Raw genomic sequence first — 72089 nt, 5'->3', positions numbered from 1 at the left:
CTTGGGATCAACAGTTCAGAGTAATGGTGAGTGTGGAGGAGAGGTGAAGAAGAGAGTGCAGGCAGGATGGAGTGGGTGGAGAAGAGTGTTTGGAGTGATTTGTGACAGACGAGTACCAGTAAGAGTGAAAGGGAAGGTCTACAAGAGGGTAGTGAGACCAGCTATGTTATATGGGTTGGAGACAGTGGCATTGACAAAAAGGCAGGAGTCAAAGCTGGACGTGGCAGAGTTAAAGATGCTAAGATTTGCACTGGGTGTGACGAGGGTGGACAGGATTAGGAATAAGTATATTAGAGTGTCAGCCCAGGTTGGAAGGTTTGGAGACAAAGCCAGAGAGGCAAGATCACATTGGTTTGGACATGTGCTGTGGAGGGATGCAGAGTATATTGGGAAAAAGATTTTAAGGATGAAGCTGCCAGGTAACAGGAAAAGAGGAAGGCCTAAGATAAGGTTTATGGATATGGTGAGAGAGGACATGCAGGTGATTGGTGTGACAGAGCAAGCTGCAGAGGACAGGAAGAAATGAAAACAGATAATCCGCTGTGGCAACCCCTAATGGGAGCAGCCGAAAGAAGAAGAAGATCATGTCTGATTTAATGTATTATATCATGTCTGATTTAATGTATTATATCATGTCTGATTTAATATATTATATCATGTCTGATTTTATGTATTATGTCCAGAGCATTTCTCCCCGGGCCTCCGCTGAAAACGGACCTGTGTATTCATTTCAAGTACGAGCTGCTGATCCATGCAATCATTTGATACCTACCAAAGTACTAATATTGCAGACATTGTTGTAGATCAGACCCCTTATTATAGCTGGATATTGTATGGGTGAGATAAACAAGTTACCAAACTGTGGCCCCTATGAGAGGAACTGCAATAAATTTACAGAATGTTTTCATTGTTTTAAAAAATGTCTAAGATGGTGTATTATAGCTGTTCTGATCCAAGATAAAGTAAACAAAGTTGCACTGCATCTTCCATTTTCAGTGTGGTGTAATACGCAAAACAAAATGCATAAAACTGTATATAACTATTTGCTACTGCAGAAATACATTAAGGTTTAAAAAAAAAAGTAAATCCTTGTGTATAGACTTTGCAGAGTTGCAAAGCAAGTGAGTTTCTCCTTGGAGGTTGCTCATTTTCATTTCTGGACACCAACTTGCTGAAGCTTACCCTCCCCCTTGAATATGTAACTATGGAAACAAGAAAGATATTTTATGACTTCAAACTACAATCACAACAATTCTGCCTGGGGGAGCTATAAATAAAGAATGACTACTAACTCAAACAGTAAAAGTTACAGAAGTAGAGAAGATACAGAATTTATGGGCTTTGAAAGCTCCATTTTGGACTCAGTAGGGCACAGTACAGCTTTAGCCAGAAGAAAGTAGATTATACTATGGATGCTAGACAGTCTTTTCTGACAATTGTCTATCTTTTCCAGTGTTTTATTTTTTAATTTCCTGTGCAAGCTTTTTACTGATTTCATATTTACTTGGAAAATCAATACCTTAACATATGCCTTACTAGCAAATCACTTGGAAGTTAAAACAATTATATGATGAAATAATCACATTCATAAGAAAGTTAAAACTTTTATTAAGTAAAGAAGCAAATACAATTTATACATGCATAAATTAAGAGTAAACTTTTACATAAAGACCCGGAGTTCCAATCAGCTTAGAAGCACAGTAGTTACATACAGATTACAAGTAGTAGGGTTATATTTCAGGTGCCAATATTAAAGTTTCATAAATGGTGAGACATTTATATTCATCTCAGTAACTCAGGAAACAGAGAATGGAAAATAATTTAAAGGTGTATTGGGAAAGATTGTTATCTGTATTGGGATGGTTGTCCTCACAGGTGCAGATTTTCCAGAATGTCCGGGTCTTGCCTCATATTTTGGTTTGTTCATTGTAGATCCATTGTTTCATTAGTAACTCACTCTTGAATGAGGTTGCTAGATAGTGGCATGAAGTGTGAGTTCAGAATTTGCATGCTGGCACGGGTTCTGTTGATGAGCAGTGGAGATGTTTCACTGGCTTCCAGGTACCCGCATGTAATGTTTTGTGGCCATGCACATGCCAGTGACATTTTAACCATTATGGGGAGAGTGGGGATTAGGGTGGGTGTAAAAAAAATCGTAAGCAATTTTGTTTGTGAATGCATTGCACTTATCTTTTCCCTTACATGGGTTTACAGATGGAGCTTCAGTCACACCTCTCAGCTGTCGCTGAATTTCAGGAATGTTACTGAGTGTCTCAGATTTTCATTTGGACCCTCTTAATATCTTTGCGATTTTTGGTTCCTTTTGTGCCACAGATGGCCTGCTTTTACTTTGTTCTTTTTGTGTTGTGGTCAGGCCTGAGTTTGCTGTTTAGGGGGCATGCACAGTTGGAGGTAAAGGGCCTTGTCCATTTTTTTTTATTAACAGGTATGTGTAAGTCATGCACATTCAATGGCACTAGGTCTGGCAGTTGGCACAGTGGTTAATGTTATATGATGACAATTTCTATGGTGCAGTGTTTGGCTCAAACACCAAAAATTGTCCAGCACCTAGGAGGTTTGAAAGAATACACAATTCTTTATTGTGGCAACTCCAAAAATAATAGCAAACTGGTTTCGGAAATAGTAAAGCCTTCTTCAGTGCTAAAACACACAAAGACATTTTAATTTATTTAAATACAAAAACACATAATTAAATTCATGTTCTTATTGGTTCATACCAACATTAGCTAAGCTCATTAAGGCCAGGCTTAAACAAAGCACCTAGCCTGACAATCCAGCTAGATTCTTATTTATTTAAAATGGTATACCACCCTGCTTTACATATTCTGTTTCCCTGGATTTGGTCTGTGATAGTAAAATTAAATCTAGCAGTGGTATGGGTCAGGGTATGTTTAAATAGTGAATTGGACATTTTCTTGTTTCTAATGTCACTGAGGTGTTCACTAATAAGAAACCTCAGTGGACGGGAGGTTTGTCCCACAAAAAATGTGGAAAAAAACAGGTTGTTAAATATACCACCCAGTCACTGCTACAATTTCCAAAAGAACAAATCTGATATATCTTGGAGGTGTTACTGCTGGTAAATTCTTTAGTCTTTGAAACAAATGCACATGCAGAACAGTGACCACAAGGAATACTACCCACCAATTTATCCCCAAATTGTGTAAGCTGCTGTTGTGTACTAGATGGTGATGAATCTTTGTAATGGGTAAAATGAGAGTTTAATGTAGGGCCCCTTCGATATGAAAACAGACATTGAGGTGATAATAATTCAGATAATTTCTCATTGGCCAGTAGTATGTCCCAGTGGTTGTCAATTATTTGTCTAAATGTGTTGATGTTACGTCCAAAGGAGGTGACCAGACGTATGGGTTGAAATGGATTTCTATCCAAATTGTTAGGGGTATGTTGATACTGCAAAAGATTAGCTGTAGATTGTTCTGAGGAAAATAAAAAAGGCCTTGTTTATGTTATGAGCATGATAGCCTCTTCTGAGGAACCTATGAGTTAAATCCTGTTGTAATGAAAATGCATGCTCAGTGGAACAGATGCATTTGATCCTCAAAAACTGGGACTTCGGGATGTTGTGGATGATATGTCGAGAATGATGACTTGTGGCATGAAGCAGGGTATTGAATTGGGGAAATTTACAAAAAACTTCTGTTCTCAATGTGTGATCACTCTCTCAAATGACACTCACATCCAAGAAAGTTATTTGATTATAATCCCAATTCAATGTGAAATGAATCCCCCACTTGTTTTCATTTAAGTATTGTACAAATCCCTGCACATAAGTCACATCACCTCTCCACACCATCCAACAATCATCCAGGTACCGTCGCCAAATATCCAATTCTCCCAAAAATGTTATGAAGGGGAAACCTTTTTTACCAAACATCTTAATCTATTAGCCAAAGATCTATCTGCTTTAGAACAACAACTGAAAAAGAAGAAGACACAGAAGTTTAATAGTGACATTTCAGATTATGACAGAGGCAAACCTTTTGGTAGACAAAAGAATGTTAGATTTCAGGATCAGGGTTATAACAAACAAGTTAGTAAAATGAAACGACCAAGGTCAATACTGAAGAACAAGGGGAATGGACATGGGGGTACATCGGGAGACGAATCTTCGTCTGCCAGTGATGTGGAATTGATTTCCACCCAGGAGTCAACTTTAGCCAAAAGACGGCCCAGTAGTGACCCTTTAGGGGGAAGAGGCACAGGGTGGGGGTCGAAAACATTGAACAAGTAGGCAGCATTTAACAACTTTTGGATATGATTCTACCCCACTAAATGCTAATAACAATGCGCATAACATTTCCAGTCAGGCTTTGTCTGATATTGAAATAAAGCTACTCAACAAGGGTCTAAACTTTGTCCCTGGCTTTTTTGTCATTGAAGATGCATTTGTGAATTATGTTAATGAATTTTTGAGAATTCTTAATCTGAAACTGTTTTCACTTTCGTAAATCTAATTTTATGCTACCCATGGATAAACATGTTTCAATATTCAAAGCATGTGTTCTCAAAGGTCTACATTTTAACAAAAATGTACACATCAACATCAAAAACAATGGGAGACCAATTGTATCGGGCAGGGGGTCTTTGACAGAGCCTTTATCGGCCTTTTTGACTGAATATCTACAACCATAACTATCCATGGTTAGAGCAAGAGTTAAAGATACCACACAGGTTCTTCAGATTATTACCAATACTCAGTTGGATTCCAGTTGGATGATGTGCACGTTGGATGGCACAGCTTTATACACCAACATCCCCCATTGGGCTGGTCTAGAAGCAATACGGTTTTGGTTGGAAAAAGCTGATATATACACCCCAGGGTTTAACACACTATTAATTTGTTTAACAGAACATGCTCTAACAAAGAATGCTTTCTATTTCCATGGTAAATGTTACTGGCAAGTTAGAGGGACTACCATGGGTGCTTCTTTTGCCCCCATTTATGCTGACTTGTTCATGGGGTACATTGGAGAACAGCTTATTTATGATGCCAGCCACAATTTATTTTTGTGAGAATTGGATATTTGGCGACGGTACCTGGACGATTGTTGCATGGTGTTGAGAGGAGATGTGACTTATGTACAGGGATTTGTACAATACTTAAATGAAAACAAGTGGGGGTTTCATTTCACATTGAATTGGGATTATAATCAAATAACTTTCATGGATGTGAGTGTCATTCGAGAGAGTGATCACACACTGAGAACAGAAGTTTTTCGTAAATTTCCCCAATTCAGTACCCTGCTTCATGCCACAAGTCATCATCCTTGACATATCATCCACAACATCCCAAAGTCAATGTTTTTGAGGATCAAATGCATCTGTTCCACTGAGCATGCATTTTCATTTCAACAGGATTTAACTAATAGGTTCCTCAGTAGGGGCTATCATGCTCATAACATAAACAAGGCCTGATCATTTTCCTCAGAAAAATCTAGAGCTAATCTTTTGCAGTATCAACATACCCCTAACAATTTGGATAGAAATACATCTCAGCCCATACGTCTGGTCACCTCCTTTGGACATAACATCAACACATTTAGACAAATCATTGACAACCATGGGACATACTACTGGCCAATGAGAAATTATCTGAATTATTATCACCTCAACATCTGTTTTCATATCAAAGGGGCCCTACATTAAACTCACATTTTACCCATTACAAACATTTGTCACCCTCTAATGCACAACAGCAGCTTACACTATTTGGAGGTAAATTGATGGGTAGTATTCCTTGTGGTCATTGTTGTGCATGTGCGTTTGTTTCAAAGACTAAAGAATTTACCAGCAGTAACACATCCAAGTTATATCAGATTCATTCTTTTGGAAATTGTAGCAGTGATTGGGTGGTATATTTAGCAACCTGCTTTTGTTATGCTTTTTATGTGGGACAAACCTCCCGTCCACTGAGGTTTTGTATTAGTGAACACCTCAGTGACATTAGAAACAAGAGAATGTCAAATTCCCTATTTAAACATACTCTGGCCCATACCACTGCTAGATTTAATTTTACTATCATAGACCAAGTCCAGGGCAACAGTATATGTAAAGCAGGGTGGCATACCATTTTAAATCAAAACAAATCTAGCTGGGTTGTCAGGCTAGTGCTTTGTTTAAGCCTGGCCTTAATGAGCTTAGCTAATTTTGGTATAAACCAATAAGAACATGACTTTAATTATGTGTTTTTGTACTTAAATAAATCAAGATTTCTTTGTGTTTTTTAGCACTGAAGAAGGCTTTAATATTGCCAAAACCGGTTTGCTATTATTTTTGGAGTTGTCACAATAAAGAATTGCATATTCTTTCAAACCTCCTAGGTGCTGGACAATTTTTGGTGTTTGGTATGCATTTGGTACTGTCCGTGCACATTGTCATACTTGCAAGTCTTTTGTGCTTGACAGTGTTTGATTCCCCACAGGCCACTTATTATTTTCTACCAGGGGTTTGCATGATGCTATTAATCTGTGTTTTGGCCAGGCACATGTTTGTATTAACTGTTCTTGATTGATTTTAAGGGAGTACCAGTTTTGATTCAGTTTCTTTGTTCCTCTTAATCCCCCCTGTCACTGGTGGGTTTGGTGGAAGATGGAGAATTATAATTAATACATAAATACAATAATATTACAATAATTATGAGTTACTGAAAATGTATATTAGTTTAAAATGTGCATGGGAATGCTACATGGCATAGTGTGACCACTGGGAATGTAGCATGGCCAGAAATGTGCGAGTACATATTGTGGCCTGTCTTTTGGCAGATGCAGAAGTGCATAGCTTGGTGAGCCAGTGGGAAGAAAAGGCAATTGGAGAAGTCACACTTGGGAAGCAGGCACACTAGTTAGGGCACACTGTCACAGGGGATGTGCCAACCACTGGAGCAGTGCACGATGTGTTTGCAGATCACAATGACACTACAGATGACTTAAGCACAGAATTTGTGACAGCCAGTGACTCGAGGACATTGGACTTGACAGGTGATGGATGCTGATGTGGTAGACTTTCCAGCCATTGGAGCAGTGTGCAGTGAATTCACAGGTAATGATACAAATGTTGTATGCACAATGAGGTTACAGGTAATGAGGCAATGATGGGTGGTCAATCAGGCATGTCAGAGTTGTTGTGGTTTGGGAGTAGTGTGGGGACAGATGGGCATGAGGTACATCAGGGTCAGGGTGAAGCAGGTGGGGTGGCTGAAGAATGACAGGTTGGGGGATCTGGTCCCCCCTTTTAGTTAAGGCAAACACTGTAACGAGGGGGCTTTTGGTGATAGGACAGTTTAGCTTTGATTAGGGGGAGTTCACATCATCCACAGATGGAGGTGGAGCCTTAACACCATGAGGTTGGGTCTACTTGGAGATCTGGCTGGGTCATTGGTTAGATAAGCAGGCCTGGGGCAAAGGGGAGGTCTTTGAACCCCTCACATATTGCCTCTAGTTAAAAGAAATATCTGGAAGGGAGTATGTTAATATTTCAAATTATTTGATGGGGATGGGGCTCAACATGTGATAAGGGATGTCTTTTTCCATTAGTGTATGGGTAATAGATGGGGTTCTCTTAAGGATTTTCTATTGAATCAAAGGGGGTTGGGTTAATCTGTTGGAATCTTTGAGTCTTATAGTGGAAGGAAGGGATTGTGAAGGTTTGGAGTAGGAATAGGTGGGTGGGTAGGTCATTACGTTTGCTTGATATTCTGTCCTTTGGACTGTTAGGAGGTGTTACACTAGATGTATTAAAAGTGGGTACAGTTTTGATGGAGCATTGCAGATGTTGGTGTTTTGGGGGAAATATGTAAGGAATGAGATATTTTTGTTGGCTTGGTAAAAGTTAGAGGGTTAAGCAAGGTATTGTTGGGATTCCTACAGATGTAGGCCATGGTTGGTTTCTTTATCAGATGCAAAGGTAATACGTTGAAAGGAAGGCTTCCAAGTGGAAATTCAAGGACATGTGGTGGATTAAGGATGCTGAACTTTTTAGGCCTCTGAAGTTTGCATGTTGGACACTTCACTTGGGTCGGTTGGGTGTGGATTAATAAGTGGTGTAGGTTTTAGCATTGTGGGGTCTTTTGGGGCAGTTTAGTGTAATGACAGTGGGCATTCATTTTGATTGGCATTTGTTCACAAACTTGGCAGGAGATATTGGGTTGGGGGCATACTTTGAGGGGGTTGGTTTGTGGCTTGTTGGTTGGCAAGAGGGAATGAGGATTACAGGAGGGTTGTTGAATATTTGGAGTTTCAATTTAGCTGGACTCATATGTTTAGGAGGAGAAGTTGTTGGGGAATAGGGTTCACTTTCATTTTGTTAATATGGCAGTGGTATGGGTTGTTCATATTGTTAGATGAGGCATGTCAAGTTAAAAGGTTTAGATGTCTGCTGTAGGAGTCTGGAGCAACTTTTATAAGGATTACTGTTACATCGATCTAATAGAACAGGAAATTTCATTTGGTCATTATTATATCCACTGGGCAAAAAAAAGGGGGGGGGCTTCAGTTAGTCATGATAGCATGCAATTGACCTTGCTTTGTTTTGGGTGATGTTGGGCTTCTTATAATTCTGATGGTACACTTGGCAGGTAATGACCTGGGACTAATTACTAAGCTACTGTTAGTAGTTAGGATAAGTGAAGATTTGTTTAATTTACAAAGGTTATACAAGGGTATGGGTATTACTTGGCATGGGAGAGGGATCATTGGTTCACTTCCAACCACTTAGGCAATTGGCTGCTTTGGGTATTTATATGATATGACTTTTGGAGGTTGATGACAGGGTTCCACTTTGGTTCAGAAATGAAGGAGTAAACTGAATGGCATTTGGCTTCACCCCTTTTTATTGTATGGTTAGGTTTGTTTGGAAGGTTTTGTTGGAAGTTTTCATAGGAAAGAGGGAGAACAGCCTGGTCGGCTGGGGGGCAGAGAAGAGGAGCAGGCTTGTCCCTCTTCTGTTCCCCTTCTGGTGTTGGAGGTTCATTTTAATGAGTTGGGAAAGGCAAGCGAGCAGTTGGACACTGCTTGACAAGTAAAATAAGTGAGTAGAGGTGAGGACGCTGCTTGTTTGGTTGGATGTTTATTTCAATGAGTTAAGTAAAAGTAAGTGAGCGGAGGTAAGGATGCTGCTTACTTGGTCTGGGTGAGTGAGATCATGCTGCCCTAAGTTAACTGTTATATGGATGTTTGTGCTGTGATTAATAAATGAATTAGTAAAGGTTGTCAAATGTCATTTGGCATGATGTGCATTTATTGAAGGGGACTGGGACAAATTGTGGAATCAAAACTTGTGAGTGATATCTATTGATTACCAATCAGTATCAGAGGAAAGGCCTCAATAACAATGAAATTTAGTGAATCTTCCTCAAAGAAATTATAATGCCATGATAGACATTTACAAAAAAAAAAAACTACAAATGTACTAATATAGATGAGAGGAGAGTAACTGCTTGTAATATCTGTTTTTCAAACCAGTCAGAATATGATGAAAATGATACATTGTGTGAATTACATCTTGTAACTGTGAAATGTAAAGGAGTCAGATGATAGGTTTTTGCCAGAAATGTCTCATCAGATTTAGGCAATGGTAAAAAAAGTCTGTCAAGTATGAGACATGTTTCACAGAAGTAATCTGAAAGGAAATGATGATATGATTTGAAATTATAAAGAAACTCGTCATCGACATTTCATTTTAAAGCATCATATTATCTACTTTTGTAAATTACTGTTCAAAGTATCCTGAAGTGAATAAAATGAAAGATACTTCATCTGATTCTGACATTATATTACTTAAAGTGATATCCTCCAGACAATTCCTGATGTTGTCAGCTCAGATAATGGACCTCAGTTTGTATAGCAAGATTTTCACAACTTATCTCAGGAAGGGGAATTTAAACACATTATGACCAATCCAAGCTGTATGAAATCCAATAGGCTCATGGAAAGAGCAATTCAGATGATCAAAAAATATGAGTAAGTGAGAATGTGCTACTGAAAAACGAGAATATTATCTAGCATCAGTATAATGTTTAAACACTCTAGTGCAACCTACTAAGCTATAGTTTTACAACTGTAATTGGGGTGAAGGCTCCATATTACATTACTAGTGTCTTTAAAGTTGCTTCAGCCTGAGGCTGTACTAAATGTTTAATACATTTGGCAAGATGTTTTAAAACATGTCTGCTATGACAAAATGACAAAATGTTTAACTTTTTTGCAACCAGGCAATCCAACAGGGAAGCACTCAACCAGCCATTGATAAACAAGACTATTCACCAACTTAACCACTGGTTACTGCTATTACATATTTCTATTACTTTTTTATAATATTCTATATTTGTTAATATTTTTATCTGATAAGTGTGCTCTTCCATTTTAATTAGAAAAAATAGTTTAAAGTATGCATTATTAATTTTATATAGCATGTTATTTATAATGCTAATGACTATTTTCTACTGTTCATAGGTTCATAGGAGGTTACTAGGCTATTGGCCCTAGGGACTTTATAAGCCTAGCCATGTTATACCCTTGTTCCCTTATTGACCAAGTTGTATGGTCTATATTTGCAGTGCAAGTCTATAATCAATAGTGACTGCCCTTATCCAAGAGGGACATCCACTTGTCTAAGTTATGCTTAAATAGGACCATTAGGAGCTCTTTTTACATGAACTGGAAGCTTTTTCCTGAGGAGTGGCAATCTCTGGGAGACATATCTGTCTTTCCAGCATGTCTTGTTAATGTCCTAGACTAGGTTAAGATCCCTAGACTGAGTGAATTCTGTCCCATTTGACTTGCGGATGTGCAGCATTTCTATTAGGGCTGGGTCCAAGACTGCTCTGTAGGCTAGGCATAAGTTGCATCTCAGCAGCCTATAAGATATAGAGTACAGTAACAGAGGCTTTAGTCTGTCCATGTAGGTCATGTGTTGAAGGACCTGAATTTTCTTGGTGAGAAACCTCTGAGGTCTCAACAGCTGCTGCAAGTGTCTGGTGAGGTACATACAGAAGGGGAGCATTGTACTCTATTAGTGGTCTGATGAGGGACGAGTACTGGGGAGTTATAACATCCCAATAGTAAAACACAGAAACCTGATCTCTACCACGATGTAACCAGATAACAAGATGAAATGCAGGCAATAATCCAAGAATTAAGCCAGTAAACGTAGTAACTATATAAAAACAGAATCTTTAATTCAAATAACAGTGGGTAAAAGGTAAGCGCTTTCGCGTGGAAACAACCACGCTTCCTCAGACAGCTTTTTTTTTGGAGTTATAACATCCTTAGTTCTGGATGCAAAGCCCTTACTTATGAGATGTGCAGTGTAGAAGGCCTTCCTTACCACTGTGGACACGTGGTGATCAAAATTAAGGTTGCTATCAACCTGTTTTCTCAAATCTCTCACCACAGGCTTTGAGCTAAGGGGGGTACAGTACTGTAAATATTGTAATTTATAGGGACTTCCCTTTTGCTGAAAGGGAGATAATAAATTTTTTTGCATTTAGTTTAAGTCCATGGCTTTGGCACCAAGCATTTGCCTGTGCAAGCCCTTTTTGTATTATGGCAGCATCATTGGGAAACTCAATGACTGCACCCAGTTTGCAGTCATCGTTGAGCCTGGTAAGCTTCAGGCCATCTGTTTTCCCCTGGACATCTGAGAAATAGATTCCAACAGTAGGGGACTCAGCACAGATCCTTGTGGTACACCACTGGTAACTGGTCTGCTGGTAGATGTGGAATCTCCAACGTTGACTGTATATGTTCTGTCTGCGAGCCAGTTGGCTACCCGTCTAGTAACATATAGGTTAATGCCCAGCTGGGTGAGTTTCTCAATGATGCCTGAGTGGGGGATTGTGTCAAAAGCCTTAGCTAAGTCAATGTAGGCTGTATATACTGTTTTCCCTTCATCCAAGGCTTTGGTGACATTCTCGAAGAAGTCCATCAGGTTTAATAAGCATGATCTATCCTTAATGAAGCCAAATTGGGTCAGAGCAAGAGTCTGAAGGTCACATATGTCTTTGTTGATAAGGTCCATGATGATTCTCTCCATGGCCTTGCAGATAAGGCTGGCTAGTTTTATGGGTCTATAGTTCCCAGGGTTGGTTGATAGACCCCCTTTGTGCAAAGCAATTACTGTTGATGTTTTCCACTCTGCTGGGACAAAGCCAGTACTTAGACTGTGGATGAAGACAGTGCAAAGTGGTTCCACTATGTCCTGTTTTAGACCATTTAGTGGGCAGCCTGGGATGTTATCCAGTCCTACAGAGGCTGTGTTTTTGGCCATGAAGAGTGCAGTTATGACCTGCAGTTTGGAGATACTAAGTAGAGGACTGGTGACAGGTATGCTTTATAGTATGTCTGGAGAGGACAGGGGTGTGCAGTTTGTGCCAAATTTGTCTGCTAACAGGTTGGCAATGTCCTTAGGGTCAGTATGACTGGTACCATTTGATACTAGTTTGGCACAAAACTGGGACTTCCCTTATAGATTTCTGACATAGCTAAAGAATGCCTTGTGATTATTCTTAGCTAGGGATGCTAGTTTAGCTTCATAATTGGCTTTAGAGAACTTTAAAAGATGTCTGATTTGCTTCTTCAAGCTGTGGATGGTCCTTCCTCTGCTGAGTCAGTCTGCTCTTGTTTTTAGACATTAGTTTCTTCCTCTTGTTGTATAACCTATTTATGCTTGATGTCCTCCAGGGTGGCTTGGTTTTTGGGAAGACCTTGTTTTCATCTGTTCAGTTACAGCCAAGTCTGTATATATATATATATATATATATATATATATATATATATATATATATATATGTGTGTGTGTGTGTGTGTGTGTGTGTGTGTTTATGCAGGGCATTTGTGTGCACCTATGTATAGGAGTCATTGTTGATAGTGGTAGCAGGGGGTTTCTTTATGTTTTCTTATTTTATAGGCTATAATAGTAAATTAGATTAAAGTGGTAAATTCTAATGCAGTTTTGGAAGACAGTTCTAGCATTACATTTATCGTGTGTATTTTATTTTTGTATAATGCAGTCACTGGGTATTGTTATATGGAGGTGTCCTTCTTTGAGCGATATGTTCTGCTGTAGTACTGCTAAGATTGTTTTCATTGTTATTATTTGACTTTTTGAAGTATTTTTGTTTACATTTATTTTTCACTGTGTTACTGCTTTTCATTTAGTTTGTGGATCAGAAACTTTTCTTTTTTTTCCCTCCTTCAACTGTATGGAAATTACGAATGCTCTTCTGTAACAACTGCTGTTTGCTTTTATAGTTTTAGTGCATTCTATGTGAGAAAGACATTAACTTAGGTTTTAAAAGAGTAGTAGTCATTGTTTTGTTATTTTATTGTCATGCTTAACTGATTAATGTTTGAATTCCAAAGTTTTTTTTCTTTTTCATAATGCTCAGTTTATAGTAGCACCCTGATTGCTTTGTCCTCTTGTCATACACATTTTGAATATTGATGAGGATCCTTGTATAACAATGAACTTGCATTCACACTCCACAAACTGTTTAACTTAAGTTTAGCTACTGTTTTTGTCCCTGATGAGTGGCACACAGCAGTGGTGCTGACCCTCCATAAGAGTAGCCTTACAACTGACCCAGGTAATTACAGACCTATCATCCTTAAAAGCCTTATCTGCAATGCCATGCAATGTATAATAACTGACCTCATAAACTGTCATATCAAGAATATTAAGAGCCAGCACTCCACTCCATGACACAGGCGATAGTTATTTTATTTTAAACTTCAAGACAGAAAAGAAACATAACCGTACACCGTACAGTGGAGTGCTGGCTCTTTTTTTCACTTTGGATAGTTTTTTTCAGCCATGCACCAGCCGTTCGTGCAGGAGGGTGTTTTTTGATTTATATCAAGAATATTGTCAGACATGTGGAGGAAAGATTCTGTATATTTAATCTAGTAAATTTCTACTAAAGGGTCACTAAGGCTCAGGATGGTAGCCATGTAGTACATGTGATGTATGTTGACCTGGCTAAGGCCTTTGACACCATTCTCCTTGCTGATATCACACAAAAGCTAAATGCTTTAAAATTTGACCCATACATGGTGAGATGGATAGCAAACTGGTTGAAAGACAGAACTAACAGAATGCGAGTTGCAGATGCTTCATCAGAAAGTATGAAAGTGATCAGTGGTGTCCCTCAAGGCTCAGTGCTGGGATCTTTTCTTTTTGGTGCTTTAAAAATCTGTGAGCAGAGAGCCAAGCCCTCCAACTAACAAGATTTACTGATGATTGCAAACTGGGGGTTGTTGTTAAATTACTCTATGACATCTAGACCCTTCAGAATAAACTCACCCTATTAACCTTTTAGTGTACAATAATGGACGCCAATTAAATGTTAAAAAGTGTAGTATCATCACTTTCATTAGGCAGCCGCTCCTCTTATCATGCTTTCTAGGTATCACACCTCTACAAAACAAAAATGTAGAGACCTAAGTACCTGGGTAGATAGCTCCATCTCTTTTGATCATCATGTAACAATGGCTGTCGGGAAACCCTTTCATTTAGCTTGGCCAATTGCCAAAGAAAAATCATTATTATCTAAAGAGGTGACCACTCCTTGTACTCAGCATTGATTAGGACAGTTATCATGTACAATGTTTCCTTTGGGCTGTATCTTACTAATGATATCAAACAATTAGAAGTAACCCAAAGGTTTCTAACTAAGAAGATTACAGGCCTAAAGTTTATGATCTACCAAGAATGCTACGAAATCTATCATTTTATTTTACAGACTTTTGAGGAAAAATATTTAAGGATATTAAGCATTCTAGAAGAATGGGCAGAAGAGAGAGATCTATAGTGTGTATTGCAAGGCATCTTTAAAGATTTTCTTGGTAAGGACGAAGTTCAGAATATTGGAAATGGACTGTTAACATAGAATTCTTCTTTTGTGCAGCTTGGGAAAAGGCCCTCAACCTAGATTAGTAAAGTTTGTTAAAAACTTTGATAAAGAAGAGATTTTGGCTACAGCAATTAGGAAGAAGTCAATTCATATTAAAGGTGAAAACATCTTAGTTTTTTTTACCTTCCTTATTAAATAGTTAAACAAAGGTGGTCTGCTGCAGAAATTAGACATAGTCTTTGGAAAATTGTGAAGTCCTCCTTTTTGTTTCCTGCTAAATTCTTAGTTGTTTGGAAGTCCAGTGAACTGGTATGCAAGTGTAAATTATCAGCTTTGACTGCCAATACCCAAATATCTTCCAATTGTTTCACCTTCTTTGAGTAGAGGAAGAAGAAAATTATTTTGAGAACATTGTTATATTGATATGTTATGTTTTTTGTTTGTTTGTTTTTCCCTCTTGTGTTTTTAGCCTATCGTAGCTGTGGATTGTGGATTATTTTCCTTGGGATATAAATTTAACATTTGATTTTCTCAACATAAATATTAATGGAACTCACTGTTTTTAGAAATTAAATTGCATTTTGCATTTTTTGAAAAAACAGGACAGAGTGCTTTTATTGCAAGAAATGCATATCAGCAATGAACATTGTGCATCCATTTAAAAATGTAAAAAAGTATTGGTAGATAAAATCCATTTTAATAATAATGATATTGATAGGATACCTGGCGTGGTAATACTTATTCAGAATTCCTGTTCAGTGTTTGTCCATGAATCTACATATGGGTATAAAGGTCAGGTTGCAATAGTTATGCTTAAGAATAATAGTAAATGGATTTTATTAGTTTCTGTTTATATTCCATTTTTTTCAATACTTTTGGATAGTATAAGTGGTGTTTTACAGAGATTGTGGAACTTGTTTGTTGTAATAGTGGGTGATTAGAATGCCAGAAAAAGATAGGTCTTTTCTACCAAAGAAAAGTACATACCATATTAAACATGGAAAATTAAATGCAATTATTTATGGTTAAGGAAATGTTATTTGACGGATAGAGGATTAACAACCCTTCATCAAAAATGTTCATTCATATTCCAATGTTGCAAAATTAAGTTAGAGGATTGATATTTTTCTAATATCTAAAAATGGACTTGATATAGGCTATTTTAATAAATATAATTTTCCCTTTTTCTACATGGCAATAAAATACAAAATTAATGCATAACAGAGGTAACATAATTGAAAAATGCTAGCTGACTGTTTCAACTTTACTTGCTTTTGTTACATTATAAAAGCATAGATTGATTTTTTTCTGGGAGAGCAATGATTCAACTACTGTTTCATTTGGACATAAGTGGGATGTTTTTAAAGCTTTCCTTTATGGAATTGTGACTTCTTGGATTAAAAAAGAAAAATGTGATTTAAATGATAACTAGACAAGTGAGAATAATAAATCACTGCCGTTTAGCCAATTGATTCATTGAATTATGATAACTGTGTTTTTCTTTGGAACAATAGAGTAAAGAAAAATGATTTTAGAAAGAGAGATGAAAACATAAAAAATGACATTTACAAGAATGCATATTTTTAGTGATGAAAATATGTAAAATGTTGTCATCTCAGCATAGGAAGATAAGGTTTAGAAACTATTACTAGTTTAAAAATACTAATGATAAAAATTGTACATCTTATGAGGAACGTATTAGTTTGTTGGTGAATTATTTTCATTCAGTGTATAATAAACAATAGACTAAAGATCAAAATGTAATTATAAATTAGTTATTTGAAACTCTTAAGATAAGTTTTGATTAATTTTATTTAATTGTACAAGATATGAAATATAGCATATTAGAATTTAAAAGGAATATAGGACCCAATCTGGATGGTTTTCTGACCTAATTTTATATTGCTTTCACAAATGAATTAGCACCTAGATTATTTAAACTGTATGAATTTATGTCTCTTGCTGGATGGATAAGTCCACCTTCTTTGCAAAAAGCAAAGATAATTTTGATTAAGAAGGAAGAGAAATGCAATAGTTATCCTGAACATTATAGGCCAATGTCAATATTAAATATTGATTATTGTATAATTTCTAAGGTTGTTAATAAAGAAATAATGGCATGCTTAAGTAGTTTGCAGTTTGGATTTTGTCCAGGAAGATCAGAGAATGATGCATTAAATTCAGTATAATGAAATGGAAATTTATAAGACTATTGGAACAATGATTATTCCAAATGATAGATGTATAGTGTGGTATTTACAAAATCAATCTGTTTTGATTCATATTAATTATTATTTTAAACCATATGCTAATAGCATTAGTGAAATATTTTGTGATTCCTTGGGAATATCATAACATAGTGGATTTTTTCCTGGAAATTGTTTTTGCATGAATGATTTAGCTAGAATAACTTAGTATGAATATTATAATATACTGACAAGTAAATGCATAATAGTAAGGAATCTTTAAAATAAAATTCAACATTTTATGCAAATTAATACTCCTATTTTAGGTAAGAAAAATCATATTGCTATAGTATGTAAATTGATGTCTTATTTAATACTGACTTATGTCTTCTGGGGAAAATAAAATGGGAACTAGTGTAAAAATAAATTATGATGATACATTTTGCTTTAATAATTTATATAGAATGAGTAAAAAAAAATATCGGTCAGTAAAACATATTTCGATTCAATATAAAATACTGTATGGCATTCATTATACTCATATATTGTTAATGCATACAAATACAGATGACTGTTGTTGGCATTGCTCTGAAGACCGAGCTGATCTTTAGCATTGCTGGTAGACATATCCTCAGGTTTACAAATCTTGGTGCAATACATATCATTGGATTGTTTCCTTATTACATATCAATATAACATTAGATCCACAAATGTTATTATTAGACATTACAGATAGAACTTTATGTAAGAACAGAACACTGATCATGATTGCAACCATGATTGCAAAAAGATATATCTTGTCTAATTGGAAAGCTTTACCATTAATTGAGATAGTAAGAGATAAAGGAATGGAGTACCTTATTTTAGAAATGTATGTCTTTATATGATTTTTGTGACTAATTGTTGCATGTTGTTTCTCTTTCTTTTTAGATAAGATATCTGGGTTTCTTTCAGTTTATTTTTTCTCTTTCTATTTTTTCAATTGATAAAATGGATATATGTTATACATTTCTTGTTATGATATGTATTGGATGTTGCAAAGATATCAAAAAAGGGGGTTTGGTTTAAAGCCAGATTTACAACATAGCCCTTTAGCACCGAAGTTAGCAGCTGCCTTTAAGAGGGATCAGATTTGAAAATATACAGGTCATCTGCATATTGTCATGCTAATTAATAAAAGACTAAATGAGAGGTAATTTATGAAAAGGTAGAGGAGAAGGGGTCCCAGTATGAAGCCCTAGGGTGCCACTGCTTTTTTAAGACCACATTATCTGAGGTGATGTCATCAGAAATCTCCATGTAGGTTATGTCAATTTGGTTTTGTCAAAGGAAGGTCATGCCTATTCAGGCTGATGGACGACTTTGAGAAGGTCACCAAGGCAATGGATGAGGGGAGCATGGTGCATAATTCCTACCTTGATCTGGCTAAGGCATTTGATACAATACCCTACTCGGGTAATGTAAACAAAGTTACAGATATAGCCATAAACCCATATGTTACATGCTGGATAGCCAGCTGGCTCTTAGATAGGACCCTGGAAGCTAGGATAGAGGATACCACCTCTACAATGAGATTGGTCACTAGTACACTCCACAGGTTTCTGTGCTGGGTCTGCTTCTTTTTTGGCATCTGCTTCTTTGGAAGTCAAGGTCAATGTCAAGAGCCTTTGGCTGACCAAGTTTGCAGATGATTTCAAAGTAGGAGCAGGGCTAGAATCCTCCAAGACACTAATATCTTACAGGAAGGACTAACAAAGGCAAATGATTGGTTCCAAAGCCATGGCTTTAAACTTAGTGCCATAAAATGTATAATTGTACCCTTTGGGAAAGCAGCTACCATGGGAAATTACTTCATCAATAGCATACGCCTAAGAGTAGAACCAGTGGTCAGCGTTTTGGGTATGCATGTAGATAGTAACCTCACTTTTGATCAACATATGTTTAAAGTAATAAATAAATCATTATATGTTACTCAGCTTATAAGCAAGGACATGGCATCTCGGTTCAAGGAAGTTATTGTTTCATTGTATTCAGCCCTCATCAGGCCCATCAGGGAATACACCACCCCTTTCAGCATGTACCTGATTAGGTACTTGCAACACCTGGATCATCCACAGAAGTTCCTCACAAAAAGAATCTTCTTCTCTTTCAGCTGTCCCATTAGGGGTCACCACAGCAGATCATGTGTTTCCATTTCTTTCTGTCCTCTGCATATTGCTCTGTCACACCAACCACCTGCATGTCCTCTCTCACCATGTCCATAAGCCTTATCTTAGGCCTTCCTCTTTTCCTCTTACCTGGCAGCTCCATCCGTAGCATCCTTTTCCCAATATACCCATCATCCCTCCTCAACACATGTCCAGACCAATGCAATCTCGCCTCAGTGACTTTGTCTCCAAACCGTCCAACCTGAGCTGACCCTCTAATATACTGATTCCTAATCCTGTCCATCCTTGTCACACCCAGTGCAAATCTTAATATCTTTAACTCTGCTACTTCCAGCTCTGACTCCTGACCTTCCCTTTTACTCTTATTGGTACCTGTCTGTCACAAATCACTCCTGACACTCTTCTCCACCCATTCCACCCTGCCTGTACTCTCTTCTTCACCTCTCTTCCACACTCACCATTACTCTGAACTGTTGATCCCAAGTATTTAAACTCATCCACCTCCACCAGTTGTACTCCCTGCATCCTCACTATTCCTCTATCCTCCCTCTCATTCACATGCATATATTCTGTCTTAGTCCTGCTGACCTTCATTCCTGTCCTCTCTAGAGCATATCTCCATATCTCCATGGTCTCCTCAACTTGTTCCCTACTCTCACTACAGATCACAATGTCATCTGCAAATATCATAGTCCACGGGGACTCCTGTTTGATCTCGTCTGTCAACCTGTCCATCACCACTGCAAATAAGAAAGGGCTCAAAGCTGATCCTTGATGTAATCCCACCTCCACCTTAAACGGATCTGTCACTCCCACTGCAGACTTCACCAATGTTACACTACCCTCGTACATATCCTGTACCACACTTACATACTTCTTTGCCACTACTGACTTCTTCATATAATACCACAACTCCTCTCTAGCCACCCTGTCATATGCTTTCTCCAAGTCCACAAAGACACAATGCAACTCATTTATATTTTTCCATCAACATTCTCAGAGCAAACATCACATCTGTAGTGCTCTTTCCTGGCATGACACCATACTGCTGATCGCTAATCATCACCTCCCTTCTTAACGTAGCTTCCACTACTCTTTCCCATAACGTCAAGCTGTAACTGATCAGTGTTATCCCTTTGTAGTTACTACAACTCTGCACATCACCCTTATTCTTAAAAATAGGTACCAAAACACTTTTTCTCCACTCCTCAGGCATCCTCTGACTTTCCAAGATTTCATTAAACAATCTGGTTAAGAACTCCACTGCCATTTCTCCTAAGCACCTCCATGGTTCCACTGGTATGTCATCTGGACCAACAGCCTTTCCATTATTCATCCTCTTCATAACTGTCCGTACTTCCTCCTTGCTAATCTGTTTCACTTCCTGATTCACTATCCTCACATCATCCAACCTTCTCTCTCTCTCATTCTCTTCAGTCATCAGCCCCTCTAAGTACTCTTTCCATCTTCTCAACACACTCTCCTCGCTTGTGAGTACATTTCCCTCACTATCCTTTATCATCCTTACCTGCTGCACATCTTTCCCAACTTGGTCCCTCTGTCTAGCCAATCGGTACAGGTCCTTTTCTCCCTCTTTAGTGTCCAACCTTTCATACAGCTCTCCATATGCCTTATCCTTAGCCTTCACCACCTCTCTCTTTGTCATGCTCCTCATCTCCTTATACTCCTGTCTACTTTCTTCACCTCTCTGACTATCCCACTTCTTCTTTGCCAGCTTCTTCCTCTGTATACTCTCCTGTACTTCCTCATTCCACGACCAGGTCTCCTTGTCCTTCTTCCTCTGTCCAGATGTCACACCAAACACCCTTCTAGCTGTCTCCCTTACCATTTGTGTTGTAGTTATCCAGCTATTTGGTAACTCTTCACTGCCTGTTTTAACTCTTTCCTGAACTCCACCTCACAATCAACCTTTTTCAACTTCCACCATTTGATCCTTGGCACTGCTTTCACACTTGTCCTCCTCTTCTTGATCATCAACATCATCCTACAGACCACCATTCTATGCTGCCTAACTACACTTTCCCTGACACCACTTTACAGTCTTCAATCTCCTACAGAATGGCCCTCCTGCATAGGATATAATCCACCTGTGTGCATCTTTCTCTACTCTTGTACATTACCCTATGCTCCTCCCTCTTCTTAAAATATGTATTCACCATAGCCATGTCTATCCTTTTCACAAAATCCACTATCATCTGATCTTCTGCATTTCTCTCCTTAACATCATACCTGCCCATCACTTCCTCATCTCCTCTGTTCCCTTCACCAACATGCCCATTGAAATCTGCCCCAATCACCAGTCTCTCACCCTTGGGCACACTCACCACCACTTCATCCAACTCACTCCAAAATTTTTCTTTCTCATCCATCGCACTAACAACATTCATCATTACACCATCAATTTTCAGCTTCATAAACATCACTCTGTCCGACACTCTTTTCACCTCCAAAACACTCTTGGCATACTGTTCCTTCAGGATAACCCCTACCCTATTTCTCCTCCCATTCACACCATGATAGAACAATTTGAACCCACCTCCTATACACCTGGCCTTACTCCCCTTCCATCTGGTCTCTTGCACACACAATATATCAACCTTCCTTCTCTCCATCGTATCAGCTAGCTCTTTCCCTCTACCAGTCATACTGGCAACATTCAAAGTTCCTACCCTCACTACTACACTCCTAAACTTCCTCCTCTCTTTCTGCTTTTGGGCATGCCTTCCCCCTCTTCTTCTCCTTTGCCAAAAGTAGCCCAATTTCTTCCAGCACCCTGTTGGCTAACAGTACTGGTGGCAGTCATTGTTAACCCAGGTCTTGACCGATCCAGTATGGAAATCTGTATTGCCCGCATATGTTATTTGGCAGAGGTTTTACACCGGATGCCCTTCCTGATGTAACCCTCCCCATTTATCCGGGCTTGGGACCGGCATGAAAAAATGCACTGGCTTGTGCATCCCTAGTGGCTGGGTTTTCCTCACAAAAAGAATACTAGGCATAAACATCCTGTCCAATGCAGATAGCCTCAAAGCTCCATCTGTATAGTCTGTTTCTTACAGACACTTGAGAGGTGATCTATGCCTGGCATACAAGGCATCCTTGGATCTCTCTCTAATGGAACGTTTGTATATATGCAAAATGCATAGTATTAAAAGTACTCAATTTAGGGATTTACACTTTGTTTGTGACATAAACAGGGCACATTGGAGAGACAGGCATGAGTCTCAGAAAATTCCCCTTCTGTGGAACAGGCTTCCCATCTATGTGAATCAGAGCCCTTTCCTAATCCTGTGCATCTATTACCTAATTTAAATGCAACCTAGACCAGTGTATGGAGAATAAGAAATTTACAGCAGACCTGGCACCCATGTCCCTTATGGCCAGAGGTAGCTTATAAATGCCAAGCCTTCAAAGTCCTGTTTGGATACAGGCTATGATTATTCTTTCAGGAAAACTTGGCTAGGCTTAAAAATACCCCCAGGTTATTAGCATAGTAACAGTCTATGATCCTATGAGTCTATAACAGAAACCTGGACAAATGGATGGGAAATTGGATGTCCGTAATGGGCTGAGTCTGTAAATCTTGCCATATACACATACACCCTAAAATAATCTGTAAGGTACATAAACTTGTAGGGTACTATTGCAATGCTAGGCTGGGTTTATAATGGTCTCAGTGGTCGTTAGCCTAGTATACACCTATGAACCTGTGAGGCTATATTAGTCAAATATTTTGATGAAACATTAGTTTAGAACTCTGTCATTATGTGTTTTCTTAGTGATGAACTATATTATTTTATAATTCTTTTATTTTATCTTCTTTCTATAGGATTGTGGTTGTAAATCAGTCCTAGAAGTGCAGTTCATCTTTCAGTTGGCAAATAAATATGTATATATAAAATACTTCCATAGCAAATCAATGTTGCCTCACTTAACATTACAAGCTTTTTGCTGTGTATCACTAGCAAGATCCACATCGTCTGACCATGCACTGGTAGAAGTGTTGAATGCCTTATTTGAGAAGAGATAATATGGTATGGCACTCAACACTGCAGATCTTAATAAACTGATAAAGCAAGTAGACACTGACAGAAGATCCTTTCAGAGAACACCACCTTTCTCCAGCAGTTCACCTGCATATTCTGTGTTATTTGATGATGCTGTGGCATGTATTTAGTGGCTTCTGGTGGTGCTGCGGTAGCGTTGTCACCTCACAGTAAGACGCTGTCCAGTTTGATTCTCAGCTAGAGCGTGTTCTGCTTGGAGACATGCGTGAATGGGCCTACCTTCGTTGAAGGTTGTGCGTCAGGCCTGGCAAGCCGGTACGTAAAAATCCATTGCCAATCATTAACGGACTGGAGTTCCGCTGTGGCGACCCCTAACCAGGAAAACCCGAAAGACACATAGTTATGGGAGCAATACACACGTCACTTAAAATGTGAGATGGTTTCCCACAATAGGAGCAAAGATTTAGAAGTTAAAAGTAGATGGATGCACAATACATTTAGGAAGGATTCACCAAAGATTGACCCAGTGCCCAAATGTGACAAATCACCACATTTTGTTCTTATTCTAGTAATGTGTACAACTCATTTATAGTCTCAAATGAGCTATCCTTGTGTAAAGACCACCTGACCCTTTTGAGGTATGTTTTCTCCTACTTTATTGCCTTACTGCCAAAGCTGCTGACTTTAGGCTCCTTCTAGACAGTTCCCCAGTGATTGCATCCTCCACAGATTCTTGCACATTTGATGATATTGAAGTGTAACCTTTTTCTAGGAGGTTCCTCTTCAGTAGGAAGCCTTAGAGTCATGAGCAGGTGTGAATCTTCTCATACAATGGATGGAATAAGTCCAGTCAAGGAACTACCACACTGCAGCTTGCCCAGGCGTGTTGGATACACACTGCCTTAAGTCCTCTTCAGCGTGCTGGAAGATGCAGTCGGGGTGAGAATGCATATGGCCATTATGGACATTGCTGTCACTCAAACTCCAAAGCCTTGCACTCCTCATTATTTCCTAATGTTTCTTTATACTGAGTCTCAGTCTCTACTGGGAACGTGTACCAGCACCCTTTCTGGGTGAGACTTGAGCTGGTGCAAGCCTCATCATTCCTATTTCGCCCTCTTGAAGGCTCACCCAACATTTAAGTAGCTAGTCAAATTTAGGTCATCCGGGTCATTTACAGAACTTTTTCCTTCTATTGCATGAAGCCAACCTACATTTCAGATATTTAATTAATGTAATTAAACTACACATATGCACGTACATACATGAGTGCAGATGCACACACACACACACACACACACACACACACACACACACACACACACACACACACACACACACACACACACACACACAGAACTAATCATGTACTTGAACATAGGTCAGTGTTACTACATTGTTGCATCATAATATAAATGTTGATTTCAAACTCCTAAGTTCCATTGTTTTATGCAGAGAAATTCTGACTTAAACAGCAGTGGAAGCCTGCGACAAGAACATAAAACGAACTTTAAGTAGATAACTTACATTGCAAATTCATGCGTTTCATTTGAGTAGTAATAACTGACATAAAACATTTGAAAAGACACTGCCAGAATCCACCGATGAAATGAGCAGCTACATTCCTAGACTTGAATTTCTCTTGAAGCTGTGAGTAAAGGTCCCATCCCGGTTCTGATAGCATTATCACAGGTACATTTAATTTATATTCTATTTTATGTGCTTCCATATATCTGATATTCAGTCGGGTTTGGTACAATGCATTTTATATTCATATTTTTTTATATTTTTTTGTTTCTGCTTGTCATGCCAGTTCCAGCAGGTTAAGTTATCATAACAAATATTTAAGGCAATTGTAAACTATAAGATATTTTGTTATGTCATCATTTCCAGTAATAGTGATTGCAGAATGTAAATAATATCTTCTTACCAGGGGTCAGCAGACAAAATGCAATGCATTTAATCCAATCATTGGGCCATGAGCTAAGATAAGCCAAGGTCACAAGTGATATAGAATATGACAGTGTGGATCAACAGTCGAATCTGAAAAAGGTAGTGATTAGTAAACAACTGGACTACTGCGTGATATACAAAATGTAAACATCTCTATGAATAAATCTTGCATTATTAACGAGAAATATCTTATAATAAAATAAAAAAATCTCCATACTATATTCATATTCTGTAGCATCAGAATTGTTCTTAGAAAGTCACTCTGATTAAGCATTTTGAATTAACCAGATAACTTCATCTGCTTCCGTCATGTTTTTCTTCAGCTATATTTTTTTCTTTTTATATTTTCCCCTGTTGCACCTTGACAGAATACAAAATATCTATTGACCCAAGTCATTTTCATAACAGGACTGAAAATACATAGGTTTTATGGCCATGAATTATGTACAGCCTTGCAATAAAAAGCATGTAGTATGGTAATATAGAATTACTTATCAGGCAATGTTTAGTGTTCTTGTGCTTTAATCTTGTAATTTATAAGAAGTCCAGAAATGTGTAATCTGTTTCTCATTCCAGCATCAAGAATAACTCTTCAAGAATCATTTTTACTATTTTAATATTAAATTTTGTCCTGTACTTCAACTGAAATAGCAAAGATTAATTGTGACAATTCTGCTGCTTTAATATCACAGCTTACATAGCAAGAATAATAGTTTTACACATTTCATTGGTATACCAGCACTACAAAAAGTAAAAAACCAACCTTAAATGCACCATTTGGAACCAAATTAAACAATCTTTGACCATAGAAGCCACTCTTGACTGTTCTGGTTCTGAACAATAACCTACATCACAGGCAAACACCCATCAACCTCCTTATTTGTTTTTTGACTATGGTGACAAAATACTCAGAAATTACCATATTAAAAAGTGTGTGTGTGTGTGTGTGTGTGTGTGTGTGTGTGTGTGTGTGTGTGTGTGTGTGTGTGTGTCTGTAAATGTTTTACCCAGCTATAAAAAGGAACAGGACTCTATCTGCACGGTCATTCGTTAGAACTACCCCCAGGAAGGAAACTGTAAGGATAAGATTCTAGGTGTAAGATGATTTACCACACTGCTACTATTTTTACTTCTACAAAAGGTGATTTGCGGAACAGCTCCTGGATAGATGAGTAGATACATTCATTCATTTTCTAATGACTTACTTAATTCAGTTTAGGGTAATTGGAACCCAGCTCAGTAATGCTGAATTGGGCACTCACTGACCCATCACAAGATGCACGCGCATTCTCTTTCATGATATACACTCATCTGTGAGCATTTGGGAGGATAACCAATTTACCACTGCCACATCTTTGAGATATAGGAAGAAACTGGAACACTTGGTAAAAAATATCTGACATTGTGATGGTGAAAACACTGCCCACAGAAGGAACATTAAACAAGTGCAGAACATGAAGGATAAGTTCCGTGAAGCAGAAATGCAGACCACTATGCTAGTATACACTGCCTTATATGTTGAGTCTTTCGGCTTTTCCCAGTTAGGGGTCGCCACAGAGGAACTCCGGTCCACTAATGATTGGCAGTAGATTTTTACGTGCCGAGTTGCTGGCCCTGATACACAACCTTCAATGAAGGTACACCCATTCACGCATGTCTCCACACAGAAGATGCTCTAGCTGAGAATCGAACAGGACAACGTCTGACTGTGAGGCGACAACGCTACCGCAGCACCACCACCGCAGTTTACAACATGCAAAATAAGTAAACCCAAAAGATGCTTTGTTATATTAACTTTTCATATCACATAACAAAAGCTACTTGCAATGTATAAAATTGATGTGAATTAGGGAACATGCATTTTGCAACTGTTTGCTTTTGACATTGCAATATAAACTGTAATATAATGTTTATGTAAACAAAGAGTGTTCTAACAATGCTAAACAGGTGTTGCCCTATCTCAGAACATTATGTCAATTTATTGTTAAGCCATTCAGCATCCTTAAAGTTCATATGTCAGTTATCATCTTGTCACACTGGTGCCCTAGCCAGTTTTGAAACATTTATATTGGTTCCTGAGAGCCACATTTTTTTTTACCTTGTACCATACAAATCACCTCACGATTCATGAGATTATTTGCTTGATTTCTTACATTAACTCTTGATTAAACATTATATAGTCTCATGTAGTCTAAATGATATTCAAATTGTCAGATTTATTACTTATTGATACAGCCTTGTAAGATGGGTTATTTTGAGATGTTTCAATTGGTGGGAGAATTCTGACAATCTGTGTCAGTTTTTGCAATGGTGCCAATGTTACAGAATACCTGACGAAAGGAAGGAAGGCAGGTCCTCAAACAATACAGCTAGTTTTTTTTACCATTTCCTTTTACTCATGTTGTGTTCTGAGGTTTTCTGATGCATACTAATGAAATTGTGATCTCATATTCATATGCAGTACAAATAGTAACTTTTTGAACCACAAATTCTCAAATGCAATGCAAGAAATGTGTGTATCCCTCATCAAATCCTCTAAAGCCAGCTATGAAGGCAGAATTGTGGCAGACATTAAAAACAATCACAAAGCCATATATAGTTGTATCAAGAACCTCCACAGCAATACCCAGATTTGTTCTGAGTTACTGCACAATGGTGCCTCCTATACTGAGCCAACAGATATTGCAAACATACTGGCCAACAGATTCAGTGCCAACTATACCCCTCTCTCCTCCCCTAAAGGCCAATCACAATACTAAAAGAATGCCAGGCACCCAGCATTACTGCAGCACAGGTTAAAGCTGGATTGTCCAAGGCCAAGAATACAGCTTCCATGGGACCCAATAATATCACTAGCTGTGTTCTACATGAACTACAAAGTGAACTGGTGCCACATCTGTGTTCCCTGTTCAGTCACAGCCTCACCTCAGGCTTTGTCCCTACCGAATGGTGCACTGCTACAGTCATCCCTCTCCATAAATGGGGATCAGCTACTGACCCTGGGAATTATCATCCCATTAGCCTGACAAGTCTGATATGCAAAGCTATGGAGCACATCATCATGGACCTGATTAACAAAGTTATAGGAAATCTCCAAACTCTGAACCCACGCAGTTTGGCTTTTTGAAAGGGAGATCATGCCTGATCACCCTGGTTGACTTTTTTGAGTCACTCACCAGGGCTGTGGATGAAGGTAAGGTAGTGCATACAGCCTACCTCGATCTGGCCAAGGCCTTTGATACCATTCCTCACTCGGGAATTACTGATAAACTCACCAAACTAGGCATCAACCCCTATATCACTAGGTGGGTTGCAAATTGGCTCACAGATAGAGCACACAGTGTGAAAGTAGCGAACTCCAAGTCAGACTGCCGACCAGCCATGAATGGAGTCCCACAGGGATCAGTCCTGGGTCCTCTCCTGTTCGGCATCTACTTCTCAGAAGTCCAGGCCAACACAAAGGGACTCTGGCTGACCAAGTTCACAGATGACTGCAAGCTGTGAGCCATTATTAACTCTCCAAGTGATGGAGACATCCTACAGAAAGGCCTCACTGAGACCAATGACTGGTGTCGAAACCATGGCCTTAAGCTTAATGCCAAAAAATGCGTCATTATCCCCTTTGGTAAAAACTCAGTTCCCACTAATTATCACATTGATGGGAGCCCACTGAACACTGAAGGCGTTATAAGAGATCTAGGGATGCAGGTTGACAGCAACCTCTCCTTCAACCACCAGATTACCACTGTGGTCAGAAAGTCCTTCTATGTGGCATATTCCATTACCAAGGGTTTTGCTTCCAGGAAGAAAGAGGTCATCATCTCTCTCTACTCTTCCCTCATTAGACCAGTCATCGAGTATAATGCCCTATTTGGCATGTACCTCACTAGACACCTGCAACAGCTAGAGAGGCCACAGAAATACCTCACGAAGAGGATCCTAAGCATTAAACACATGTCCTACATGGACAGACTTAAAAGATTCCAGCTATTCTCTGTCTTGTGTCGCATTCTTAGAGGCGATCTCTGCTTGACTTATAAAGCCATGTCTCACCCAGTTCTGTTAGAAATGCTACAGCTAAAGAAATCCTAATCCCTCCACACCACACAATCCAGAGACCTCAACCTCATTACCACAATCAACAGAACATGCTGGAGGGACAGGTTCCTCACCCAGGGAATGCTCATGCTCTGGAATAGACTTCCCATATATGTGAAGCAAAGCACCTCTCTGTCCTTCTTCAAGAAAAATCTTGAGTGGATGGGTAGTAGAAAGTTCACCCCAGGGATCACTCCAGTGGCTCTGCTTGATAGAGGCATTGGGAACTAATGTCTGGTGGTATGATGTCAGGGCACTTCTATGGGCTAGGCTTGTAAAGGGTCCAGGGCCATTAGCCTAGTACACACCTATGAACCTATAAATGTGCAGTTTACAAAATTCTAGCATGCATTTCCTAGCCACTCGACCTAATTTATTTCCATCAGCCTTGATACGAGATTATACAAGGAAGAAGACATAGTCACCTCTTCGAGCTTCACTCCCAGTCTGTGTGATGATAACCCTGACGGTATGCATTGAACATTCCTGTATATTTTATAGAATTTTTTCTCAGTTGTGCAATAGTTCCTTTTGAGATGGATGTGTGAATTTTTAAAGGACTGCTATGTGATGTGCTCACTCTGTCAATCTGTGACACATACATTTCTTTATGGGTTTATGATCCAGTATTAAGTACCATTGTAACCCCTCATTTTGAAACCACCCTGTGTCCTTGAAGTAGAAAACATTTTCTTGCACCTCCAACTAAGTATTTCTCTCACCTTCTTTGCACAAAAAATCTGGACAAGGTCAAAAATAATCGGAGAACAAAGGCCCAAAAATAGTGTTAGATTTTAAATATAACCCTTATAAACTTAGAAAGTTGCTAGAGTTACTGGTTTTACTTTAGCTTGTATTTTTTGAAGGAAATGAAGTCTGAAACTAAAATGTCTCTTATTATTTAGTGATTTCACGGTTCAGTAATTTGTAGGAAAGCCACAAATATGGCTGCAGTTTGAAATGTTGGCCTCAAAATGCCGAGTGCCTACATGCTGGAAAAAAAAGACTGAAAACACAGGAGAAGAGCGAATCTCAAAGTTCGCCCTTCTCTTTAAAACTTCTTTATACAGGGAAGGCAACCCCCTCAATCCCCAGACCATATATATATCAACTACAAGATTACCACACCTTGGAGAAAAAGGAATATTCTGAGAAATGGTATCTTGGCTTTAGTATATGTAAGTCCATTCTTTCTGCCATTCACTCTCCTTATTTTGGGGCTCAACATTTCAAATGGTTACTCAAATATGAGGCAAAAATATTCAGTGAAAATCTGTACAGTTTAAAGATGTGCACCTAATCATTAGTCCCACTGTGAGTATTCTGTATCAGTAATCTATAAGCCTAATTTGTGCAGAAATAATCGCTCATGATAATTCTCCCTGTTGAAGAGACTCCTTATCTGCAAAAATGGGAAAAGAGGGTGTGAATGGATGCATGGCTGGATGGATGGATGGATGCTACTGAAGCTTTATAAAATATGCAGATATTCAGAAGATAAATATTATCTTTTACATGTATGCTTTAGTGTGCAGTTGCTGTGTAAATGTTATAGCACAGCAGCCTATAATGCGATACTGGGACTGCAAAACTTATGTATAGCAAAGATTTTTAGGAAGCTATTATAGTACTGTCCTACAGTAAGTTATGTACAGCAGCACAGCAGTAAAACAGTTGCTTTTTTTGTTTCCCATTTGGGTGCCCTCAGCTGACCATTATCTTCCCAGCTGTACCATTTTTTTCTTAAGTGTCCCTAGTACTATTTCCTAAGGCTGGGACCAGACATGCTACCTTCAGCATCACGTACACTGGTCTTGCATGCAAGGGGATTTTTTTTCAATGTGCCGTATCTAGGCAGAGCTAGTAATATCATGTGCATCACCAGTTAATCCTGCCCTATTATGTGATAGTTTTATAGGCTATCCACCTGCATGATCATGGCCCATTTCCATGACCAAGGAAGTATATGGATTAGAGGCAGAAATCCCTTCCTTCTCTCCTAGAGTGGGTCAGCTGGCAAAACAAATCTAATTTAGTGTTGTGACACACTGCATGTCAAATGTACCTCTTTTGTTACTGTTGCCATAATTTAAGATTTAAATATGAAGGAGTATGTATGTCTAGAACTGTGCCACTGTTTAGTACACAGTATCAAGCTGCCGTTTCACAAAAACTCTGTCCTAACTTAATAAGTGAATGACCCCTGACAAAAAAAAAAAGGGAAAAAAAAACTTTCTAGTCCATCCTGAGCATTTCTGAATAACAGTGACTATTGGCATTACTGCAGACATTTGTTTTTTTTGAAAATACAAACTTGCTATGACCCTATGCCATTTTTTGGTTAACTGACATGCATGACAAAGGTAGGAAGTAGTATCTTACTTTTGTCAGTGACCATGCAGCTAGTTAGAAAAGACATAGTAAGGTACCACTATCCCACACTATAAAGAGCTAGAGGGATATGAACTGTGAGTTCCTTTTGGTAATGGTGGTAAGTCGCCATGACTTAGTGTGTGTAGCCATATATATGCATTTTACTAGTTGTTTGCATAGTACAGGAGCAGTACAGATGTTCATAGGTTCCTACAGGTAGTTATTAGGCATACATTCAAGGACAGCATTAAGGAGAAGGCCCAAATTACCAGTTATGCCAATGCACTCTCTTGTTAAGTGACTTGCTCAGAGTCATACAATAGGCAAATGAAGGCTGAGGGAATAAACTGTCTACCACAGGAAGTAGATCACTAACAACTTAGAGTCTTAATCTTGTGCAATAACTGTCAGTCTGCCAGAAATAAAGTGGGCAGGAGGACATGCAACTGCCAACTGCTGACACAAATACAGGTCATTATGTAACAGGCCAACTTACAGCTATTGTTCTACAAGTAAGTGCTAACTAGTCATACCATTGTGCCCACAGGAATCTCTGACATCCCCATGTGATGAATTCCTCTTGTGCCAATAGTAAATAATATGGTGAACAGTTTTTGCTACTCATCTCTGAATGTTGCACTTTTAGTCACCGATATTTCCTTCACACTTTGTTGTTACCTCTGCCTCTTTCAAAACTGTACAGTATATGCTGCCCAGTGAGGTGTGTGTTGCTCAGGATTTTGCTGATTGACATTTCTATTACCATTTCATATGCTTGGTTATTGACATCAGTGATGGAACTGGTTCAATGCATTCTTTGTATATACTTGAGAAAAATATGGAGCAGACATCACCATCCTACACATGGACCTACACCCTTGAACTGCTATGGTTTGCCTTTGAGATAGCTTCTGCTTAAGATATCTTGGTTCTGAGAAATGGGTTCAGGAATTCAACACAGTGGCTATAATAAGCAACTTGTATCTCACCTCGCTTTGACTTTCATAGATCCGTAGCAGTGACATCACTGAGGTGCCTTAGGGAAGTCTAGCCCATGCATCAGCTACCCCCTCAGTGAACCAGTTAGATCTCTCATTCCTATACAATCTTATACAAAATGTATTTATTTATTTGACATTTGTTTATTGGGAAAATCCGACTAGGCCAGAAAGTGACCATTCTCAGTGGAGACATGGGGAGAAAAGCTCCACAATCATACTATTTCAAAAATCAAGTACATATATTTTAAATCACAGAGTATCATGTGACACTACAAAACATAAGAGTGAAAAAATGTAATGAGAAAAACATAGACTGTATATTTTATAGTAGAGTGTAATGAAAAACAAGAACATGAATTGGAGAAAATATGTGAGGAAAAACTCAGTAGTCATATTATTTGTTACATAGATTAGTATACGATAAATGAGACCTCAGACAATTCTTATAAGATATTTAAAGAGGTATTCGAGATTACATGATTAGAGACAGTGAGGACAAATTGAGTGATATCTTAGTCTGAGAGAGGTGTTCATATTATGGTTATAGAAGAAAGAAGGATGGAGAGAATATTATATTAAGAGTGCAGGGTAGGGTATCTACAGGTAGCTTAGGTGAGTAGGAAGGAGAGAGAAAGAGGTTGAGGAAAGGTCTGCAGAGATGAAGTGAATAAGGTAAGGTAGTGAGAAAACAAAAAGCAGTAGAGTAGGAGGCTGGAGGGGGTTATGAAGTGTGATCTAGGTTGAAGAGGGAGACTGAGGTATAGTGAGTAAGTTCAGCTAGGATTGGCACAGAAGTAGGTCCAGGATTTTGTAAGGTATTCTTTTAGGGAGCATTTAAAGGTGGGCTGGTTAGAAATAGTTCTGGTGGATAGAGGTAAAGAGTTTCATTTTTTTTGCTACTGAGTGTGAGTTTAGGCTTTGTCTGGGGGATTTATCCACTTTATTTATGGTAAGAAATTGGTTGTCTTCTGATCTAACAGTTCCTTTTGAAAAAATATAAGTTGAATAAAAGGGTATGATTTTACTTATTGACATAAGCTGAATGTAGGAGAAGTGGAGCTGTCTGATGGTTCTCTTCTACTTTTTGATAACCCTAAACATTCCCAGAGGTTGTTGTCTCTAAATGCCCTGTATATCTGAATAGTATATACCTGAATAAAGTCTCTTCTTAGGTCCATCTCATTTGCTCACTTAACTGAGTACAGTTAGATCATATTCTGAGTCTAGTGTTCACTCTACTTAATACAGAGAGAAGATTTGAGAAAGCTAGCCCACTTAGGTTACTCCTTCCTCTCTTCTTGCACTTAAAACATAAATAAATAAATAAATAATGTTTGCACTTTATTCATTTGCTTTTATTGTATTTGTGTTTCCTCCTACTTTGTTTTGCTTTTCTTAAAAGTACTCAATTTTATTTATTCTGCTGCATTTATTACTGCTTGGTCATAGCCTGATTAAATTGTAACTATTATTCCAAGTCTTTTGGTTTAAGCACTTGGGCTTCATACAGGCTGTTTTACATTAAGAAGGTTTGTGGTCTGCACTGTTATGGCAGGACAGGTAGCTTACATCCTTCTAAGCTGGGAATTGCTGATTGAAAGCCCAGTGTCTGCCATTCTAAAAGTGTATTAGTTCTGACTTAAGCACTTGGGCTTCAGGCCAGATATTCTACATTAAGAAGGTTTGTGGCCTGCACTCTTGTGGGAGGAGAGGCTGGATTCTGCCCTTCTGAGCTGGGAATTTCTGGTCACAGGCTTAATGTGACTGCTTATTTGAACTGTTTCTTTCTGAAATTGATGTGCCTTGTTGCTGTAGAATAGACCAGATTCAGGCCTGCTGAATCTAGCTTTGTTTGTATAACTTGAGCACTGATCCAGGCCATCTTTTTTGGAGAAGGTTCCCCTGGATTCCGACGTGTAGCTCGCAAGACATTTCCGTGCGAGCTACATCGCCGAAACCAAACGGCTGCAGCAGCACTTTGCCGTAGTGCAATTTGGCTGAAAAGCATAGCCGCTGCAGCTGTAATATATGAACGGGCAGCTACAGCCGTACGGGATGTGTAACGCATTCCTTCTTCTCATTCAAGGAATGCTTTTATTTAATTATTTATTTATTTTGTTGTGCTTTTCAGCCAAATTGTACTATGGCAAAGTGCTGCTGCAGCCGTTTGGTTTTGGCGATGTAGCTCACAGGGAAATGTCTTGCGAGCTACACGCCGGAATCCGGTTCCCCTGCACTCTAGAAAGCAAGGGTGTGCAATTAGAACTTGTCTGATTGAAGACTGCTGGAACTGGAACAGGGCTCAGTTTTGAGCTTTTTTCTGGTTAATTGGCATTCATTTCTCAGCCCGACACTTGCTCAAAACCTATAGCAGGCATGTATAAACCCTAGCACTAGACCCACCTGTACTGTACAGAAGGACAAGGCTCTCTATTCGACCTTACCAGCCATCCAGTAAAACAGTTCACTGTACCTATCCAGACATGTCCAAAGGACAGTTTCAGGTGTACTCTCCAGTCCAACTGGTGAATTTGGGCATTTTGAGGCAGTGTTACAACTGCCTCATGTACACAGACAACCCCCTCTTCCTACCACCAAACACTAATACATGTGAGAGATGCAGTTATACAGCCAAACTAGAGGCTAAGCTCTCTCAACCCAAGACTGGATCAGACAGTCGAGAGGAGAAGGGAAATACTTGCATCACACCACCAGTCTTACATAGACGCATTAAACCAGCACCGGTAAAAAACACACATAACTACATGAAAACATACTTGGAGGCTCTAAATAAAAATCTGCAAAACCAAAGGAGACCTCCAAAGCAAACATCCAAGCAATCTCCACCCCCCCAAACACAAACCATGAAACACATACTTCACAAAACCAGTGTGGCATGCAATCACAGCCCTTAAGGCAAAGTAACATATCCAACATACTAGTAATAGGTGAATCTATAGTAAGGCACACTGATGTCCCACTCACTAGGCTGAATAAGGAGAAGGTTACTGTTAGCTGCCTGTCGGGTGCCAGGATTCGCCACATAACACAAACACTCAGGTCACTCCAGAACAAGTACAAATATGACTCTGTCATTGTCAATGTTGGTGTGAATGACCTGAGCCGTACCTCCCTGGACTACATGAAGAGAGTCATGGAAGAGCTCTCTGATCCTGTAGTCCAGGCCGGTATGACCCTGACCCTGAGTAGCATCCTGCCCTCAACAAGAATGATACCACGGTATAAAGAAAAAATTCTCGATTTCAACAATTGGCTAAGTTTCTGGTGTCATTCAAAGGGGATCCAGTGTCTGTCCTCCTGGGGTGACATGCTCGACAAGCCACGCTGCTTCGCTAGAGACAGCTTGCACCTGTCACCCTTAGGCTTTCGAATACTGGCCAAGGCTTTTGCCACCCCCATAGTGCCTTTTGTAGGCAAAGCTAAAAAGACAAACCCACCGCTGTAAATAGCACAAGTAACAAAAAAACTGAAGGGTAATGCTATTCAATGCCAGAAGTCTAAACCTTAAAATGCACGCACTCGAGGCACTCCTCAATATGGAGAAAATCGATATATGTGCAGTAACAGAGACCTGGTTTAAGGCTCCAGAGAGCACCCCAGCACTACCAGGCTACAACTCATACCATACATTTCGGCCACAGAACCCAAACCGAAATACAAAAGATGGGGGCATATCCATATTCATTAAGGATACCCACACCTCCAGGTTAGTGGCACAGCACGATGCTTCAGAGATCATCCATGTGCAACTAACAATGGGCAAAACTGCGATTCAAATTGTAGCTTGCTACAGATCACCAACCATGTCCCAGGACCCCCATTCCACATTTCTGGAAACACTGGGAAACATAAAGGTCCTACCAAACACCCTAATATTGGGTAATTTCAATTACCCAAACATTAACTGGGAGACCTACTCAAGTACTAACTCCCTTGCCCAACTTTTCCTAGAATTTATAAACTCATATGCCCTGGTTCAACTGGTCAACACTCCCACCAGAGGTGATAACATATTGGACCTGGTCATCATCAACATGGGCGACCGGTGTCCCACACCAGAGGTCAACCCCTCACTGGTTAGATCTGACCATAAACAAATCACTTTGGATATCCATATTCCACCCCCACCCTGGACAAGAAAACCACCATGAAAAACTTTTCAACAGCAAACTTCACATTACTTAAGACCGGGGTGGGAAGTTCAAAGCCCCCATGCTGAAGGATAACACTGTCCAAGCTGAAAAATCCTTTACTAATGCATTCTACGGGCAGCTACAAGAATGCATGGATCGTGCCATCCCAAGCAAAACCAAAACTCACTCCTCCAAGAAAAGGAAACCAGTCTGGTGGACTCCTGCCATAAACAAGCTATACAATAGAAGGAGCAACTAGTACAGAAAAGAGTAAAATCCCAAGAAGGGAAGACATCCCCGATCAGTATCAGCAAAAAACTATGATCCCTCATAAAATCATCCAAGGCGAGCTTTGAAAGAAAAATTGACAAGGACTCCAAACCACAAGGCATTCTTTAGCTATGTCAAGAATCTAAGTGGCAATGCTCAGATCTGCTCGGAGTTAGTGCAGAATGGCACAAAATACACTGAACCGACCGATAACGCCAAAATCCTGGCAGACAGGTTCAGGGCAAACATCACCCCCCTCTCACCTCCAAAAGGGCCCATAACCATACCAGAAGAATGGAGAGTCCCTGAAATCACAGACACTCAGGTTAAAACAGCACTCTCCAAACCCAAAAACACAGCATCAATGGGACTGGACGGTATACATATATATATATATATATATATATATATATACAAAAATATAGATATATCTATTCTTATAAATGGTCATTCATACCTGGAGAAAACAACCCCCCAAGTCTAATAATCCATGTTTTTTCTTTCTTGTCAAGCAAACTGTGCCAGCCTGATCTATTAATCTGATATCCCCTAATAGCATCAATAATTTGAAATTGAAATTTTGCTTTATTGTGGGACAAAACATGCTTATAAAGGGCACTGGACAAATGTTTATTTCTGCATCACTTAGATGTTCGGACATCCTAATTCTAAATGGTCTAGATGTTTGTCCTATGTAAAAAGCACTACATGAACAAGTCACCAAATAGATAATCCAACTCGTACCACAGTTTCCAAACCATATAATATCAAATATCCTACTAACATTTTTACTAGAAAATTCTTTGGATTTTCTAATGTATCCACAAAAAGAACAGTGTCCACATGGGAATGAACCCCTAAGCCCCTCCCCTGTTAATGTACGTTGTATCCCCCCATCAAACTTGTATCTCCCTTGTTTATGCATGTTCAAATAAGAGCCCAATGTACAGCCTCTTCTAAAAGAAAATAAACAATTGGGACCATTTATAAGAATAGATATATATATATTTTTGTATATATATGTATACTTTTCAGTTTGATACCTTTGAATGATATCCGAAGTATTCATTTATAAATTTAATATACTTATAATATTCATATTTGTGGTGTACAACTTTAAACCAGGTCCTTAATAATTATGGGTTAATTATGTAATTAACTTTGGGCTATATAATATGAGTTGACATTATTGGTCAACATCACTGAAGAAGGCTTGATGCTGAAACCGGTATGATCGTGGATCTAAAATAAATATTGTTCCTGTGCGAATTGAGGTGCTGGCTGTTTATTTGGATTATAGACAAGCTCACCAGCCTGAACATAAACCCCTATGTCACAAGATGGGTTGCCAAATGGCTCACGGACAGAATCCACATGGTGAGAGTTGCGGGAGCTAGGTCCGACTCTAAACTGGTTACAAGTGGCGTTCCCCAGGGCTCAGTCCTAGGACCCCTCCTGTTCGGCATATACTTCTCAGAGGTACAGGCAAGCACAGGAGTACTATGGCTGATCAAGTTCGAAGACGACTGCAAACTAGGGGCTATAATTGACTCTCCGGCTGACACAGACATCCTCCAAAAGGGTCTCACTGAGACGGATACCTGGTGTCAAAATCATGGCCTCAAGCTAAATGCCAAAAAGTGCATAGTCATCCTCTTTGGAAAAAACAAAGTACCCACAGACTACCACATAGATGGTAGTCCCCTAAATACGGAAGACATAATAAGGGACCTGGGGACCCAAGTAGAAAGTAATCTCACCTTTGATAATCACATTGCCAAAGTGGTTAGAAAATCCTTCTATGTAGCCTACCTAATCACAAAAGGGTTCGCATCCAGATCAAAAGAGGTCATTGTGCCCCTCTACTCATCACTCATCAGACCCGCCATAGAGTACAACACCCCATTTGGGATGTACCTTACAAGACACCTGCAACAGCTGGAAAGACCACAGAAGTACCTCACCAAGAGGATCACTGGCCTCAAACAGATGCCCTATGCAGCTCGACTGAAGAACCTCCAGTTGTACTTGGTTGCATATCGCCTACTCAGAGGTGATCTCTGCCTAACATACAAGGCTATGTCTAACCCAGAATTGATGGACATGCACCACCTTAAGAAAACCTTATCCCCTCGAGCCACATGCTCTAGGGATCTAAACCTCACCACAACAATAAATAGGACATGCTGGAGGGATGGATTCCTGTCCCAGAGACTTCCCATGCTTTGGAACAAGATCCTAATTTACATTAGGCAGAGCTCCTCGCTAACACTCTTCAAAAGAAATCTTGACGAGTGGATGGGAAACAGAAAGTTTACCTCGGAGATCACTTCAGTGGCTCTTCTGGACAGAGGCACAGGGAACTAGTCTAAGGGGGCGGCAAAAGCCAACACATTCTGGATAGGCTTATAAATGCCTTCAGGCAGATAGCCTAGTACCAACCCATGAACCTATGAACCTATGAATCTATCTGTATGAGACACTGCACAAGTTAAGATATTTTAGACTTTCATAATAACTTACATTTTCACATTGATGGATGCCCTTGATATATTTCTGCTATACTCTTTCTAATTAACTTATGCTTGTTTTATTATAAGGTACCAATATTGTTATTCCATACTCTAGTTTGGGTCTAACATAACCCACAAACAGTGATTTTATTATTTCTGATTTCCTATACTTTATAAATCTTTTTATACAAACAATTGTTTTATAACTATCATTAATAAATTGGTTGATATGATTAGAATAAACTCAAAGCTGAATCTACCCATATGCCCAGGTCCTTGAATTAATCTGTAATTTCAATGACTGTATGCAGTATTAAATATTCACACTTCAATATATGTCTCCCAAATCGCATAGGCTTAGTTTGAACACCTTAGATGAAAACGATAGCTCTGAAAGATATAACTTAAACAAGTATGGACAGAGGACAGAGCCATGTTGGGCATGCTGTAGTAAAGAAGAGAACCTCATTGCAAATTCATATGCATTCATATACATGAAGATTCGGAAACCTGTACCCCTGAAGTGGTTTATGCATGCAATCTTTTCCCTGATCAACTTTGGATAGTCCATATACTATAAAAGTTAGCAAACAACTCTAAATGCTCATAAGAACTATCAAGGGAAAATAAAACAGTTTACTTTTTGTAAAGGCAACTTTCAATTTCTTTGTATAAATGAGACTGTGAAGTATTAATATCGATAGATCATAAATCAGAATCTAAATATTTAGGTTCCACTGAATTTTGTTAGAAAAATTAATGCAACTGCTATTGTAATGTCTGACTTGCCAAGTTTAGAGGAACTATGACTGACTCATTAAAATTATACTACAATAACTGATATCCTGGCAAAGCTTCACCATGTTTCTATTAATTTAGAAATGTTTTAGTGGGTTAACATCTATATAATACAATTATTGGCAAACCAGCTTGATGGTATGGTTTCCTGCTTTTTTTTTTCGAATCAGGATGCCATGAGGACTACCATAAGCAACTACATATTCTACAAAAGATTTTGCCTCTATAATGAGAAAATAGTTGGACAGCAAAACTGCCCAAATCAGAGTTCTTGGGATCTAGTCATATGCTTTTTTCAAGTCTAAGAATGCCCAGTTGGACTGTTTCCCCATTTCTATGTTCTTCTTAATTATCGCAAATACAAGGCTAGCATAAAAAACAAAACCCATGAAACATATGGTACCCGGTGTGAAAGACCACTCAAAGACCTCCAGAATAAAAGATTAAGTGATTTCATTCTTTAATTAAGTCACACAGAACTTTATCAGAATCTAAATAACATTACAAACACCAAAGTTTAAAAACTGTCTTACAAATCACATGATTTCAAACTGCTCCAATCAAAAAAGTTCTATTGAACTAATCTCAAATACTTGGGCCAATAAGAGTGTTACTTTAACCTGGAAGCCACAAAGATAAAAATGAACCTCGATCAAAAAAACAAGTCACCAAAAAAGGCATAAAAATATAAATTAAATAAGCAATGCACACACACACACACACACACACACACACACACACACACACACACACACACACACACACACACACACACACACACACACACACACACACACACACACACACACGTTAATGCTTTCATTAAGACACAAGTACTTATCGGCACCTAGTCTTATCTGCCAGATGGCATATTGGCGCACAAGTTTGAATCTGTAGTCTCCTGTACAATTATCATTATCTAATGATTCTAAGATGAAAAAAATGAATTTCTTAAATGTGACACACGTCAAAGAATGTCTCACTAATGCATTGTTCATATCACAATGTCGAATCACAAGAGTGTGTTCATACATTCTGCGCTTAAACATCCTAATGGTCTTTTCTAAGTAAAAAGAGGGGCACGACACACATAAAGCTAAATACATCACCATTTGCATCTGGCAGTTGAACCTTCCTCTTGAATAAAAAGCAAAATCTCTGGCAGCAAGATGAATGCTAGAAATGTTGTTGACAAAGTGGCATTGTTTTTACTCCTGCTGCATTTAAATGTAACACAGTGTGATCTACTGACTGTTTCAAAGTCCACTTTTTCTCTAATATAGAATTGATATTGTCAATTCTTTTGTAAGTGAACAATGTTTTAATTAAATTTAAATAAAGAATCAGTCACCTCTACGAATGAACGCTCACTGGCCAAACGACAATAAAGTAAAAACTAAGAATGAAGAGCTGGCTTAGAGCGAAGCAAGCAGTGTGATATCCAATTCCCAAAAACAGCACTTCGGTGCAATAGTAAAAATATAACTCTTCGATGCAATAATGAACAGATGACTTCTTTATTGGTACCACAACAAATTCAGACAAGCGCTTTCGCTATAACAAGCTTCCTCAGGTCTATATAAAATGACACAAGCAAGGTAACTGCTATATATATATATATACAGATCTCACTATCAATTAAATAAGTTAAATGAAATGAATCATCTCATTTTGCATTTAAAAGGGAAATACTCAAAAATATATGTCATGCATATCAAACATATTTGTTCTAACAGATTCTTACAAACATGTGTATATACAAACCTATATATATGCAAAATTAAAACAATTCATGTATGCAAAGTAATGAAAATAAATAATGAATTGATAAATATCTATGCATGTACTTATATCTGTGTATGTATATATTGTTGTAATGCATTTCTGATAGTGTCTTATAACTCATATATATAGGTCAACAATAATATGTGACAATAATATATAACATATAGCACATGATAAAAAATATGTGAGAATAATACATAACTTGTAGCGTATGATAAAACACCCCCTGTTCGATCCCACATTAAATAGTATATATATACAAATATAATATGTAATGAAAAATAGTATATAAAAAATACGTACCTAAAGAAAATGATAAACATATAAATTTGATATATTACAAATATAAAATAACATAGTACAAATGCAATGACTTTTATTAAAATCAATACTTGGATAAAACCATTAAAATTGTGAACTATTCTAATGCTAGTAGGTATGAAGAACATGTTATATGTGGCCCTATTTTATACATATTGTGTAGGTATTCATAACAATATGTCTAAGATATAATAAAAACTGTGATTTATACATATTGTGTAGGTATTCATAACAATATGTCTAAGATTGAAGCTAAAAAGTTGCTTGAAACCACCACGAAATAAGTCAAAAGTCATTTAATAATAAAAACAGGAACGAGCGCTTTCACGCAATAAAATTGCGCTTCATCAGGTTACAAATTATACAAAGATTCTAACTACCTTTTATAGTAAAACATTAATTTCAATTATTCAATCAATTTAAAATGAATCAGCACATTATTAAGAAAAATTCATCAAAATTTACCATAATAAAACTGAATTTCAACAAAAACTTGGACACACTGTTTAGAACATTTACATTTCTAATGGCTTTTTCATAAATTAGGATCTCATAAGCAAATTATCGTCAAAAATACAGACAACATCCATAATTGATATCAATGTGCTTCACTAATCGTTCTTAAGGAAGTCATGCCCATATTTAGAAAGCAACTAATTCAGGGTATTTCGTTGTTTTAAATCGCGTTTTCAGATCAACGAAAACAAAAACAGAATAGATGCTTCTTGCTTTTGTGCTAATGAATATATGGTCATGATGCCATGTATCATTATAACGTTTAAAACATAAAATATAATGTGATAATCATGATTACATTAAATAATCTATCATCAAACTGCATAAAATAAAAATAAAAACGACAACTATAATAGCAACTAGACTAAAACGCATAGGGGCGTATAGATTCTATTTCAGCTCATGTAAACCCTGTGACTCAAGAAAATCAATAACATTAAGAATGGCCCAAGATTTACCTATATGTATTTAATAAATCAAAGCCAAACATCTACTATAAGGATGATAGGAGTGTATATTATACAAAATGTAGATATATCAAATGAATATCAATTTATGTGTAGAAATTCGAAATGCTATGTCCTCCACAAAACTTACAATAGTAAACATAAAATAAAATAAAAACAGAAAAGGGTATCCAGACTCAACCCTACTAATGAAGGTTTTGGTAATGAACTCCACAATCTGAGGGATAGACTATTAGAGAGAGGCTACAATAGACAAGAAGTAGATAGTAATCTACAAGAGGTACCTAAGTTAAGATGTACTACTGCCACACCATATTTTGGACCACAGGCATATGGAAGTGAACAGGATAGGAGGACATACAATGCTACTAATGTGAAATTTATGACCTCGTACACATCAGATTGGCATATAATCAGGAATATTGTAAGTAGATTTTGGACTGTTTTTCAAATAGATGAGGACATCAAGAAAATTGTTGGTGATACACCGAAATTCCAGTATAGGAATAGAAAGAACCTTAAGAGGATGTTATGCTACACTAATGTAAATAGCAACAGCATGAGTTTAGGCAATACTACACCATGTGGTAAATGTAATTTCTGCACATACATAGATACCAATTCATCTTTCACACACCCTGATACAGGTAAGAATTTTAAGACAACCACCATAGCTGATTGTATGACCTGTAATATAGTGTATCTTGCGGTATGCCAAGTATGTACCAGCTTTTATGTAGGCAAAACCAACCGCAAATTCAGGGATCGGATTAGAGAACATATTTACAACATAAGGAAAGGGTCACTTAATAATGCACTAGCTAAACATGTGATTGATAATGACCCATCACATAATTTTCTCTTCAGAGTTTTGGAAGTTATACCCATCAATGTGAGAGGAGGAGATATCAATAACCATACTGAAGATAGAGAGAATGATTGGATCATACGCTTAAGAGCAGACCATGGTTCAGGCTTGAATGAAAGAGTATCTATAAAACCAAGATTAAGAAAGAGAAGGAAAATTAAATAAGGTATATCGCACAACATAATGTACATTTAGATATAAGTAAACATGTACATATTTACATGAAATTATTTGATGAACTTTGATCACATTTTTTATTATATCTTAGACATATTGTTATGAATACCTACACAATATGTATAAATCACATTTTTTATTATATCTTAGACATATTGTTATGAATACCTACACAATATGTATAAAATAGGGCCACATATAACATGTTCTTCATACCTACTAGCATTAGAATAGTTCACAATTTTAATGGTTTTATCCAAGTATTGATTTTAATAAAAGTCATTGCATTTGTACTATGTTATTTTATATTTGTAATATATCAAATTTATATGTTTATCATTTTCTTTAGGTACGTATTTTTTATATACTATTTTTCATTACATATTATATTTGTATATATATACTATTTAATGTGGGATTGAACAGGGGGTGTTTTATCATGTGCTACAAGTTATGTATTATTCTCACATTTTTTATTATGTGCTATATGTTATATATTATTGTCACATATTATTGTTGACCTATATATATGAGTTATAAGACACTATCAGAAATGCATTACAACAATATATACATACACAGATATAAGTACATGCATAGATATTTATCAATTCATTATTTATTTTCATTACTTTGCATACATGAATTGTTTTAATTTTGCATATATATAGGTTTGTATATACACATGTTTGTAAGAATCTGTCAGAACAAATATGTTTGATATGCATGACATATATTTTTGAGTATTTCCCTTTTAAATGCAAAATGAGATGATTCATTTCATTTAACTTATTTAATTGGTAGTGAGATCTGTATATATATAGCAGTTACCTTGCTTGTGTCATTTTATATAGACCCGAGGAAGCTTGTTATAGTGAAAGCGCTTGTCTGAATTTGTTGTGGTACCAATAAAGAAGTCATCTGTTCATTATTGCATCGAAGAGTTATATTTTTACTATTGCACCGAAGTGCTGTTTTTGGGAATTGGATATCACACTGCTTGCTTCGCTTTAAGCCAGCTCTTCATTCTTAATGTTTTAATTAAGTCAAAATTGCTAACAATGATCTTCCAATTTACAGTTACAATGTTTTGGATGATGGTTGTATCTGTAGTGAATGCAAGAGGAAAGGCTCAATAATAACCAATGACTTCAGGTTCTGGGTGGGCAGTGGTCGAATTTCTCTCCAATAAATTTCTGGTGTCATTGCTCTTGGAGATAAGAGCGGCTGAAGTTCTTTGTTAACCAACCAACTCAAACTCCAGATCAGCGGTAGTCAGGGGTTCATCCAATAGATCTCTGGTACCATCCTTACTGAGGATTGGTCTGGCTGCTGAAGATCTAAGCAGTAAAACTTTGTCTGCATTTTTTTGCATCAATCAAAGTTGTAACCTCTTTCTAAGAAACGTCAATGCTAAAAAGACGATTCCTCCTAAATTCACAATCATCACTAGTAAGTCTACTCAAGTGAATGAAGTGCCCCTTGACTACACTTCTTTTCATGTGGGTAGTATGTAAATTTGATCTGTTCAAATGCTGATTAACAAAGGTGTTTTTCCTGTAAATGCTGCTCTGAATCATAGCAGTATTGTCACAGATAGTCAAAGTGATGTCTAAATAATTAATGACATTCTCATAACTACTCCTGGTAAACTTTAAAAAGCTGGTGCTTTGGTTTAGATGAAGGAACAATTGTTCAAATTCATCTTGTGAACCACACCAAAGAAAAAATTAATTGTCAATGTATCTATGATAGAACAGCACTATGAAAAATAAGAAATGTGTCTCCAAATGTTCTAATTCCCAAAGGGCCATGACAAGGTTTGCAAAAGATGGAGCAACACTAGCCCCTATGGCCACTCCAGTCTTTTGTTGGTAGATTTTCCTGGCAAAGGTAAAAACGTTGATTTTCCAAACCAACTCTATCAAACAAAGTGTTGATCATACTTGTGTTGAAAATTTTCTTCTTGGTGAGTTACCTTCTAATGGCTTAAATGCCATTCTCTTAGTCAATGCATGTGTACAGAGATACTCCTTGGGATTCAGCAGCTGTGCAGGAATAAGTTATTCTTGCATGGCAGGGACAGTGCCTGTTCAGCACGGCAGCTCACCATGCATATGTATGAAGGCGCACTGCCGTGCTCTAAAATGGAATTGGTGCCATGTACGGGCACAGGGGTGTGTGTCTGAGAGCAGAGCTCTGACAATATACATGAGCCCTGCACTCCAGAATTGCCTTTCAGCAATTTAAAATGAGCGATAATGCTCATGAAACCCCCAACACATCAGGATAATTAACATTCAAGCTCGAATAAAAACATCAGTCTGTCTCCTTGTAATTCTTTCTACTATTTAGAGTAATAAAACTCAACTGTCAAGAAATTCACAGAATGTCCAAATGTTTGCCTTATATTTCTGGTCTGTTGCTCATAAACTTTGTGTTTTTCTCACAAAGCATTGAAGATTGCAGTTAATAAATAATCTGGTCAAAGCCATAAGAGACAATCGTCCCTATCAAGGCAAAAGGTGATTGAATAACACATGTAGCATAAGCACATAGCGCACACCTCCCAACCTGTCAGAGTAAGGAATGTGGACAAAGCCAAAAGGGACAATCGCCCCACAAAGCAGAAAGTTGATAGAATAACAGGTTCTGCATTAGCATGGATATTCTGAAGGGTATAAATAAAAAAAACACAACAAATAATTTTTTTAAACATGCAATAAAGTTTAAGTGTAGCTGCGTGGGTGTACCCATTGCGTAGCTTCGCTTAGTCCAGCTTAAACAGCACAAGAAGTTAAATAGCAAGAGACACCCAACATAAGCAGTACTGCAAGAGTGTAGTGGTTTGAACATATGCTTTGCAAGCAGCCATTCCTGGTTTGAGCCCCACTGTAACCAGTTTGCATTTTACATGTGAAACCAGTACATAAACTGGTGGGAGGTTGGCGTAATGGTTAAGGTGTTTACCTTACAAACATAAGGTGCAGGGTTTGATTCTCACATGGGGTAATTGGCTAGGCTGAAAATGGCCCACATGGGCAGTTAGCCTAACACTAATCTATAATCTATGAACATTTTTAATAATTAGCTACTAAATAATATATATTTGTTAACCAGAGTACTGTAGTAGGTCCAGATGTAAGGTGTCAGTTTAATAAAGATGTGAAAATCCCATATAAATAAAAGTCCCCCATACAGTATAGTCACACATGAATAAATGTAATGAAAGCACATTAGGGGTATCAGGGACAGTAAACAAATGTATAACATGTAATGAATGGTGAATCAATCCCATACAGCAGATAGTTTATAAAATAAAAAAATAAGCAATGCTAAGCATTGTACAGCTCTGCTTACCAGGTGTAAGCATTGTGTAAATATGACTGCTAAGCAATGAGTAGCCCAGCTAAGTGGATTTGCCCATCAGTAAGCAGTGCTGAACCTGTCCCTTTAAGCATTGCCAACCTTAGCTAAGCAGGTTTGCCCGTAGCTTAGCTTAGCTCAGCATATTCAAAACCGTCCAATCATGGCAAAGGGTGGGAAATTGGCCATATTTAAACCGCACAGGTGGGAATACAGCTCATAACTGGTTGCAGCTTCCCACTGTAAGCAGTATGGCAAGAGATGGTGAGGGCATGCACTTCCATGCACAGCACTGGGGCATACAGGAGTCCAAGGCTATGGTAGGACTCCTGGTACATAACCATGACAAGAGACTGCTGTAGGGCCAGTACCAAGGCTCGCCCGTGATCTCACCAGTGCCACTGGTATCTCTCGGACTGGTGAGCAGGTCTGGCACCACTATGCCAACTTGAAGCAGAGAAAGAGGGAGCTCTTGGATGAGTGGGTCCAAAAAGCAAGGTAGAGGGGGGATGTCCCAGCAGTGTATAAGTACTCATACTAATAACTGTTTACTAATGTCCAGCCTGTGTATATGATGGATAGGTATGCCTAAATATTTTTCTATTTCCCTTACAGCTGCAACTGAGCAGGCTGTGAATCAGGAAACCCATGCTTGTAGGCTGCAAAGTCTGTGTCTCAAGGCTGGTGAGTAACAATCCTACTTGTAGTAGTCATACCAAATAAATATAAAGTAGTAGAAAGTCACCTGGCAGTATACAAACTCTGTATGGGTTGTACTGAATAAACCAGACAATATACATATAGGTCATATTTAAATAAAACTAACTGCCTGGCAATACAGCTCTAAATCCTGGACTGATTGTGTTTACTCTGGTATTGTATGGCATTTATTGCTGCATTCTCTGAATAGTAATGTTGTGTTAGCCACTGTTACCCACACTGTGCTACATAAAAAAATGAGAATGTCTGTATAATTACAAAATCAGATTGTACAACCAAGAGAGACTTAGACAGAAAATACTGAAAAGATAAACAGCAATGCTCAAATAGCACACTCTGCTGAAGCTTAAAATTGTTTTTTTAGCAGACACAGCCATGGTTCAAATCCTGGGAGTGGTAGTAAGCTGTATGCATAATCATACCTCTCAACTGTACAGATATTTCAGAATGTCCAGATAATTGACACATATTTTCTCCCTGTTCCTCTGTCCCCCTGGCAAATCAGTGGGTTGATCTCAGAAATATAGTCATGAAATAATGACATACATTTGATTTTCAGACCTCAAAGCCTTCAGAAAATGTATATTAAAACAAATCCTGCCACTCTAGCAACTCTCCAAGTTTATGACAGGAATATTCAAAACATGTCCTTATTTGTACCCCCATGTTGTCAAGCTTTGTCCAGAGTGTGTGCATTAAGAGATTGAGAGGTGTGTGCATAATATTAACTTTGAATCTAGGAATATGTGTAGAAACAGTCAGGTAGTGTTAACAAACATTCCCTCCACAGGTCTACCAGGTAAGAGATGTAGAATTTAGCTATAAGACAGTTGAAGTATACACTGTGTACAAACATACCACTGCCCAAACCAAGACCATAGGACATTGTAATAATACCTGTACCTTAATGATTACAGCAATGATAATTAAAGTTGTGAGTACTACAAGGCTATATAAGTTGTTAATTGACATCTCCCCCACCCCACCATATCTGCAACAATAATCTAAATACACAAATCAATGGGTATGTTTACATGAAACCTACTGTTGAAACATATGTCCTATTCTCTAATAAATATTGAAATGTGTTTCTATCAATGTTCCATGTTGAAATACTATCATTGGTGGCCTGTTGCTATTAATGTAACCTGCATGCCATTGTAATGGTCACTGTGGTTGCATATATGCATGTGTTCTGTTTGCTATGCAACTGTTCCATCTGGTGTTTTGGGTTAAGGGGAATATCTATGCATTCTGTTATAACTAATCCTGGATTGTGTTGACTATTACTAACCCACATATGTTTTAAAACTGCAACACTATAACATGTTTGAGAAGGCTGGTCCCAGCAGACTCACCTCTCCCATCTCATCTGTCCATAGCACTGGGCCCCAGCATGTCTAGGACCCACCCCAGGACCTCCTTGTCCTCTGGTCCTGCACCACCTTCAGGTGGAACTGCCTCAGAGGATGGGGCTCACCTCCCCCCGGGAGCAGGCGTGGACAATATCCTGTCACCTGTAGTCAGGTCCAGGGATTGGTGCATAGCAAACTCCGAAGGGAGTTTGGAGATCTGCTATGCCAGCTTGAGGGCCACATGGCACATTTAGAGGGTCAGCCTGCCCCCTCCTGCTCAGGCCCCAGCACAGCCACCTTCAGGGCCATGAAGATGCAGTGGTGACTTCCCATGGGTGGGGACCTCAGTCTCACTGTTTCCATTTGGGGGCACATGGGCTTCCAATTTCCAAACACTCCTCCCTGTCCAAGGCGTTTACCCCCCACATGTGTCATATACCACCCCTGTATGCTATCTTGTTTATCTTCCTACCCAACCTACTTCCCCAAATATACCTACTATCCTTCCCCAACATCCCACTCTCACCTTAAAAAAAAAAATAAAAAGGGCAATCTGTTCACAAATAAATATTTCTCCCCATACATTGCTGTCCATTTTGCACGTGTCCACTGAACACATGTAATCTGGTCTAATTGGCTTCACAACACATTATTGTTGTCCTCACTCCTCTCTCAGGGGGTTGAGTGCCCAAATCTAACTCCAAATTCAGTATATATGCACAGCTGTTGCTATAGAAGAAATGGACAGCTATGGACCTTTCTCTGCACCCGTCATGCACATCCCTAGCTACTTTCCCTTTTGTTTTTTCCTCTGCATGCCGCCTTTTTCACCACTTTCCTATCACCCCTTTTTTCTTTTCTTTTAAAGAAATTAGTGCAGTGGTAAGCGAGAGTAAGCACTTTTAAGCAGTAGTAAGTGGGTTTAAGCCTGTTTGTGAGGTGGCAAGCAATGGCTACACAGATTAATCACTGTCAGGCTAACTGACTGTAAGCTTATTTAACCTGAAGTTAGCATTGCTTACCGTCATGCAAACCCATGCAAACCCGCTTACAACTGCTAAAAAGTGTCTTAATCACTCTGTATCCAAGAGTCCTTGTTCTGCCCAGCAACAGAATAATCAGCCCTTGCAAGTCTCAAACCCAGGACCCAGCATACCATAGCCTCAGTGCTTTACCATGAAGCCATTTGATCTGTACACAAATGTGATGTTTTTTTCAAACACATCATGCAGTACAGTCATTCAGCAGTAGGTAAAATGTATTTATGCATGTAAATGTATGTATGTATTAATATATATATATATATATATATATATATATATATATATATATATATATATAAATATATATATATATATATATATATATATATATATATATATATATATATATATATATATATATATTGAATTTGCACATTGGATCCACACTCTGAACCTCTCACTTCAAACCATCGACCAAAGGTACTGTTAATGGGGTTGAAGGGGCCCAAAATAGGGATCACTTGTCATCATCCCTTCTTCCACAGCTGAACTGATCTGCCTTGCAACACAATAACTCAGGACCCTGCACAACATAGCCACAACAAGTTAACAGTAAGCCATCTCAGCTATAAGATGTCAGGATGATTTCTGTAACATATCATGCAGAACAGTTAGTCTACCATAGTGAATGTACAATGTGGAAGCACTAAACATTCCAATGATACACACACACACACACACATATATATAATATATATATGTATATATATATATATATATATATATATATATATATATACACACACACACACATACATACACATATAAATATATAAGTACTTATAGATATATATAAAAAGAGTATATATAGAGGGTGCACAGCATATCAAACAGCCATTATTCCTACTGTTGCCACCTTTTCAAATGGCCAGTGTCTGATTCTTCCCCTACAAATGAGAATTATTGCATGAAACATATACCCACACACAATGCAAAGGACAGGATACCACACACAGGTCTGCACACATAGAAATGTTTATTTGTGTACTATTTCAGTTGTTTATGCCATTTTTATAGCAGTTAAGTGTTTGAAATACATAATAACTGATTAATGCAACTCTCAAACAAAACATATGATACAGTAATCTGCAAAACATAACACACGTTGCTGTCTAGGCTAAAGCCTTCAAGTAGTACAACAGTAAAAAGCACACTTGCCTTGAAGATTAGAATCGATCAACAATTACAGATGTAGTTCAGCAGCCTCCAGTTACATTCTGTACTCAACCCCTAGGGGGAAAGTATTAGTTGTCACAATGTAAATGTATCTGGTACATAACAATACTTAACTTAAAATGTCACTATCACACTAACAAGCAGAACTGTATATAAGACAGTAAGCTCTAGCCCACCACTGTTCCCATGGTGAAACATATGAAAATGTACAGCCATATACCTTAATTTTTCTTATTACTGATATCCCTCACATGTATTAACAGCCTAGGTTAAAAACATTTAATACCCCTCCCCCATAAAATGTCTTACAAGGGCATATAACAGTGTTCTCCATACACTGACCTCGGACTGTACCGGGTCACAAATGTTTTGTCTAGCTGTAGCCCTCATATATATGGACCTTACATCACAATTTGTGTGGGAGTCCACAACATCACTGGAATGATAGCAGGAATGCCAGCACTAAATAATGATAGGCCATTACCTAACAACCTCTTACTGCATGACATCTGAACAAAGCCTGGTATATAGGTGGAGGACAGAGGCTGAAATACAGGGCCATATTTGAAATATTGCTGTTATACACTTTGCAAGTTGCTGGTGTTACAGGATTGGTTGCAACATACAATTACTCGGGAATATGAAATCAGAAACACAAATGGATGTTGCCATGTACTGATAGCAATCAACGGAGAGAATGGCACTGATATGACAGAGACAAGACCTGTGTGGTGAACAGACAAAACATAACAGCCAATCATCTGGCCATCATGTGGATAGGCCCACAGATGAGACCTATGCAGACTGCATTCCATGCAAAACTAGCATGTACAGACAGACCCTGTAAGACTAGCAGTATTCAATGCATATAACAGCAATACTCACACACTGTCCCTAGGTCTGGAACCTTATACAAACATGTAGCTGGCCTGTGTCTGCAAGTCCTGTTTTAAGACATATTGCTACCTGCTGTCTATAACACTGCTGCCCACACACAGGAAGGATATCTTCCATACAGGAAAGGTAAAGGGATAATGCCCACATGATGTAGTCATTTATAGTAGTGGGTTGCTATGACATTGGCTATTGGAAGTACTACACAACTGGCTGCATGCAATTAGCAAGTGAGGAAAACCAGTTGGTGCAGAGGCCATCACCTGATCATGGGCATCACCTACAAAAGACATGCTGCAACTTATTCAAACCAGCTCGATCCTTGTAGTAGAGAGAGAGAGAGATAGAGATAGAGAGAGAAATAAAAAAAAAATAATACTAAAAAACAAAAATACTACTAAAAAACCCCAAACAAACAAGGAAGACATCCAACTGATACACAGAAGAAAGCACAGTAATAAAGCAGGTATGTGAAACATGTCAACATGTAATTGAATGTAGTACTTGGTATGTAATAATGGGATAGATGATGTTGAAAGATTTACATGTGCCATCAAGACTTGCTGTAATGATGCCCTGCTGAACAACTGCTATGGATGTAGCATCTGGCCCTGTGGGCAGTAGGCCATACCTTTCAACTGTGCAGATCTGCACAGAATGTCAAGATTTAAGTCATCATAGTGTTTGTTCTGTTCCTCCAGACATGTGTATTAGTCTGGCAAATAGCTGAAGGTGGAAGTAATGAAGCCATGATAGACAGATGAGTTTCAGACCCCATCACCTTCAGAACAGTCATGGTAATGTGAAATGTATCATGCACAAACTTCATAAGTTTGTAATAGGCATATCTATGATATGTCCCTGTATACCCCCTAATGTTAGGCTGTGTCCACATGTGAAGCTCTGTTTTGTAGCAAGGCAGAACAGTTCAGCTGTGGAGGAAGGAGGTTCAGAGTGTGGACCCGATGTCTGAATGCACTATATATATATCATATCTGGGCTTGTACCTGGTAGTGCCCGTGGAAACCCTGGCAGGTACAGTTCTCCCATCCATGGCTGGACATGTTGAACTGTATACCCTGCCATGTATGATCTGCAGCTGTGCAACAAACCCCTGTATAGGGCAGCCACATGGCAGAGCTGTGTGCATACATACACTCACACATCACCAACACAGCTAGGGCATGGTAAGTGGAGTAAGCACTTTTAAGCAGTAGTAAGTGTTTAAGCCTGTTTGATGGCAAGCAATGCTACACAGATTAAGCACTTCAGGCTGTCTGTAAGCTATTTAACTGAAGTTAGCATTGCTTACTGCCATGCAAACCCATGCAAACCCATTACAAAAGTGCCTTAATCACTCTGTATCCAACAGCCCTTGTTCTGCCCAGCAACAAAATAATCAGCCCTTGCAAGTCTCAAACCAGGACCCACATACCATAGCACATGTTTTACCTAAGCCATTTGAGCTGTACTGTGATGTTTTTTCAAACACATCATGCATCATTCACAGTATTGTAACATGTAGTATAGAAATATATATATATATATATATATATATATATATATATATATATATATATATATATATATATATATATATATATATATATATATATATATATATATATATATATATATATATATAGCATTGCACATTATCCACACTCTGAACCTCATCAAACATGCAAAGGCACTGTAATGTTGAACCAAATATACCACACCCTTCTCCACAGCTGAACTGTCTGCCTTGCAACAAAACCAGGACCCTGCATAACATAGCCACAACAAGTTACAGTAAGCCATCTCAGCTATAAATGTGATGTTTCTAACATATCATGCAGAACAGTCAGTCTCATAGGAATGTACAATGTGGAAGCACTAAACATTTATGATAATACACATATATAATATATATATATATATATATATATATATATATATATATATATATATATATATATATATATATATATATATATATATATATATAGATATATATATATATATAGATACAGATATCAAACAGCCATTATTCTACTGTGCCACCTTCAAATGGCCAGTGTCTGATTCTTCCTACAGAATTACACATGAAACATATACCCACACACAATGCAAAGGACAAGGGAGCATACCACACACAGTTCACATATAAATGTTTATTTGTGTACTATTTCAGTTGTTTATGCCATTTCAAAATGAAGTTGTATGCCAGTTTGAAATACATAACTGATTAATGCAACTCTCAAACAAAACATGTGACAGGATGCAATAGTAGACAAGCTTTTGCAAGCAACATTAAAGGACATGTCATCTCCATACTTTGAACACTGGTAATCACTAAAGGCTAACTTGAGCCTTCAAACCCATGCTAAACAGTAAAGGTTAGTACATTGCCTTGAAGATGAGAATCAATCAACTGAATCCTACACTATGCAGAGTGGTCAGTCAGGCCATTCCCCAATGATTGTACTACATGCTGAAGTAGTACTCAAAAATGGCCTCAGCTTTGGTTTCAAAAGGTGGAACCATAGTAGGGGTGGGTGGCATCCTGGTTCTGTCCCCAATGTAAATGTACAGTGGCACTGGGAGTGGACATGATCAGCATTAACAACTTTAACTTAAAACTGCTGTGCAGCCCCTATCACACTGATTACAACAGAACTGTAGTGGTACATAATGACTGGGATTTGTGACATATATGCCCAGCCCACCACTGCCTGTTCCCCATTTTGGCTGAAAACATATGAAAATGTGCCATATACCTTAATTTTTCTTATTACTGATAAATCAGGCCTCACATGTTGTAACAGCCTAGGTTAAAGGGAACAGTCTACATTTAATACCCTCCCATAAAATGGTTTGCTTTGACAAGGGCATATAACAGTGTTCTATACACTGAGAACCGTCGACTGTAGGTCACATAATGTTTGTCAGTGTAGCGATCCATATACTAAGGAATCTGCTTGTAAAGCATACAAACCAAAGGCCACAGTTGGTGTTGCAGGAGTGTTGCCATCATCACTGTAATGGATGAGCAGGAATGACACATGGGCAAGCTCTCAAATAGAATGATAGGGCGCATAATATGACTGGAGAGTGCAACCTCTTACTGACTATTTGACATCTGACAAAGCCTGTTCATGAAGCTTCTAAAGGTGGAGGACAGAGGCTGAAAATACACCATATTTGAAATATTGCTGTTATACACTGTAAAGTTGCTGGTGTTACAGGATTGAAGCTCCTATGCATGTGACATACTCATTATGCCATAGGGATGAGCATGACATTTGGAAAGTTGTCACTGTTTCATGAGATGATAACCCCATAGCCAATCAACTTTAGAGAATGCACTGATATGAATTCACTGGACAACCACTACCTGAGGGAACAGACAGGACCTGTGACATAACAGCCTCAATTGTCTATTTGTCTATGCATCCAGTGGGGATACACATACGAGTGGGAAGTCATCAGCTATGCAGACTGCATTCCATGCAACACTAGCGTAATGTACACTCCAATTGGGCACCCTGTACAAAAGCAGTATTCAATGCATATAACAGCAATACTCACACATGTCCCTAGGTCTTGTTGATGAGCCAGCGCCAGGTATAAACATGTGTACAGACTTATTTTGGCTGTATCCCAAAGAGGGTCAGTGTTGGAAGATGACTGCCCCGTAAGCTACTTCTAAGAGGTACAAAGTATATTGCATACCCCTGGTACTGTCAAACTTAAGTCACACAGGTGACTGCCCACACACAGGGAGTAAGGACATGATGTCTTCCATACAGGAACAGGTAAAGGGCCATACCCATCGCCCACATGAATGTAGTCATTTATAGTAGTGGGTTGCTATTGGGTACATAATGGGGCTTATTCAAACAGCTTATCCCAATACGACACGCCTAGGCTGCCCCATTTGGAATTAGCAAAGACTGGACAGTGAGAGTCCAGAAGACGCAAATTGGTGCAGAGGCCATCACCTGAACCTTTTTTTCATTTACCAGCATCACCTACAAAGGGTGATCAGCCATGGTGACCATACTATTCAAACTGCAGTCATACGATATATATATATCGCTTTCTAAGTGGTATGTTCAGGATAATAAGACCGACCAGACTGCAGCCATTGGGGCACAACTGAGTCTCATTGAGATTTAATGCTAACCAAGAGGCATGGTAGTAGATACCCCTTATGAAGACTCACCCACTAGGACTGGGTATCGCAACAACTTGCCAGGATCTTTCTGTCAAAACTACTTAGTCACTACCCAGGTTCATGTTATTGAGTACAGGTTTTTCCAGTGTTACTGGTACACAGCATCATCGTGAAATCCAGTACAGGCATAGTAACCTGAAGCTAACTAATGTGAAACATTCTGCTCAACATGTAATTGAATGTATGGCAGAATAATAGGGGGGTATGGTACCAGTAATTGAGGGATAGATGGACACACTCCAGCACTCACCGTCATGGCAAAAGGATAAGATTAATGTGCTATGGGCCCCAATACTAATAAGGGACTTGCTGTAAGCTGGTAGAGGTTCCACCCCATTGCCCTGAACAACAATTGCCACTGACATGTGAAAATAGGTACATTCCCGACTGGCTACAACTGTGAGGCAGTGTGCCATAATCTTCAACCGTGTTCAGATCTGCACAGAATGTCAAAAGAATTTGTACCCTATGATCCATCATAGTGGAGTTGTGTTCGTATGATCTCAGCACTCCAAACTTCTGAATGTTCTGTTGACCTAAGGCGGCCCTTGGGGAAACATTCCTATGTCAGGTGGAAGCATATCCATCCTGATCAAACAACCATCGTGGAATAGACACATGAGTTCCTAGCACAGGTGGCTGAGTCATCCTACCCCTTGTCTCAGACAGGCAAAAGTTCATGTGGTAACCTTTACCTGACTATGTAGCATAGCATGCACAAACATTAGCTATAGCATTTGTCACCCAAGAATAGGGGCAGGGGTATATTCAATACTCAGCAACAATCACCGGATCCCTATGAAGTCTGAACCCCTCTTATATGATAGTTGCCATGTGTCCACAAGTGTAGTAACAGGACGTGACGTTACTTCCTGCTGTCAGAATGCTGTAACAGCTAATGGTCCATGCTAACTAAGGTTGATCACAGCAATGTAAGGTAAATTTGACACACCATAGACAAGGAAAGGTAGTGATCTAGTAAATGAGTATGCTTGATAGTTCCCTGTACTACTTGCACCCCACATACAGATATATATATATATCAGTGGCTGTGAAATTCTACCATTTTGCCTAGTATAGCCACAGTAAATGCCACATATGGTTCAGCCGTGTACTCCAAAGGTTTATATTGGCAAGTATATGTCGATTTCAACACATAATGCAATTGGGAACTTGTATAGTTGAGACCTCTTACCTATGGGAAGTAACATAAGATTTCTATGCTATTAGGGCTGACGGGCATTTTGTCCAAGGCATTAGGAGGGTTGCTTTTATGGGTGCACAGTTCCCTTACTAAATAGTATTATTAGCTTGTTGTGAACCCATGGACATCTTGACTCTACTAACTGGCATTCAACTAAGCAGTGTGCTTCTAAGAAGCAAATGCTTGTGTATTTAGATAATAAAACTGAGCAATCCATTGCTAGGAAACAATACATGACATCTCAGTACTTAGCACTGAATATATGGGCACATCACAACTTATCCTTCAATGTGTTAAGGGGTCACCGGTCGATGAAATTTCTCCAAACCTCAAAAATCAGAGCTAACCAGGAAGACATCATTAAGTTGTATAACTTAACTGAAGATGCAATTTAAGGCAACATGACTGGAGCTGTAATAAAACCATGTGCCCCCCAGGTACCTACATGTAATAGGCAAATACAATATCACAGTAAATATGGGAATCTGACTCGATGTGTGTCTGTCATGACCCCATATTGCGCAACCATCACACTGCTGACATTTACACTGCACTATGTCAGGCACTAACACTTCTGAGTGTGTCCCAAAATACAGGCCCTCACTCTAGTCCAGGTGTACATGAACACTAGGGTTGTCTAGGGACTACTATGTTGCATCACTTCGATCTTCTGTGTAACACATGTATCCGATTGCACGATTGCAATTAATTGCCATGACCAGGTAATGGGCAATTGCTTACACACCATAGGCATGCTCCACACATAGGCTCAAAATGGTGCAATGCATGGAGGTGTTGGCCAGGTGTAAACCTCATGACCCACAGTCCAAGAGAGATCCACGAAAGCCAGTTATAATGCCTAACAGAAGCCACAATTGAGGATGCCAGGTGGTCTATACCTAGAAACTGCCATTGAAAGATCTTCAGGGCATCAAGTGTACCCAACTTGGGTCAAACCAGACCTATTCAGACTGATCCTATGTCTAAAAGGTAGACAGTTTGTATGTTCAACAAGCATGGATACAGTCCTGCATGTTACCACTGGGCCTGTCAAAATGACATTTCAGGCCACACATTATGACTGAAACAGGGTGTACTATTAGCAGACAGTCTGTATGAAGTATGTTTTGAACTTTGCTTAAAAAGTGCTATTAGAGATACAGCTTTGGCAGGTAGCAACATTCTGTAATCTTACGGCAAGGGTGTAAAACAGATCCCCTTTTCCTTTGATAAGGTGGACAGTCATGACTAGGTCAATAGTCAAGTTCATTATTTTCATGTGTCATGCAAAGGTGCCTAAGGGCACTGCCCAGAAACACGGCCATTACATCAGGACTTGCCTAAATAACGTCGCTAAAACTATATGTTTCACGGACTCTAGTTCTTGCAAAACTTCACTAGCACAGGTGTCGACAGCAATTTGGTCCAAGGCCCCGTGGAGCTATCTTATGCCAGAGATACAATCCCTGGACCAGGAATCTGCGTATAAAGACTGACTGATCTGCAGCTATCCTTTGGGTAAATTGATTAAAAAATTAAGCTGTAATTTGTCCAGGCATCAAGGTGGTAACTTGTCAGAGACTGTCACTCAAGCGTGGGACCATACACACACATACACTATAATCCTACGCCAGAGCACACAAAGGGCTCCTACAGGGTCGCTACTGGATATGACTTGGCCCAGCTACACCAGTCTAGTCCAATGCCAAATATGGATGCGTGTTCAACAGATGATTCGGGGTAAATTAGTGAACCCCTGTTTCATATGCTTACTATGGTTCACAGTCATGGACCCCACTACATTACAAAGACAACCTGAGCTGGGTCAAACCTAACTCTCCTACTCAAGAACATGTCCAACAGCAGTCAGGTGGCTACCAATATCCCCAATAACGGCACAGAATGTCATTGGCTAGGATTCTAGTAGGTAGTGGGAACTCAATGTTGGCAAAGGTAGATCCACTCAGAAAAGGTCTTTTAAATCGCATCACACAATTCCTGCACTGTCACCTGTACCTGAATACAATCATGGAGTGCGAAGGTGCAGGTAGTATGAGTTCCTTGCTGGGATCCCTTGCCAGGAGTCTGATATGGGGTTGTGCAACTGACAACTTGTTATGTCCATCAGTCCTGGATTGAACATTAAAAGGTTGTAGCTATGAGTATGATGCTGACTGACACACCTCCCACATAGCACGTGCAGGGATATACAACAGTGGCATGGTTTGCAAACCCGGGACAGTAACAATTGGGCAGGATTTTGGGGTGTCTGGCTCTTGTTATTATAACCTGGGATACAGATCCTATAATGGACAGGAATATGTGCCATCTTCCAGAAAAGTTCCCAAGCATCATGGCGGGGAACTAATAATGGAGTCATGTATTGTGTGGTCAATAAACATATACTACTACGTTAGTGAACGCTATTAAGTGCCACAACATGTATCCCGATGGATGGCTGACAGATAGCGTCGCTAATCTGTCTACCTACATTGGTTGTGTATGTAAATATGCAGGGCTTTATGAGGTCAGTAGGTGCATGCTGGAAAAGTCCTTGCCAGACCTATCGAATAGCAGATTTTTGAATGCACTATTAATGCAACAGACATCACATGTATAGGGAATTCAATGTACCTGACCCAGTGGGATCATGACTTGTGCACAGTTACTGGGACAGTGCCGCTCTGGCTCATGTAACATACTTAGTTTGGACCCCAGGGCTGATAGCAAGACCGGGATAGCCTACCCTCTATAGAGCCACATGTTGGAAACCAATCACTCCTCAAACGGCTAGTTTCTTCATTATCCGCAATATCTGCCTGATGAGCACCGCAGTCATACTACGAATTTTGTCAAGTATTTCTCAGTAGTGGACAATCTTCTTCCCAATGGCAAAAGGGGTGAAGGGAGGTGGGCAATCACTTAGTATACGCTTGACGAATAGTGAAAGAGCACCACTGGGGCCAATTGCATGGCTCTAACTATAGGAGGGTCTGTCAGGACTAGATGTATACAGTCTGTAGCACCGCCAAGTTTGTGTCACCACCACAACGCTTAAGGGAGTGTATCAATGGGGACCCCTGATGCATATGGCATAGCCATCCATCCACCTCAGTGATGCAGGTGGGGATGCACTGGACCACAGTAGGTATAATTTTACTTGGGCCTCCTATGCTCCAGACTAAGACATTTAGCCTGGGTTGATACTGCATGTTATAGATTGGCCACCCTACAGAATAGAGCAATCAGCGGACGACTACATGCCAGACAGTAGTCAGGTGCATGATGAGGCCCATGTTAACATTGGTATTGGAGTTCCCATTGGTATCCTACCTCTATAGCCAATGCAATGGGGAGCAGAGGAGGGATGTTATAAGCCATTACAGTGGTGTGTAAAGCACGATGGGTCATGGGACTTCATTTATTAACGCCTTTGACCCTAGGGGATTTACAGCCATACGAAATGGGGATTACATCTTCACTTTACATCTACCCTGCGTCCAACCCTAAAGGGAACTGATGATCCAACTCACCTACAGCCTTATGTTCACACTGCCAGGTACCTGCTTTCATGCAGTCACCAGGTCATCCATGTGTAGGGGCAGGGCTATTGTTCAATACCCATCATCAGGCTCACTGTCACATCCTCTGGCATGACAAGTACCAGGCATGTCACACAAAAGTGGCCCCTTGCTGCCAATTAAGGTGCCACTTACGGTGGTGCAAAGCCCCAGGACAAGGTGTGCAGATGGTTAGGGCAAACAGTAACCTGGGGACTTCCCAACTCGAGGCATTACATGATGGAAGTATGGACCATCTTTGGGGCAATGTAATCTCACTGCCTTCAGACATAATGGATATGGTTTACAGTATTTGCCCCAGTGAGTAGTGTGAAGTGACTAAATATGGGACATCAACTCAACATGCAAAAGATGGCAAGTTTCGCATAGGGTTTAACAGATCATCCCTCTGAGCATTTTCGATGATTATGTCCTACTGTTTTTTAGTTCGAGACAAGCCTGCCTACATACAAATTGAGTGCAGGGGTATCAACAAAAACTTCACATTTGAGCCTATAATGTTTATAGTGACACCGTCACACTAAGTCCAATTATAATTGGGTTTTCCACACACTTTTTCTACTTGGGTAAAATAAATACCCTATGTGCACGTGCATATGGTCCTAAATTCGGATAGAAGTGGCTGGAAGGAAGGCCCACCCCTCATTCATACATGGAATGGGTCTCGCTGACCGGCTTGGGTTGGGTGCTAAATAGCTGATTCACACCGAAATGATGGTGACCTCAGCCGCTGCATTCCAAATGTGTCAGATGACTGGAGTCTGGAGTGGATGATGGATTGGACAGGCAGTCAGTGTACTCAGGCCGCACAAAAGTGGTAGCCTAGGCTCTGGGGCCTTAGTCCAGTGTTGATAGGTCTGCCCAGTTAGTTACCAGAGTTGGGAAATCGCTAGTGTGTATAGTGGTGGAATTCAGAGCAGCTCCAGGTGTTATGCTAGGTGCATACCCGTGCATGCCATCACCCCAATTAAGGAGCAGTCACATTGCTGTTAAATTAGCCCTCCAGTCCAGCCTGCATGGGAGGTCAGGTATGGAGGTGATGGGATGGCCATCCCATGGATGGCACGTGGTGAGCCCAAAACAAGCAGTGGACAAATTTGGACCATGCAGCTGCATGCCAGGTGGGGTATGCATATATATAAAATATATCATATATATAAATATTTGTGAGATATGTCTGTGTACATATTTGATATACCTATGTACACATAAATGTATATGTATATGCAGAATAGACTCTGTCACATACCTCAAAATATATAAATATATATATATATTAAATATATATATATATATAAAATAAATGCTATGTAGTAATATAACATGGTAAGTGGGACACACACACACACAACACACACAAAACACACACACAAAAGAAGAAAACAACAAACAACACAAACAAAAAATCAACCACACATGCACACACACACACACACCACACAGGAAACTGCACCACAGAGGAGCGAGGGCACACCCACACAGCAAACACAAACCAGAAAAAGGCACACACAGAGAAAACAAAAAAAACAAAAAGGCACATACATAATACAGCACAAAACAACAGCAGGGGCAACAAAAACACAAAGGCCAGCAAAAGGGACAAAGGTAAAAGAGTGAGGAAAAAAAAAAGGCAGGACACAAGGCACACAAAAAAAAAAAATAAAAGAATATGATAATAAAAAATAAAAAGTAAAAAGAAAATAAAAATAAAAAAAAGAAAACACACAGATAAAAAAAAGAATATATAAATATATATATAAAAAATATATAAACAAATAATATAAATATAAATACATGTTTACATTACATATAACACATGTTCTGCACATAGGTTTATAATACAACATACATACTGTTTCATATACAGTTGTTCTGTTTTTTATATCTAATGGAAATAATATATACACATACATACATACACTACACATACACACACATATACTTATACATATTCATACTCTGAATAATATACATGGTGGCTGGTATCACATATTGCATGCATATTGCTGTGTGTTTCCTGTGAATTCACACTATCTTCTACTACTCTAGCCAATGTGTTGTGTGTGTGACTCACATCCTACATCACACACATATACATATATACATATTCACACTATACACATCATACAGAGCACACTACACATATCATATGTTGTGTGCACACAAATACAGATATATGTTTGTGATAATGGCTATATCTATCTCTCATACATATACACTTCATATCACATACATATCACATGGCATATATATGCAATATAACATACACATATATATAATATATAGGGTATAAACACCACACACAGAGAGGGCAGGGAAAGCACACACACACATATAACACACACACAACACACACACACACACACACACACACACACACACACACACACACACACACACACACACACACAAACACAAAAAGCCACACAGGATAGGCAGGTGGAGGTCCTGACAGTGTGTATACAAACAAAGGGGCAAGACCACAGACCACCCACCCAGTGTAGCCACATGTGGCCCAGGGCACCACCTGGGGTCTCCAGTGGGCATGAGACAGTATGCATATCTTTCATACAACATTTCTATAAATTTCTCTACTACATCTTCTATTTTTCCCTTTGGTGAGGGGTATGGCTGAGGTGTACAATGACCACAAAGTATTAGACATGTGTTGATATATACAGGAAGGACAGAGTAGTGGGGGGAACATAGCGAAAGGGGCACTGTAAGCATTTATTTGCCTACTGCGGGGATGGAACAGGGTGCCATTTCCTTTTACTTGCTGGATAACACACACTCAGTCAGGAGATGTAACACATCATAGTACTTTCTTTTTTCCTATATAATTTTTATTATATTTTTTCGATATACCGAACAAATATAGAAAGATAACTGGCTTTCAACTAAAGTACGTTATATACAATCAAAAGCAGGAAACAAAGTATCAGACATATGAAATGCAGTGCTAGTACATCAGTTAGAGATAAACATAGACTCATAAAACAGTATTTGGTGCTCACTTGTTTTGTAAAAGTAGTGATATACTTATTAAATTCTCACAGAAAACGAATGTAACCATATGTCTAGGTCTACCTATTTAACTATATACACTATATACATGCGGTTGTCATTTGTAAAGAATGTCGTACAAAAACAAATATTAGAAATGAGATGAACAAGTACAATCAAAAGGTATGCTCAAACACAAATTAGTTATATCTGGGGAAACTGATGGATCTTCACAGTCCTCAACTGATAGGGTTCAGGCATTTGGTATACGGAGTTGAAAAGGAAACTTTTAAATGAAGATAGAAAGAAATGGTAGAAAGATAAGAGTCTAACTAAGTATTTCTACAAGGCTTTTGCAATATTTCTGAAAGTATTTTATTTTCTTTTGACTTATTGTACCTAGTTTGCTCACAAGAACAATATTTAGTAGCAAAGGTTTTAAACTCTTTCCAAGGTATTCTGGATCTATCTCGCCAATTAATTGTTATATAGGTTTGGAGGAAAATGCACAGTGTTACAATGATATGTTTGGACTCAAAGTTGTAAGAGTTGGGAAATATGTTTAGAATTGCCATTTCACACGAAAGAGTGGATTTCATGTATCCCATTTTCTCGAGTTGTGCTCTCAAAGAGCACCATAATTTGTATATGTTTTGCAGGACCAGAATATGTGTAAGTTATTGGCTACAGATTTAGAGCATGTGTGCCAAAGAAGTGATACAATGGTGTTAATTTTATTCATAGGTTCATAGGTTCATAGGTAGGTACTAGGCTATCGGCCCAAGGGCCTACGTAAGCCTAGCCAACAAGGTTCCCTGGCTTACGCCACCCAAGAAAGTTATTTTCCTGTGCCACTGCCAAGCAGAGACACAGAAGTGATCCCAAGGGTGTATTTCCTATTTTCCATCCACTCATCAAGATTTTTCTTGAAGAGTGCTAATGAAGAACTTTGGTTGACAAAGATAGGTAGCCTGTTCCATACTATGGGAAGTCTCTGGCACAGGAATCTATCCCTCCAGCAAGTCCTGTTTATTGTGGTGACAAGGCTTAGGTCCCTAGAGTGTGTAGCTCAGAGGGATTGGGATTTCTTTAGGTGTAGCATGTCCAACAGCTCTGGATTTGACATAGCTTTATATGTTAGGCAGAGATCACCTCGGAGTAGGCGATATGCTACGGAGTAAAGCTGGAGTTTTTTGAGGCGGTCAGTGTAGGGCATTTGTTTGAGGCCAGTAATCCTCTTTGTGAGATACTTCTGTGGCCTTTCCAGCTGCTGCAGATGTCTTGTGAGGTACATTCCAAAAGGGGCATTCTACTATATAATGAGTCTAATGAGTGTTGAGTAGAGGGGAACAATGACCTCTTTTTTCCTGGATGAGAACCATTTTATGATGAGGTGTGCTACGTAGAAGGACTTCCTGACTACTGTGGCAATGTGACTATCAAAGGAGAAACTACTGTCCACCTGGGTCCCAAGGTCTCTTATCACACATTTGGTGTTAAGTAGATTGCTGCCTATGTGGTAGTTCATGGGTACAGAGTTTTTACCAAAGGGGATGACACAACACTTTTTGCCATTGAGCTTGAGGCCACAGCTTTGACACCAGGCATCAGTCTCAGCGAAGCCCTTCTGTAGGATGTACACATCATTTGTGGACTTGACTATGGCTCCTAGTTTGCAGTCATCTGCGAACGTCATTAGCCAGAGGTCTTCTGTGTTAGCCTGTACTTCAGAGAAGTAGATACCAAACAGGAGAGTACCCAGGATGGAACCCTGTGGTACTCCACTTGTCACTGCTTTGAGATCAGATTTGAGTCTGCAACTTTTACAGTGTGGGTTCTGTCAGTGAGCCAGTTGGCAACCCATCTTGTGACATAGGGATTTGTACCTAGTTTAATGTGTTTAGCTATAATTCCAGAATGGGGGATGGTGTTGAAAGCCTTGGCGAGGTCAAGATAGGCTGTATGAACCACCTTACCCTCATCTACGGCTTTGGTGACTGCCTCAAAGAAGTAGATCAGGTTCAGGAGGCATGACCTACCTTTCACAAACCTGAACTGGGTGGGATCCAGAGTTTGGAGGTTCCCAATGTCTTTGTTTATGAGTTCCATAATGATATGTTCCATGGCCTTGCAGACCAGGCTCATCAGGCTAATAGGTCGATAGTTCTCGGGATCATTGGTGGTTCCCTCTTTGTGGAGTGGGATAACTGTTGCTGTGCACCATTCAGTGGGCACAAAGCCTGATGCAAGGCTATTATTGAACATGGTGCTTAAGTGGGGAGCCAGTTCATTCTGAAGTTCATGTAAAACGCAGCCTGGGATGTTGTCCGGTCCCATGGATGCTGTGTTTTTGGCTTTAGAGAGTGCAGCTTTTATCTGTGTAGTTGTGATTACAGGGACTCTGCATTCTTCCTGTATAAATATGGGCCTTTAGGGGGTCAGGGGTTTAAAGTTAGCACTGAACCTATCTGCCAGGATGTTGGCAGTATCAGTTGGTTCTGTAATTTTCGTGCCTTTGTGCTGTAACTCAGAGCAGATCTGGGTGTTGCCATCGAGATTCTTGACCTAGCTATAAAATGCTTTGTGGTTGTCCTTAGAATTGGTGGCAATTTTGTTTTCAAAGCTAGCTTTGGAGGATCTTATAAGGGATCTCAGCTTCTTACTGAGGCTGAACAGGGAGCTCCTCCACTCATGGGATTTTACTCTCTTTTGCAACAGTTTCTTCCTTCTGTTGTACAGTTTTTTTATGGCAGGGGACCACCAGATTGGCTTCCTTTTTTTGGAGGAAAGCATATTAGTTCTGTTTGGGATAGCACGATCCATGCACTCGTGTAAGTGCTTATAGAGTGCATTTGTGTAGGATTCAACAGTTGTAACTGTATTGTCCATCTGCATGGGTGTCATGAAGTTCACCACTTCTGTCTTAAGAAGCATGAAGTTGACTTTGGAGAAATTTTTTACCGTGGTTTCCTTAATGGGGGGTGGGGGGGTGGGGGCAGGATTTGGATATCAAGGGTGATTAGCTTATGGTCGGATTGGACCAACGAGGAGTTGACTTCAGGTGTGGAACACCAGTCACTCATGTTGGTAATGACTAGGTCTAGGATATTGTTGCCCCTGGTGGGGGTGTGGATAAGTTGATCCAGGGCATTGGAGTTTATGAATTCCAGAAAACGTTGAGCTAAGGAGTTGGTACACGAGTAGTTTTCCCAGTTAATGGTGGGGTAGTTGAAGTTGCCCATTATTAGGGTATTTGGTTGAACCCTAATATTTTCCAGTACATCAAGAAAAGAGGAGTGGGAATCCTGGGTCATTGTGGGGGATATGTAGCAAGCTACAATTTGGATTGCAGTTTTGCCCAGAGTTAGTTGCACTTCAATAACTTTGGCTGCATTATGCACTAGCCTGGAGGTGTGGATATCCTTAATGAATAAGGACACACCTCCACCTTTGGTTTCTATTCAGAAAGAAAGAAAGATGTGTGGTAAGCATTGTTCTTTATCATAAACTGAGTGCAAATTCATTTTTTGAAAGGGGATAGTTTTACAGATAAATCAATTGCCACTAACTTTTGGTCAACAGTTAATTCCTTGTTTTGGCTCTCCCAATACTTGGAGTAAAGGATTGTGTCCTGGTGCTTTATTTTTTATACTACATTATAAGTATTTGATAACATTTGGTCTTTAGCATAAGCAGAGCTGCTAATTGTTGATAGAGTTGGAATTCTAATAGTGTTATTATAACCAGCTGTAAAAAGAGTTATTAGATATAATATTTGTTTGATAATTATATAATATTTTTATTAACATCTAAGGATGCTATAATAGAATCAAATAACAGATTCTTGACCTTATAAAAATCTCAGACTAGGCAGTTCTTGATGAGTGGAAATTTGTCTAAATTTAACATATTATTATGTAATCTGAAGTTGGGGTGGCCATGGTGTTGCAGTGGTTAGCGTTGCCGCCTCACAGCAAGAGGTTCACCAGTTCGATTCTCGGCTGGGGTGCCTTCTGTGCGGAGTCTACATGTCCTCCCTCTGGTTGCATGGGTTTCCTCTGGGTGCACCGGTTTCCTCCCACATCCCAAAGACATGCTGTGGGTGGATTGGGCACTCTAAAATTGGCCCTAGTTGTGAGTGTGTGCATGTGTGTGCCTTCTGTGGAAGGTCGGGCGCTGGGCTGGCAAATCAACACTGTAAAAACTCCACTGCCAATCATGAGCGGACAGGTGATCCGCTGTGGTGACCCCTAACTGGGAAAAGCTGAAAGAAGATTATTTAATCTGAAGTTGTGATTTAAGTGAATTGATTGAGCCACAGTTATGGAATTATTTAACTTTAAGGATGTCATGAGCTTTTGGAAACAAAGAGTATTTTTTCTAATGTAGGATGAATCTTAAAGTCTTTAAGAGTTTTAGTATTGAGGAAAAGAATGGCTTTTGGAGTTCAGTTTGGAATCATTGATGTGAAGGTAGCAGATTTTTATCCAAAAGGGGTCCCAATATTTATTTGTGGGTTCAAAATTGATTATGCGTATGATACGACTGGCATTGATTATGTTATAGTACATTTGAAAGTCAGGGAGGCCCATGCCTCCTTTCTCTTTGGGGAGTGTGAGTCTGGAGTAACTGATCTTAGTATCATAGTACTTTCTGATGTCAGTGGCACTGTTGTGGTCAACAGGCATGTAGTCCACTGCAATCACACCGTGGTTACTATCTGTGAGGCAATATGCAGGGAACTACCAATATAGTGGTTGTTGCCTAGCCAAGTGTGTTTGTGTATGTGACATGGATGGAGAGTGTTCTCTGAGTTATAGAATGGTTGCCTATATTATTCACCAATCCATAATGTCACATGTAGGGCTATGGATTGTCTACACCAGCTTCTCTGATGTTTGACATCTGTTGTCCTTGTAAGGTGAACATTATGACATATACTATGTCCTCCACATAATAACTTAGCAAAACCCACCCCACAATCCATTCTGTTAGTACACCATCACAGCAACCTCCACACAAGATACTGATGACAGACACACACACTCTTGCCAGTACTGTGATTCAAACCCATATCTAGCTATATATTGCTACTATAGTGTACCACATTTATCACGCATGCCATGGAGCTAATAGGATGGATGTTTCCCAAGGTACTTGTAAGATGAGGAGCATCACCAGCCATTATAAATACTGGCATTGGGTGATGTAGTGGTTGAGAGATCCCAAAAATAATTTTACCCTAAACACATATTTACATTTGACAGGGGTGAGGTTCAAACCTCCATCTAACAATCGTTACAGACCATTGTGTTATGCATTTACCACATGCACCACTGATCTGACATGGTTCAGATTTGGCAACAGGTACTTTTAAGGTGGATGATATCTGCAAGACTGCTAAAGTCAGGCTCTGAGATGTGTACTGGGTGTAAATGGGGCCAAAATCTTTGAGGTACACACATACAAACACTTGCCACAGATGAGATTCAAATCCATACCTGGGTAGTTACTGCTACTACATTGTTCCACATTTACGGTAAGTGCCATGGAGCTTACATGTTAGAGATTTCTTCACAGGTATCTTTGAAGGGGGCTAACATCAGCAGCAGTGCTAAAGGAGGGGTAAGGGAAGAGTAGTAAGTGTGAATGTCCATAATGGCAGGTATTACCAAGGACACACACACTCTATCAAAAACACAGTTTCACAGTTGCCATGTTTGGTATTAAAACTCCTACCTAACTGGTATGTTATATTATAGCATTACGCAGTTATCGCATGTGCCATGGAGCTTATGGGGCTGCCCCTTCTTCAAAGGGGTATTTCAAGGTAACTGACATCAGTATGCTTGCTAAAGTAGGGCAATGGGAGGTGTAGTAACTGTGAATGGCCTCAAAATCATTAATCTCCACACCCACACACAGTTTCGCATGCCTGGCAGTAGAACTCCTACGTAACTAGTATGTTCCACTATAGCATTACACAGTTATCACAAGTGCCACGGCGCTTATGGGGCTAGCCTTTGTCCAAAAGGGTATTTCAAGGTGACTGACATCAGCAGGCTTGCTGAAGTAGGGGAATGGAAGGTGTAGTGACTGCAAATGGCCTCAGATTCATAAATCTCCACACCCACACTTACAGAGTTTCACAGTTGCCATGTCTGGGATTAGAACTCTTCACTAACTAATATATTACACTATAGCATTACACAGTTATTTCAAGCACCACAGAGCTTATGAGGCTGAGATTTGGCCAGAGGGTTATTTCAAGGCGACTGACATCAACATAAGTGCTAACATGGGCAATGGAAAATGCAGTGTGTATGAATGGGCCATAAACCATTCCTCTGGAAACACACACACAACTTTACATTTGACAGGACTGGGTATACAATGCTAGATGAATACTGATTTGTACTGTCATGTTGCACAGTTATCTCAAGCACCACAGACACTATAGGGCTGAGGGCTACCAAAAGCAAATGTCTACAGCGATTGACATCAGCACATCATGTGATATTGGCCAATTAATGTGTGGTGGGTGGGACAGGCCTCATGATGGAAATCTCTCTGTCACTGTTTGTCTCTCTCTTACCCACATCTCTGTGTGTGTACGTTTGACCTATTATAGTGTGTTGGCCTTGGATATGTGTGAGTATTCCTATCCAATGTGTGTGCAAACCATAAATGGTGTGCATTGTGGTGTGTGTGCAAGACATCTTCGACTGACAGATATGTATAGTCCACTGTTGTTGTCAGACACGGGCTTCATTTCTCTAAGTGTAGGAGCATGGCCATTATGACCTTCTGTAATGAGTTTGTGAATCCATTCCAGGAAAGTTGTACTCCAGTCCAGGATTCGGTGTTCTACACTTACAACTAGCGACCTGTTTCTGCAGGATATCTGTAGATAGGTTGACAATATGGAGTCACAATGGGCGAAAGATAGTGGG

The sequence above is a fragment of the Protopterus annectens genome, chromosome 7.part0 (assembly GCF_019279795.1).
Source record: "Protopterus annectens isolate FY-2018-M chromosome 7.part0, PAN1.0, whole genome shotgun sequence".
Lineage (NCBI taxonomy): Eukaryota > Metazoa > Chordata > Ceratodontiformes > Protopteridae > Protopterus > Protopterus annectens.
The sequence above is the reverse complement of the archived record's forward strand: the minus strand, read 5'-3'. Positions refer to the sequence as shown.